Here is a 72,089-nt window from a genome sequence, read left to right on the forward strand (position 1 = left end):
CACTTCTTCAACATCGAAATGTAGAATATCGGATGAATAGAGGCTAGCTCTGAGGGTAACTCTAACTCATAGGCAACACTCCCAATCTGCCTCAAAATCTGGTAAGGACCAATAAATCGAGGACTGAGCTTCCCCTTCCTTCCAAACCTCATGACGCCCTTCATGGGTGACACTTTCAAGTATACCCAATCACCCACCTCAAACTCTAAGCCTCTCCTTCTCATGTCGGTGTAAGATTTTTGGCGGCTTTGGGCTGTATTTAGCCTATCTTGAATAACTCTCACCTTCTCCACGGCTTGGTAAAAAAAATCAGGCCCAATCAACTCAACTTCACCAACTTCAAACCATCCAATTGGCGATCTACACCTCTTCCCATACAAAGCTTCATAAGGAGCCATTTGAATGCTTGTATGATAGCTATTATTATATGCAAACTCTATGAGAGGTAAGTGATCGTCCCAATTTCCTTTGAAGTCAAGCACACATGCCCTCAACATATCTTCCAATATCTGGATGGTGCGCTCTGTTTGGCCATCTGTCTGGGGATGAAAGGTCGTACTCAAGTTCACCTTCGAACCTAATCCCTTCTAAAAGGATTTCCAAAATTGGGAAGTGAATTGAGCTTCTCTGTTTGAGATGATAGACAAGGGAACCTCATGCAATCTAACGATCTTCTGAATGTATAACTTCACATAATCTTCTGCGGTGTCAGTAGTCTTAACTGCTAAAACGTGAGCTGATTTCGTCATTCTATCCACAATCATCCAAATCGAATCATGTTGTTTTTGGGACCTCGGCAAACCCGTAATAAAGTCCATGTTGATCATCTCTCACTTCCATTCCAGAATTTCTATATTTTGAGCCAAGCCACATGGTCGTTGATGCTCAACTTTCACCTGTTGGCAATTCGGGTACTTTGATTCAAATTCCGCAATATCTCTCTTCATTCCACTCTACCAATAGATTCCCCTCAAGTCATGGTACATTTTTGTAGAGCCCGGATGAATAGAGTATCTAGAACTATGCGCTTCGGCCATAATCCTCTCTCGAACATCATCGACATCAGGTACACACAATCTATTTTGGTACCTCAACACACTATCTCCCCCTTTGGTAAAAACTATTACCTCTTATTTGTTAACAACTCCCTTCAATTGGAGAAGGACGGGATCTTGGTCTTGTTTCTCCTTTACCTCTGCCACAAGTGAGGATGTAGACCCATCCTGAACAGTAACTCCGCCTTCATTGTTCTCTTCCAAATGAACTCCCAATCGGGCTAATCTATGTACCTCCTTTGCCAATTCCCTCCTTCCCTCCTCTACATGGGTAGTGCTACCTATAGACAACCTTCTAAAAGTATCAGCAACAACATTAGCTTTACCTGGGTGGTAGATGATGCTCATATCATAGTCTTTGAGCAGTTCGAGCCACCTCCTTTGCCTCAGGTTGAGTTTCTTCTGGCTGAAGACGTATTGTAAGCTCTTGTGATCGGTGAATACATCAATATGCACTCCATACAAATAGTGGCGCCAAATTTTAAGAGCAAATACCACCGCTGCCAGCTCAAGGTCATGAGTTGGGTAATTCCTCTTATGAATCTTAAGATGCCTTGAAACATAGGCTATCACCTTCCCCCTCTGCATCAACACACAGCCCAACCCAATTCTAGATGCATCACAATAGATCACAAATCCCTCTGTTCCATCGGGCAAAGTCAAGACAGGAGCAGTGGTTAGCTTGGTTTTCAATTTCTGGAAACTCTCCTCACAAGCACCGAACCATTGGAACTTGGCCTTCTTTTGGGTCAGCTTAGTCAATGGTGATGATATGGATAAGAATCCCTCTACAAACCTTCGATAATAGCCGGCCAAACCCAAGAAACTTTTATCTCTATCGGGGATGTGGGTCTGGGCCAATTCTTCACTGCCTTAATTTTCTGAGCATCAACCTGAATACCATCTCCAGATACAACGTGGCCTAGGAAAGCCACTGATGCAAGCCAAAATTCACACTTGGAGAACTTTGCATACAATACCTGGTCCTTCAAAGTTTGTAAGACGACTCTAAGATGATGGGCGTGCTCCTCCTCATTCTTGGAGTAGACCAAGATATCATTTATGAATATAATCACAAACATATTAAGATATAGTTTAAACACTCGATTCATGAGATCCATAAAAGCTGCGGGGGCATTAGTCAACCCAAAGGACATGACCAAAAATTCAAAGTGTCCATAATAGGTCCGAAACGCTGTCTTTGGAATATCACACTCCTTCACCTTCAACTAATGGTAGCCAGATCTTAGGTCTATTTTTGAGAAATAAGTGGCATTCTTGAGAGAGGGTATTTGTTCTTTATGGTGACCTTGTTCAGCTGCCTGTAATCAATACACATTCTAACAGACCCATCTTTCTTCTGCACAAATAGAACGGGAGCACCCCATGGTGAGACACTCGGCCTAATGAACCCTTTATCTAACAAGTCCTTTAACTACTCTTTCAACTCAGCCAGAGCTATTCTATAGGGAAGGATCGAGATAGGCTGGTTATCAGGAAGAACATCAACCCCAAAGTCGATCTCCCTATCAGGAGGGACTCCAGGCAGATCTTCGGGAAAGACGTCAGGAAACTCATTGACAATTGGAACCGACTCGAGGGATGGGGACTCAACATTATCATCTTTCACTAGGACAATGTGATAGATACATCCTTTTGAGATTAGCTTCCTGGACCTAAGGTAGGAAATAAACTTACCCTTAGGCACAACAGGACTCCCCTTCCACTCTATGACAGCCTCGTTTGGGAATTTGAACTTAACAATCTGGGTCCTACAATCAATAGAGGCATAACAAACATAAAGTCAGTCCATGCCAAGAATCACATCAAAATCAACCATGTCCAACTCAACTAAGTCGACCAAGGTATCCCTGTGATGAATTAACACAGTGCAATCCCTATAGACTCTCTCAGCTAAGACAGAATCACTGACAGGAGTAGCTACACTAAAAGGCTCAAGAAGGCATTAAGGAATTTTATTGAATTTACTAGCCACGTAAGGAGTCACAAAAGATAGTGTGGCACCCGGATCCATCAAAATATAATAGTCAAGAGAAAAGACTCGTATCATACCCGTCACGATGTTCGGAGAGTTCTCTTGATCTTGGCGACTACCCATGGCATATAAACGGTTTGTACCTCCCCTCGTGCTTGAAGTAGTGCCCCTCTGATCTCTCTTAGCCGGTGGTGCAGTGGTAGATGTTGGGCTCTATTTCCCCCTGTTGGACACTCCCTCTGAAAATGATCTATTTGACCACATTTATTACAACCAACCCTTCCCGCTCTGCACTTCCCCAAGTGGATCCTACCGCACTTGCCGCATGGTGGCTTCCCTCTCAAACCTTGACTCATACTAGTCTGGGATTGAGAACCCTGGGGTTTGAAACTCTGGCGACTCTGTCCCTGCCGATCATACCTGTTCTGCGGCATAGGTGCACTTTCTGTGGATGAGGCATAGTTGAAAGGCCTCTTCTGGAAGAAGGACCTATTGCCCTTGTTCTGCTTCTGTTCATTCTCATGCCCAACTGACCTTGCCTTTTTGCTCATATGCTCCTCTTTGTCCTTTCTCTTCTCCTCCTCCACCTGTTGAGCATACACCATCAATCTAGAAATATCCATGTTAGAGATCAACAATGCTGCTTTGCGCTCCTTCTTCACATGTCTCCCTAATCCGGAGATGAACTTCCTCATTTTCATCCTCATATCTGGGATCATCTCTGGAGCATACCTGGACAGCTGGATGAACTTCAGGTCATACTCCTTAACAGTCATACCTTCTTGTTTCAGATTCACAAACTCCTCCACTTTTGCTTCCCTCAATTCTCGGAGAAAGAAGTGGTCAAGAAAGGCTCCCTCGAATTCATCCCACATAGCAGGTTGAGCATCCTCACCTCTACCTTGCTCCCATTGGTTATACCAAATGTTTTCCACATCCTTGAGTTGATAAGACACCAACTCAACCCCCTCAATTTCCATAGCATGCATAGCTTTCAGAATTTTCCACATCTCATCAATAAAATTTTGGGGATCTTCATCAACCTTAGAACCCGTGAATGTCGGCGGATTCATTCTCAGAAAGTCTCTAATTTTAGTGACAGCAGACGACTCTTGAAAACTAGAGCTAAGAGTCGGCGAACTCTGGTTACCGTTCCGAGCAGCCACTAATTGAGTGAGCATAGCAATCGCCCCTCGAAATTCTGCCTCTGAAGTGGGTGCAGGTGGAGTAATAGGCACTTAGGGTGCCTTCGCATATCTTGCGGGTCGGCCTCTAGCCCTCGATGGGCGTACCTCTGACTGGGGCATCTCTGCGTTATCAACATTCCTCTGGCTAGCCGTACGTTTAGGAGGCATTATCTGTAACGTATAAACGCACGAATTAGAAAGGAGTTTTATAGAGTTTAACTCTATCGCACGAATTCAGAGTATGAAAGAAGTGAAATAATTCCTAATGTCTTATAGCCTCCTCATTATAAGTATGGTGCACAACACACCCATAAGCAAGACTCTACTAGACACGGCTTCATAGACTCCCTAGGACTCTTGAACTCTAGGCTCTCATAACATATTTGTCACGCCTTGGGAGGATACTCTAGACGTGACCGACACTCGAAAGCCATTTCTGGCCTTCAAGTGAACCACCAGATTCAGTCACACTATCATTCAATCACATTCACTCAATGGAGGATTCAATCATAAACACACTATTCACATTATGGGCCGAAGGCCAAACACTATCAACTCAACAAAACAAATATAATAAGACTCCTCAAAATAACAGTCCAACCTCCCCACGCTCTAGTCTATGAAGCCTCTATCAAAGTCTAGGAGGTGCCAATGACAAACCCATGGATACCAACAATCAAAATAAAGGAAACAACACAAAACTATACAGGGAGCTCAAAATTCTCCGGAAACTAGGAGGACTCACCAAGTAGCTGGAAGTGTGTAGATCTTCAACGGTACGCCGGTTGATGATCTCTGGTACCTGTATCTGCATCATGAAATGATGTAGGCCAAATGGCGTTAGTACGTAGAATGTACGAGTATGTAAAATGGCCGAATAAAACAACATCAGAAAAGGATCAACCAACTCAGAAATCTCAACTCATAAAGAAGTGACAACTCACTCAAGTGTCCTAAGTCTAACAAGAAATGGTTTAGATGGGACCAATTCACATGCCATTCAACTCAACTGACTCGGAGCACTACCAAGACCTAAATGGGAGTTTCTCTTATCCGACAACCATCACTTATGAGCCAGTGATAGTACAACAATCAGACGTTGTTGCCACGTCCGTCCATACCTTGCCAGGGCAGGAACACCTCCCTAATCATGGATTCCATCGATTAGTCAAGTCTTATCATTTCAGGACAATAAAATGGGAAACATTCGACTTTAACGGTTTGATCCCACGGGAAGCATCCGACTTTAACGGTTCCATCCCTACCTACGTTGGCAGCATAGTTTCTGGGTTCGAGTATGGACTATACTCTCATCCACTTCGGTGCTCGATGCTCCTCCCATGACTCCATGCTCATAAGACTCCCTCCAATCATCTCAATCAAGCCCTCACAGCTAGTTTCATTTAGAATTTTGCCAACTCATCAACTCTATTCTCATTTCAACTCAATCAAGTCATAATGACAAGTCTCCTTTAGGACCTTCCCACTCGTCAATTCTATCCTCTAATCAACTCAATCAAGCCTAATTTAAATAAGCATTTATAACCTCCCATAAATATAACAAACCATTTCTCTCCTCATTTATCACCTCCTTATGACTTATCACACTCTAAGGTTTTAAACCAACAATTTAAGACGAATAACACATTTAAGGAAATTGATACATTCAACGTAATCACATGGTTAAGGAAATCAACCGAGCATATTAACAAACCATATCCATCAACTCATGCTAACATGAAGGTTTTAAAAATTCTTAGCTCAACAACTTCAACACAATAAGAATCAAATTAATAGGAGATAAGACTCATTCAAACATAAACCATATCAAGAAACTCCATTCTCATGGACATCTAACCTCAAAGAAGAGTAGGGCACATGGGTGGACTCAACCCATGATTTGAGTAGCCTTACATACCTTAGAGAAGACTTGAAGAAAACCTTGATGTTGGGTCTTCAATGAAAAGCTTGAATCTTGAAGCTCTTGGAGGCACTACTTGTTGGAGAGGATTTGGAGAAGAAGAAGAAGAGAGAGAAATTTTCTAGGGCTTTTAGAGAGAGAGTGAGGGATTAAAAATGGTCCCAAAATGTGCTAAGGTTGATACATATATAATTTGGGACAATTCCCAAATTGCCCTCTTTTCAAAACTCTAAACAATAGGCTGAAAACGCTCCTGGCGCGATAGTGGCGCGTCGCGCGATTGCAGCGCCAGGTCGATTAGGCCTAAAACCTGCACATCTGTTAGTGGCGCGCCGCGCCAAGGACCAAACTACTGAGGCATGTTCTTGGCGCGATAGTGGCCATCGCGCCCTTATAGCGCCAAGGCCATATTTTCTGGGTTCTAGAAAATAGGCTTGAAAACCCTGCACATCTCGTAGTGGCGCACCGCGCCAGGGACCAAACTACTGAGGCGTGTTCCTGGTGCGATAGTGGCGCATCGCGCCACTGCGGAGCCAAGCCCAGATTCCCAACAGTTGCAACCTAGGCCTAAAATTCCTGTCGTGCTAGTTCATCTTAAGATCGTCATATCTTTTGACTCTGAACTCTAAAAATTACATTCTTGGCGGCATTGGAAAGAAGAATCGATGACCTTTAATTTAATAGGCTGTGGTCCACCTAGATTTTCGTCTTTCAAAAGTTAGGGTCGTTAGAAGTCGACCCCTTATACGAACTCATCCTAAAACTTAGTCACGACGAATCTTTTGAACTTATCTTGGTCCTAGGGGTCCTTTGTGACCCCACATCACCTCTAATACTGCTTAATTTTTCAGGGGCTCATCTTAACTCATGCATATACTTCACAATACTCGAGTTCAACCCTACCCGTATACAAGAAGGGTCCAAATCTTAGGGAAAAGTTTTGAGGGGTGTTACAGTAAAGAAAAAGGAGCAACAAGTGGACATCCACTTGCTCTTTCTACTTGTTTTCTAACACTTCACCTTGAATGTCCACGTGTAATGTGCCTCAATAAAAACTTTACAAGAAATAATATACATAGTTATTCTGAATACCGATGGATGTTGTTCCTCGTTAAAACCTTACTAAGAAAAATCAGTAGAAAAAAGCCTAGTGAAGGAAAAAGAGTACATACATCTGGTACTATGCCTTGAGTGCTACCTCATTAAAAACCTTACCAGAAAAATTCAGTGGGATAAAACCTTGGTTAAGGAAAAAAGAGTGCAACGCGTATTTTACTCCCTCTGATGAAAACTTCATTTGATATCTAAAAGACGTCGCATTCCAATTTTGTATCTCATTTTCTCAAAGGTTAAAGTCGTCAATGCCTTGATAAATATATCTGCTAAATTGTCACTTGAACGAACTTGTTGGACATCTATTTCACCCTTCTTTTGAGGAAAAAAAGAATTTTAGTGAAATATATTTTGTTCTGTCTCCTTTGATGTATCCTCCCTTCAGTTGAGCTATAAATGCAACATTGTCTTCATACAATATTGTTGGAACGTCTCTTTTCAAAGAAATGTCACATATTTCTTGAATGTGTTGAGTTATTGATTTTAACCAAATGGATTCTCGACTTGCTTCATGGATGGCTATTATCTCTGCATGATTTGAGAAAGTGAAAACCATAGTTTATTTTGTTAAACGACATGATATAGTTGTACCACCATATGTAAATAAATAGCCTGTCTGCGATCGATCTTTATAGGGATCAAACAAATATCCCGCATCTGCGTAACCAATTAATTGTGATGTGAATTCATTTGAGTAAAACAATCCCATATCAATGGTCCTCGCCCCTCGGAGGTATCTGAATATATGCTTAGTTTCATTCCAGTGTCTTCGCATTGGGGAAGAACTAAATCTTGCTAACAAGTTTACTGAGAAAGCTATATCTAGTCTAGAATTATTGGCAAGATACATTAATGCACCAATTGCACTAAGGTATGGTATTTCAGCACCAACAAGCTCTTCATCATTTTCATGAGGTCGAAATGGATCTTTATTAATATCAAGAGATCTCACAACCATTGTGGTACTCAATGGATGTGCTTTATCCATATAAAATATCTTTAAAATATTTTTAGTTATGTTGACTGTTGTACAAATATCCCATTTTTAAAATGTTTAATTTGTAGACCAAGACAAAATTTTGTCTTTCTGAGGTCTTTCATTTCAAACTTCCTTTTCAGATATTTTACTGCCTTTGAAAGTTCTTTTGGAGTTCCAATAATATTTAAATCATCAACATATACTGCTACTATAAAAAATTCAGATCCAAACATTTTCATAAAGACACAAAGGCAAATTGGATTATTTTTATATCCTTCTTTTAACAAATATTCGCTAAGACGATTGTACCACATGCTTCCTGATTGTTTCAACCTGTATAAGGATTTCTGAAGCTTTATTGAGCAAGTTTTTTGAGAATTCTTGTATGCTTCAGGTACTTTGAACCCTTTGAGAATTTTCATAAAAATATTGTGGTCCAATAAGCCATATAAATAGGCAATGGTCACGTCTATTAAGTGCATTTCAAGCTTTTCATGAACTGCCAAATTCATTAGATATCTGAAGGTAATTGCATCCACCACAGGAGAATATGTTTCCATATAGTCAATGTCAGGCCTTTGCGAAAAACCTTGGGCTACAAGTCGTGCTTTATATCTTACGACTTCACATTTTTCATTTAGTTTACGCACAAAAACCCATTTGTACCCTACTGGCTTGACACCTTCAGGTGTTCGGATTATTGATCCAAAAACTTCACGTTTTTCAAGTGAAGTTAACTCTGCTTGAATTACATTCTTCCATTTTGGCCAATCATTTCTCTGTCTACATTTATCGATAGATTTTGGTTCAAGATCCTTATCTTGTTGCATTATTTCAATGGCAACATTATAAGCAAAAATATTATCGACCACAATATCATTTCGGTTCCACTATTTTCTTGCCGAGACATAACTTATTGAGATTTCTTCATTTTTATTATTTTCAAGTACTTGGACCTCCTCGATGGTATCACTATTTGTTGTGTCTCTGAGATCTTCTTGAGCAATTGACCCCAAATTATGATTATCTTGATAATTTATTCTTTTCTTTTTTTGAAGATTTTTATCTTTGGAACCAATTGGTCTTCCATGTTTTAAGCGTGGCCTAGACTCTTTTTTCTGAACAAGTTGTCCTATCGGTATATCAACTCGAACTTGAGCATTAGCAGCTGGATATGCGATTTAGTAACCCGTGGAAGGTTAGTAAATGCATCCGACAGTTGATTTACAATATTCTGTAAATAAATCATCTTTTGAACTTGTTGCTCACATTGATTTGTTCGAGGATCTAAATAAGATAGTGATAATGAATTTCAATCTATCTCATTTTTCAATTGCTTATGTTCTTCCCCTAATGTTGGGTATACTGATTCATCCAAAATGAAAATCAGAGAATCTTTCCATAAATAAATCTCCAATCATAGGTTGCAAATATTTTATAATAGAAGAAGATTCATACCCAACATATATTTCCAACCTTCTTTGGGGACCCATCTTTGTGTGATGCGGTGGATCAATTGGGACATATACCGCAAACCCAAATATTCTAAGATGGGATATATTTGGCTCCCTTCCAAAAGCCAACTGTAATGGAGAAAATTCATGAAAATTTATTGGCCTTATGCGCACAAGTGCTGCAGCATGTAAAATAGCATGCCCCCATATCGAAAGAGGAAGTTTTGTCCTCATTAGCAATGGTCTAGCTATCAATTAGAGACGTTTAATCAATGATTCTGCTAGACCATTTTGAGTATGAACATGAACGATCGGATGCTCAACTTTTAGTCCAATAGACATACAATAATCATTAAAGAATTGAGATGTAAATTCACCAGCATTATCAAAATGAATTGTCTTTATTGCATAATCTGGAAATTGTGCTCTTAATCTTGTAATTTGAGCTAACAATCTCGCAAAAGCCATGTTGCGAGTTGATAATAAGCACAAATGTGACCATCTTGTAGATGCATCTATCAAGATCATATAATATTTAAATGGTCCACATGAAGGGTGAATTTGCCCACATATATCACCCTGTATACGTTCCAGAAACGTAGGGGATTCAATCCCAACCTTAGTTGTTGATGGTTTAATAATCAGTTTTTCTTGAGAACAAGCAACACAAGAGAACTCCTTAGATTGAAGAATTTTTTGATTCTTCAAAGTGTGTCCATGTGAATTCTCAATAATTCTGTGTATCATATTATAACCGGGATAGCCCAACTGGTCATACCAAATGATAAAATCATTAGAATCAGTAAACCTTTTGTTTACTATGGCATGTGATTCAACAGTACCAATATTTGTATGGTACAATCCAGAAGAAAGTGCACATAATGTTTTGTGCATAATTTTCTTCTCAGTATTTATTGTAGTAATATAAAGGTATTCAATCTTTTCTTCATTCGTAGTCTCAATATGATAGTCATTTTGACGAATAACCTTGAAACTTAACAAGTTTTATTGAGACTTACTACAATACAATGCATTATTAATTACCAATATCGTTCTTCTAGGTAGTAATAAGGCCGCTCTTTCAAAGCCTTCAATCAATTTTGTACTACCGGATATTATATTGACATAAACCTTTTTCATAATCAAATAACAGAAATATTTTTTTTTTTTTAATATCATATGAGTTATGGCACTATCCAAAAGACACATATCTCCATTACGCATTTTGGATCCAATTGAAGACTGAGAAATTTATTTATCTTCATAAAATAAAAATACATTATAAGAGATAAAATAAGTAACAATATTGTTAGAAAAACATAAGTCCTTTTTTATTCTTTTCTTTTAAATAGATAAACGTAAAAATATGATAATCAAAAGTACATAAAAACGACAATATATTATAAATCATATAATGAAATTAAACATCAATTATAATCTTTAAAGAAGTCTTCAACCTCCAAATTAGTAATATCATTGAGGTCATTAAAATCTTTATCCTTCAAAGCCAGATTTGCTTCAATATTATCATCATGCGAAGGTCTTGCCTTAACATTATTTTCAAATGTCAAGTGTGACTCTATCCGAGCGTTAGAAGAAGAGGCACCACCTCTATTTGTCTTTCTTTTGAAGGAATTTTGATAAAGCCTTATAAAATGCTCAGGCTTCTAACATTCATTTTTCCAATGGCCATTCATGCCACAACGAGTTACTTCTTGAAGGGCCACTTTGAGAACTCATATTGTTCTCCCTTTTTTGTTGACCACCACCATGATGATTATTATATCGTCTTCTGTCATTGCCATGTCCATGCACATTATTGTGGCCTTGATTTTTATTTTGTCTTTTTTCAGACTGGCCATGTGCTTCCACCACATTTGCTTTTGATAACGGAGCAGTTCCAGTGGGACGGGCTTCATGATTTTTCATTAAAAGACCATTATGTTCTTCAGCCACCAGAAGGCATGAGATCAATTCAAAGTATTTCTGAAAACCTTTTTCACGGTATTGCTGCTGTAATATCACATTAGAGGCATGGAAAGTAGTTAGTGTTTTGTCTAACATGTCCTCATAATTTATAGTTTTCCACATAATTTTAATTAGGAAGTTATTCTAAATACAACAGAATTATACTCAATTACAATTTTAAAATCTTGAAACTGTAAGTGCATCCACTCATAACGAGCCCTTGGCAATACCGTTGCCCCGAGGTGGTCATACCTTCCTTTTAAATCTTTCCACAATTCAAGTGGATCTTTCACTGTCAAGTAATAAACCTTCAGGATTTTATTTAGATGATGACGAAGGAAAATCATAGCCTTCGCTTTATCCTGACTTGATGATTTATTTCCTTCGATTATAGCATCACCAAGACCCTTAGCAGTAAGGTGGATTTCAGCATCAAGTACCCATGACAAATAATTTTTTCCAGAAATATCAAGTGCCACAAACTCCAATTTTTACAAGTTTGACAAGATGAAAAATTGAGATAAAAAATTAATTTAGAGATAACAAAGACAACTAAAATTAAATTTCTTCAGTAGATATACCTGATATAGAAGTTAATTTTTTGGAGAAAAAATTAGATCCTCGTACTGATAAGGTGTTATAAAATAAACTAAACTTAGCAAAATAAGGAGGAAAAAATGAGTTAAAGAGAGAATTGAAAGATATTGCAGTATCTATCTTCTTATTTCAATTGCCAAACTTTGATAATTTATAGCTAAAACAAGATTAAAATTAGTGGGCAACTTGCCCACTCATATAAAGAAAAAGATGCAACAAATGGACAACCACTTGTTCTTCCTATTTGCTTTCTAACATGTGCATACTTTTGTGGTAGATATTAAATTATTATATCAAAATTAAAATTAAGTTTTTTTGGATTTCATAATTTTAATATTATGATATTTTAGTATGATATTTGGTAGATATTTTAAAATTATTTAATATTATCAAAATGTCAAATATTGTATAAATATATTAATTATGTATACAAATCCATTTATATTAATAGTAACAAATATTAGCATTAATACAAAATTGCACATCACATCGCATTTAATGTCATTTTGTATCTAACAAAATTGTCTTCCAAGCACCATCTACCTATCACACCTTTTTCACCTTTTTTTGTGTGCGTAAGATCTTAGGGTAAGACTGCTTAATTTTGGATAATGTTACTTTAGATTTTAAAATTTTGGTTCTATTTAATTGAAATATTTTTTTTTGTAATTGATTAATGAAGAAAATTATTTATATATTTTCTTTAAATATTTTTATATGAGCAAAATCTTAGTATGATATAATTAAGACATTTCTTAAAAAGTCAAAGTCATAATTTTTTATTATATAAGTGTACGTAAGTCTAAATCAGACAAACAATAGTTATTGATTAACTGTATGCAAAATATCAAAATCAAACTTTAAATATTAACATTTTTTTTTAATTTTTCATCCGCTATTCATATCCCATATTGAAATTCGATTAAATTTAAATTTACACCAAAAAATTTAATTTAAATTAATATAATATAATATAATATTTTAAAAAATGAAACCGTAATTTTCTAATACCTTATTTTACCATGCCAATTACTAGGGCTGGGCGTTCGATATTCAGTTCGGTATTTTCAAAGTTAGGATTCAGTAATTCGATAATCGGTATTTCAAAATATATACCAAATACCGAACTTTCAAATTTTGGTTCGGTAATTTGATAATCGGTAAATCAAACTTCGATTCGGTACGGTATTCGATAATACCATATTGAAGTCGAAATCCAGTGTAAATTCGTGCCTGCCTGTTTGCCTTGCATGCCATTGTCTGATATTAGTTTTTGTAACAAGTAATCAGCTCGAGTTAAATAAGGAAAAATAATGTTGTAGGCTGATTGTCAACATTTGAGTACTATTGAGGATAAAGCCTGGGGACTTCAACATAACCAATTCAGAGCCCATAATCAGTTCAGAGCCCAAAATTCACCTGAAGACAAAAAAAGACACACACAAAAAGTAGAAGCAGTTCATGCTTTCTATTACTCAGCAACCCCTTTGCAACATTTCCACAAACAATTATAGCCAGCTGAAAAACGAACACACTTGATAATACCTTTAATAAATGAGGCCTAAATAAGTACTATTGACGGAAAACTTTGAATCCTATTAGAACATAATAGGGGTATTTTTAATATAAGTACTGAAGTTAAAAAATGTGGATAAACAATTTGCCCATTGGACAAAAGCTACAGGTGAAGCAATAGTTAATTGCTATCCTGAGATTTGCTAACAACTAGCCTAGAAAAAAAAAGGGGGTGGGTGTGAACTGAACCAACAAATCTTCTAAAATGCAGATGGAAAGAATATGAGAGCACAGGGCAGGCACAACTATGGCCTATGGGACTGGAAGTTTCCAGCAGATAAACATACAACAATTTGAAGTTCAGAAACTCCTCTACAAGTTAAATCTCCCAACATAACATACTTATGGAAGGTAACCAATCATAGATTTGTGTCCATGGGATAGCAGCCAAGAACTCGAATGAATCTTGCAAATTCCTGTATAGAAGAAACATTAAGTGAAGGACGTACAAGTGAATCTTGCAATTATTTAGGCACTGTTACAAGTGAAGGACGTAGAGTGAAAGAGGAAGAGGAAGAGAAGAGGCAAAGAGAACTTACCTTCAAGTGAAGCGGTGAAGGCGAAGGCGGCGTGAAGCGGTGAAGGCGAAGGCGGCGTGAAGCGGCGAAGGTGAAGGGCTGAAGGCGGCGTAAGTCAACTCAGAACAGAAGACTGAAGTATTGAGGTGAATAGGTTAAATGTTAGTGTAATAGTGTGTTAGGGACTTAGGTTTAGATAAGTTAAAGATTATTGGGTTTGGGCTGGACTTTAAAGATTATTGGGTTTGGGCTGGACTTAAATTATAGCAATGGGCCTATAGCCCTTTATGTTTAAAAGGCATCTTTTAGGAGCCCAACAGAAATAATTTCGGTATTCGGTAAATACCGAATACCGAACGGAAAAATTATAAATACCGAAATCGAAACCGAAATATCGAACTGTTAAATTTTGGTACCGAATATCGAATACCGAAATACCAAAATAGCCGGTTCGGTTCGATAATTCGGTTTTCGGTATTTTATGCCCACCCGTACCAATTACTAATAACTTCAGCAATGAATCTAAAACTTTAATTCACGTGAAATACACGCTCATTACTTCGCGTGTGTGCTGCTTTTGTATCGTCCAAATTAGACAATAGCCAGCTGGATTATCCGACGCTAATCCTGCAATTAACAATCCGAATGGCTGTTCAGTAAATTCATGTTATTGGAAGGGCAAATCCGTTACTCATGCTTTATCTTCCATCATAAATAATCATCCTGATTGTACGATTCTCATGCTTTTTCGCAAATGCGATAAATAGCTGCTACGCAACGTAATTTCTCAAAGGATTCATATTTAAACCAAACACAACACATTTTTTTTCCTGTTTTTGTTTGAGAGCGAGAGCAAGATATTATATATTTATATCTGCTATAGAGTGATATTTTACAGATCTCTCGCTCTCGTTTGCTATGGGTCTTTGGGATGCTTTGCTCAATTGGCTTCGAAGGTATATTTTTCCGATCTAATTGCCTTTTTACATCAATTGTAATATGGTCATCGATATTAGTTTGGGATTCAGCATTATAACTGATTGATTGATTGATGTGATGTGAAAACTCTGGCACCTAATGATGTCAGAGGGATTGAGAATCATGAGGTGTTAGCTTCAAATCTTACCAAAAGAAATTAAGTCATTTCTTTGTTTGGTACCTTTATTGGTAAGAGGTAGAAGGTATGTGGTGGAATTAGTGAGGTGAGTGCCAAATGATTCGGATACTATGGAATTAAAACAAAAACCTTAGCAGGTATCAGGTCGCTTTAGTGAGGTAATTGTTTATTCCCATTTGTTTCGGGAATGTAATGAGATGATACATGTAACTCAATGAGATTATATTAATAGTTTATCGACTCTATTGAGACGTAAATAATTAATTTTTTGTTCTCTTTGCCAGCTTAAGCTATAATTTATTGACTCTATTGAGACTTAAATAGTCAAACGTGTGTTCTTTGAGGATGTTCAAAGCAATGGAGTTTTCCGAGGGGAACAGAGAATTCCACTCCTTGATTAAGATTGATCACACTTAAAGAGACTCATTTGGTATCTATATTGAGAATTCTGAGGTCTTAGGTTCAAATTTTAGCAGTGGCGAAGAAATCAGGTCATTTCTTTGTTTGGTACCTGTGCTGGTAGGAGGTACCATGTGGAGTTAGTATAATGCTCGGAAATTGGCCCTTATACCATGGCATCTCTAGTGTTAATTTTTATCATTATGAAAAATTCCTTTGAAGGAATTCTTTCGCGTTTTGGATTTTTGTGAGTAGATTATTGATTTATGATGTATTGGTACTTGTATTTTCCCATTTGTTTCAAGAATGTAAATGAGATGATATATGTAACTCAATGTGATTACATTAATAGTTTATTGACTTTATTGAGACCTAAATAATTAAACATTTGTTCTCTCTATCAGCTTAGCTTTAATGTGAGATTGATCACACTTAAAGAGACTCATTTGGTACCTATGTAGAGAATTATAAGGTCTTAGGTTCAAATTTTAGCGGAGGCAAAAAAATTAGGGGATTTCCTTATTTGGTACCTATGGAATTAATAAGTTGCTCGAAAATCGGCCCTTAGATAATGATGTCTCTAGTGTTAATTTTTATCCTTATGAAAAAACTTCTTTGAAGGAATCCTCTCGCGTTTTGGATTTTTGTGAGTTGAATATTGATTTATGATTCGGTGGTACTTGTCGAGGGTCTTTTGAAAACAGCCTTGGTAAGATCTGAGTACATCTTACTCTCCCAGACCCCACTTGTAGGATTTCACTGGGTATGTTGTTGTTGTTGTTGATTCGGTGGTACTTGTATTTTCCCGTTTTGTTTCGGGAATGTAAATGAGATGATATATGTGACCCAATGTGATTACCATTAATAGTTATATGTGTATTCTCTCTATCAGTTTTAGCTTTTACATGAGATTGATTACACTTAAAGAGACTCATTTGGTACCTATGTCGAGAATTATGAGATCTTAGGTACAAATTTTAGCTGAGGCAAAAAAATTAGGGGATATTTGGTACCTATGAAATTAGTAAGTTGCTCGCAAATCCGCCCTTACACAATGATGTCTTTAGTGTTAATTTTTATCATTATGAAAAAAATTCCTTTGAAGGAATCCTCTCGCGTTTTAGAGTTTTGTGAGTTGAATATTGATTTATGACTTGGCGTTACCATTAATAGTTTATTGACTCTACGGAGAACTAAATAATTATACGTGTATTCTCTTTACCAGCTTAAGCTTTAATGTGAGATTGATCACACATAAAGAGACTTATTTGGTACCTATGTTGAGAATTATGAGGTCTTAAGTTCAAATTTTAGTGGAGGAAAAAAAAGTAAGGGATATTTGGTACCTGTGGAATTAGTAAGGTGCTCACAAATTGGCCCTTATACCATGGTATCTCTAGTGTTAATTTTTGGCATTATGAAAAAGATCCCTTTAAAGGCATTCTTTCACGCTTTGGATTTTTGTGAGTTGATATCGATTTATGATTTGTTGGTACTTGTATTTTCCCATTTGTTTCGGGAATGTAAATGAGATGATATATGTAACTCAATGCGATTACATTAATAGTTTATTGACTCTATTGAGAGCTAAATAAGTAAACATGTGTTCTATCTATCAGCTTAAGTTTTAATGTGAGATTGATCACACTTAGAAACTCATTTGGTACTTATGTAGGGAATTATGAGGTCTTTGATTCAAATTTTAGCGGAGGCAAAAAAATTAGGGGATTTCCTTATTTGGTACCTATGGAATTAGTAAGTTGCTCGCAAATTGGCCCTTATACAATGATGTCTCTAGTGTTAATTTTTATTATTATGAAAAAATTATGTTGAAGGAATCCTCTCGCATTTTGGATTTTTGTGAGTTGAATATTGATTTATGATTTGGTGGTACTTGTATTTTCTTGTTTTGTTTTTCGGGAATATAAATGAGATGCTATATGTGACCCAATGTGATTACCATTAATAGTTTGTGGACTCTACGGAGACCTAAATAATTATACGTGTATTCTCTCTACCTGCTTAAGCTTTTACATGAGATTGATCACACTTAAAAAGACTCATTTGGTACCTATGTTGAGAATTATGAGTTTTTAGGTTCAAATTTTAGTGGAGGAAAAAAAAGTAGGGGATATTGGTACTTGTGGAATTAGTAAGGTGCTTGCAAATTGGCCCTTATACCATGGTATCTCTAGTGTTAATTTTTATCATTATGAAAAAGATTCCTTTGAAGGCATTCTTTCACGCTTTGGATTTTTGTGAGTTGATATCGATTTATGATTTGTTGGTACTTGTATTTTCCCATTTGTTTCGGGAATGTAAATGAGATGATATATGTAACTCAGTGTGCTTACATTAATAGTTTATTGACTCTATTGAGACCTAAATAATTAAACGTGTGTCCTCTCTATCAGCTTAAGCTTTAATATGAGATTGATCACCTTGAAGAGACTCATTTGGTACCTATGTAGAGAATTATAACGTTTTAGGTTCAAATTTTCGCGGAGGCAAAAAAAATTAGGGGATTTCCTTATTTGGTACCTATGGAATTAGTAAGTTGCTCGCAAATCGGCCCTTATACAATGATGTCTCTAGTGTTACTTTTTATCATTATGAAAAAATTCCTTTGGAGGAATCTTCTTGCATTTTGGATTATTGTGAGGTGAATATTTATTTATGATTTGGTGGTACGTGTATTTTCCCGTTTTTTTTCCGGGAATGTAAATGAGATGCTATATGTGACCCAATGTGATTACCATTAATAGTTTGTGGACTCTACGGAGACCTAAATAATTATACGTGTATTCTCTCTACCTGCTTAAGCTTTTACATGAGATTGATCACACTTAAAAAGACTCATTTGGTACCTATGTTGAGAATTATGAGATCTTAGGTTCAAATTTTAGTGGAGGAAAAAAAAGTAGGGGGATATTTGGTACCTGTGGAATTAGTAAGGTGCTCGCAAATTGGCCCTTATACCATGGTATCTCTAGTGTTAATTTTTATCATTATAAACGCATTTTGGAATTTTGTTAGTTGAATAATGATTTATGATTTGCTACTACTTGTATTTTCCCATTTGTTTCAGGAATGTAAATGAGATGATAGATGTAACTCAAAACGACTACCATTAATAGTTTATTGACTCTACTGAGACCTAAATAATTAAATGTGTGTTCTCTCCACCAACTCAAACTTTTAACATGAGATTGACCACACTTAAAGAGACTACAAAATTTGAAAGAAGCCTACGCAAGCTGGAATACATGAAGAGTTGATATGTCCATTAAGAAAGTTGGGGTGATGATCCCTGGAGTTATTTTGTGGTGTTTATGGATTGAAAGGAACCATAGATGTTTTGATGGGATCTCAACTCCAAACCACTCTGTTAAAGCTAGATGTTTACTTATGTTGTTCAGTTAGGTTAATTTAACCCATGTATTTAGCTCTGAACAATTTCTTGACTTTGTTAGCTCTCTAGTTCTAGTTTGAAGATTGTAAAGGAGCTAACAACTTTTGCTTATGCTCTCTGTGAGCCCTTTTGTCTATTCTGTAATTCTGCATCTGCTTGATGCTTTTTAATGAAATACCTTACTTTATCAATAAAATGGAGAGGCTCGTTTTTAGGTGGCAGGAGTGATTGATTTACTGAGGCAGATTATGACTTTTATCATGAAACTTGGATTACAATGGTGATCACATGGCCTTATATTTTAAAATTTATTTTCCTGAGTTTAATGGTATTCATTATTCAATCCATGGAGATAGAGCCAAGCCTCTGGGAAAGGAGAGCAAGAGCAATATTCTTGGTTGACTTCCCCAATGCACTTCACGGTGGCAAAACTAGGGGTTGCAAGGGAGTTTACTGAAATGTAAACTGTATATACAAGGTCAATATTATTTTGTGTGTATATAATAAATGTTGAATCCTATTGGCTTCTTCGTGTGTTTACTTTTTTATATTTTGAATCTCCTTAGTGAAAATCCCTGCTCCACCACCAACTTCACTCATTATCTAGTCTCCTCCTCTACATGTGAAGAATATGGAAGAAGTGTCATTTAATTCTATGACAAGAAAATTTTGATTTGTGGTTCAACTTTGTGGGATATTAGTGAGTATGTTGTTGTTCAACTTCGTATTATTTAACCTTTCGGACTTAAGCAGACACTAACACTAGTTGCAATATTCATTCAGATTTCTCATAGTGGACTATTGAAAATTTGTTAATTTGTTTCTTCTAATTAAGCTTGGAACTTCCACGTCTTCCACACACCAAAGATTTTGCATAAGTTGCCAGTAGCATTTCTTCTGCCTAAGTTCTTGTCTTATTGTAACTTTAGGCTTTCTTTACTAAATCCATGGGTCCTCTTGGAGGTTTATTGCTATAGACAGATTGATTGCCTTGTCTCTAAGGTTTCTTCTCTTCACAAGAAGCATAATTTATCTGTGTGGGTGATGAATGATCTTCAGTGTCACCCGACCCCTTTGATTGGACAACTATCCTAGTAATTCAAAGTATCAGATGATGAAAGGTGAAAATGTGAAATCAAATCTCTCCTTTTATACATTTTTGGCTGTTAAGGGTGCGAAACGATATGTGCTTCCATCTTATGCCTGAACTTTCAATGGAGCTCATGAGAGTTGTTTCAGGAGATGAAAGACTAATTATTGGCAGATCTGTGATTATTTTATCCATTCCATGTTAGTAGTTTCATCCATGTTGTGCCACTTAGACCTCTTGCTAATTGTTACTTCTACTTAGTGGCTTAAAGTTTGAGAACTGGAAGTTGTTTGTATCTTTGTTTTCAGAGGCTTATAACACACATTGGAGTTGCCATTTTGCATATGCACTTGTACTTTGACTGCTTTGGCTCCTCTTATGAAAAGACTCCTCATATCAGCTCATTAAACTTGTTTTTCCTTCAGCCTCTTTTTTCAGCAGGAAATGGAGCTTTCTTTGATAGGGCTGCAGAATGCAGGAAAAACATCACTTGTAAATGTGATTGCTGTGAGTAGTTAATTTCTCTATTGCTTATCGTATCTTTTTGCTTCCATGTACTCTGATGTCTCTGATGACCTAATATAATATTTGTTCAATCTGTCATTCTTAGACTGGTGGATACAGTGAAGACATGATACCGACAGTAAGTTGTTGTCTTCCTAGCTCTTAGTCGTAAGCCAATTCCAATTTGCACTACATCATTTTAATCTGGGATACATAATACAAAATCTATTGGATGTTCAGGTGGGATTTAACATGCGGAAAGTGACTAAAGGAAATGTGACTATAAAATTGTGGGACCTTGGAGGTCAACCCAGATTCCGCAGTATGTGGGAAAGATACTGTCGTGCAGTTTCTGCTATAGTGTATGCTCCTTTCTTCAGCTTACTTGATTACATTGTGCAGATGCTACTATTCCTTCCTCCTTGGTCTCTTGCAGATGGAAGTAAATGAATCCAGTTATATACTTTCACTTATAGAAGCAAATTCACTGCATATTTTCTTTTCTGAATGCGTCATCAGTATGCATAGTCATAATACTTTTGAAGTAAATGAAAAAATAGTAGATCAGTGGTCTTCTTGTTGTTTGGTTGCATTTAATTTTCTCCAACCATGATTTGTTAATGAACAGTTGCTAGTTCAAATTACCTGATCAGGCTATCCTTTCTTTTCCCCGTTCTTTTTTTCCAAATTATGAAGGAATTCTACTACTAATGATCCTGGTAGCCATTATAATATCTTGTTCTTGAGTTATTTAAATGTCCTTCCCTGCAGTTATGTTGTAGATGCTGCTGATCATGATAATGTTAGTATCTCAAGAAGTGAAATCCATGACCTGCTGAGCAAGCCATCATTGAGTGGTATTCCATTACTGGTATTGGGTAACAAGATTGACAAGCCTGGAGCCCTTTCCAAGCAGGCTTTGACTGATCAGATGTAAGCAGAGATAAAATTGAACTCTCATTGTTGTCCCTCCTCTTCGTAGTATGCGCTATGGTTGATTAGGGGAAGGGGATGGTGTTATTGGTCGAAAAGTCTAGTAATAGGAAACAAGTTTCCTTGCATTTCCTTCTTATTTTGAACAGGAACCTCATGATACCCACCCCAATTTAACACTGCATTACATGTTTTCTTCATTTTGATTTTTTTTTTTTGAATGATTTTGCAGGGACTTGAAATCTATAACAGATAGGGAGGTATGTTGCTATATGATATCATGCAAAAATTCCACCAATATTGACTCAGTCATTGATTGGCTTGTTAAGCACTCAAAATCAAAGAGTTGATCCATATGTTAAAAAGTTGTCAGGCTATTCCTTGTGTTGGTCTCTCCAGAGTTTTTTTGTATGTAAAAGCAAATTCTTTTCCCAATTGAAAGAATTGATACATGTATTTTCTTATGTGATTATCCCAGCCTGCAAATTGTGTACCGATGTGTCTTTCTGGAAAAGGACGACTTCTTTGATTTATTTGAAGAAACTAATTTATTATAATGAGGAATTGACACCAAGTTATGATTTATTAGTGTGTTTGGTACGATCAAATGATCTTTTCCTGGAGTTTGAACGTAATATTTTGAATTGCAGCAATTATTCGAAGAGCTAACACATCGTGTTGTCCTTGTAATAGAAACCTGACTCTTTTTCAATTACATTTCAAACGTTAATTGTCTTTCAGCAACCAGTCCACTTTCAAATTAGTTGACAACAAATTGAAGCCATTGAAAGTAGTAGTTGAGAAAGATGTCAATGTTCTCATTGCAAAACATATTTTCACTAGATGCAAACCCCTAATTTACTTTTATATAGAACACATTCAAGGGTGAAGTCATAAAACTCATTTCCTAACCATAAGTCCCCATTTTGCAAAATTATGTGTTGAAAAGTTGAGTTTTTGGTCAAAATATTCTTAAACTATACCACAACTTAAACTACATCCTTAAAATTAACGGATTCCACACAAAAACATGTACAATTCACACCACTCTCAGAAAAACTCCGTAAATCACCCCAGATTAATCAATTCTCTTCATTCTGAGATGCATCTAAAATATTGTTGGCAATTTATTTGACAACAAAGCCTAGCATTTGCAGATCCTTTTAATTAGCAATTTTGCATCAAAGAATTACTAGTTGAAATGTTTTCTTCTCACTGAATATGCAAGAAGTGATGTCAACCGAAGATTTTTACTTCTAATAATAGAGAACGGAACTTGAGTGCTAGATATGGAAATCAAAATCTTGATCACCTCAACTGTCAGATTGCCCCGAAAAATTGTTGATCTAACTACATTATCACTTTGCAAAAGGTGAAGATGGTGTGAAATTATGCTCCAACTTCATTCAGTAGATAAAGGAGAAGAAGAGTAGATAATGTCTCTTTGCAGACTCACACCATCATAACTTTATTCTTTTTCAACAAACAAGGGTATCAGAGAATTTTAATTTTCTTTTTTTTGGAGCTTTTTTCAACGAGTAATGAAATTATGAAAGAAAACCTTTGCTAAGAGTAGTGTGAATTGCACATGTTTTTATGTGGAATGTATTTCCACATGACTTTGCAAGAGGCTCAATTAACACACTCCAAATCCACAAGAATCAAAGGAATATCTATGGAGCACAAGAAGAAACCTTTACTCCAGATTTCGTTACCTCAACATAAACTCTAAAATTTCAACCAAAGGAAGAAAAAAAGACAGATGAATGTTAGCAACCAAATCAAGCACAGAGCAACTTATAAAGCAGACAATGTTACATACCTGAAATTTTATCATTGTAATTATTTTACAGGCGCATATTTTTATACTTCTTTGCTATGATTACACTTAAAAGGACACGGATTAACAAGGATTTGTCCATTTAATCCAAGCTAATTGCAGAGCCACTACAGAGATGAGTAGAAACTCCTTTTTGTTATTATGAAAAAGGGCTTTCGAAGCGTATACCACTTCTATCAGGCAGCAGCTTCTTCATGTAATACTTCGACCTACGCGAGAGATTGATCTTTTTCCTTCTTTGAGCTGGTATGCAGTTGATGGAACATTCAGAAAAACCGCGTCTCACAAACCTGTGAAGGAGAGAAACACATACATGAACATCAAATCAACAAACCATCTGTTAATGATGCTTTTCTTGTTCAAGGACCAAATCCAGTCTCAACATTGAACATTATATGAATGAAACTTTGATAAAAATGCATAATTGTGAGGTTTCTTGCATATATAGAGTGAATCTATTAAGGATTTGGAATCGTTGAATAATTTAGAGAATTAGAGGAGTGGTTTTGCAATTATATAAGCTGGATAAAGTCAACAAAATCCAGCCAATGTGCACATATTGAACAAAGATGGACAAACACGTGAACTTCATTATTTAGTTAAGCACATTGTGCTACGCTGTTTGTGATTTAAAGAAAATGCAGAACTCATATATCGAAATTATAGTAAAGCATCTGAATACTCTTGCAGGACAGCTTTCTCTTAAGAGAAACTGTTAGGGATCGTTTGGTTTGAATATAAGTTATGTTGGGATTAGTTATGGCGGAATAAGTTATGCTGAGATTATTTCTTATTGAGTGTTTGATTTGTTGTATTCAAAATAATATGCATTGCATAAATTTTAAGAATAAGTTATTTGTTTACAAAAATACCCTTCACTTTAGTTAGTTTTTTGTATTTTCTTTGTAAGCTTTAGTTATTCAATATTCATTCTTAAAATAAAACTTTCATCTTCTTTATCTTAAATATTTTTATGTGTGCATTTCCATGATGTCCATATGTATTTAAAAATAAAAGTTTCTTATTTAATTTTAAAATAGAATTTTTATTTTAAGTTTGTTAGAGTAAAAAAGGATTTATGAGAAATCAAAATATAAAGGGATAATACACAAGTACCACCTCCAGTTATGACCGAAATCCCTAAGACACACCTAAACTTAACAAAGGTCCTATTACCCCCACCCCCACCCCCAACTCATTTTTTTCGTAATTCCATGCACCTTATTTGCTTACGCCAACACTCAACCAGCTTACTTGGAGGAAGTGTAAAACACGCGCGGCCCCACTTTTTTACTTTAGGTAAAAGCCTTTTATTTCCCACTTAACCTCAATTTTCTATCTCCATACTCATATTTCCTTCTTTCTCCCTCTCTATACGTCAACTACTCACTTCTCTCTCTATACATAAACTACTCACCATTAAAAACCTTCTATTATTGAATTTTGTTATATATATAATAAAAATCCTATTGCATTTTCCTCTCTCTCTTCTCTCCCAATAATAAAAATTCGACCCCTTAGATTTACTATTGGTCCATTTTGAGTATTACAAAGTAAAGCACAAGAACTTCATTATTTAATAAAGTACAAGTAAGCACATTGTGCTACTCTGTCTGCTTTAAAGCAAATGCAGAACTCATATATCAAAATTATAATAAAGCATCTGAATATTTTTGCAGGACAGCTTCTTTTATTGATTTAGTTAAATAGGATCAACATCCATCATCTCAAAGAGCTTATACTTTTTTTAATTTTTATTTTATAACTCAAACACATTGTTTAATAATATTTATGTGCTTTTTAAAATCCTATACTCATTGAAGTGGAATACACACGCAACAGCATACCCAAAAACAAGTAGTAGTAATAAGAGTCAACCAAGAGGAACTCTTCTCTTTTTTCCTTTATGATTCTCTGTACCTTGAAATAGTATCTTAGCTTTATCTCCCTGTTGAAATGACTAAAGACCCATATTCTCAAATTCAGTTTGAATATTGCAATAAATTTAATGACACAGTTATCTGCCATTGTCCATTGCATTTTAGTTCGGAAATCAATGTTCATTCGCCAATTAGAAGAACAATGAATATATTGGCCAGGGTACAGGAAAGTGGAAATGAACATACCAATCAGCTGTGCGAGTTGTAAGAAGGAACAACATTTGCAATCCAAGGGAGGATGCCTTCTTCTCAACGTAATCTGCAATTTTTTGGGAATAGAAAGTTATTGGCTATTGCAATAATAAGTGCAGAATTTTAATTCAGACCAAAAAGTTCAAGGACACCAACTGTGTTTAGGTAGATAGAAGAGATGTAAAGCACATAACAGTTTTTCTCCACTTTTAAAGACACAACATTCTTCAAGTAAGTGCAAGAACAACAAAGCACGACTATGAGAAATTAGTTGATACGATCCTGAACAGCCAGATAGTACGGGGCCTATTGGCGAATAATTTTGAGATGTTTAGTGGACCGTTGACTTGTGTCAAGACCAAGAGTGTTCATGGAATACCACGTTTGGAGCTTGGGAATTATTACAAACAAGTTGAGGAGAACATTGTTGCAAAATATGAGTCAATACGCTGCATTGGCTACCCAAGGAGCATCTAATTGTGAAGTTTTGTATTAAGTATTCCAAATCAATGACCTAGTATCAGAGCTTTAGCTTGGACTTATTCATATAAACCCTCGTTTCTTAGTTCTTGTTTATTAAAAAAGAGTAAAGAAGATGGTTGTTTTCATTATTGTTATTGCTTAGATTCAGGAAGAATTATTGGAAACCAAAAAAAGAACAGGCGGAAAGAATCTTGTTTGATTTTGGCTAGACTAAAATCTTCCATTGTTGGGAAAAAAATTGGATTCTTGTTAAGAACAATCTAGTGCTAGTTCGCATAAACATGTTCTTAATATTGGAAGTCCGTATTTCATCCGTGCTTTTCTCGTTTACTTCCTTGGATTTTGTTGATTCTAATCCTTTAGCTTTTAACATAATTTTTTGTTCATATCAATTCCACTCTAGAAAATTACCTCGAGAAATTCAATAATTGTTGGTGATTTCGGTGAGTTGATTTCTAACTTTGGGATAGAACGGAAAAAGGCTAGACTCAGTGAGATTATTAGAGCGAGTTAAAGTTGTATTGAGAGAAACATGAGAGATGAGTGACATCTTTGAGGGAAAACACATAAGGGTGTTGTTGAGGAACTTTAATATCTAATTGTTTGCTATCGAGATTTCTCCCACAGGTAATAAAAATTCTTTATTCTTAAGAGAATCTCCCACCCGAACCATTCTTAAGACCACCAAGCTCTCTTGAGAAGGAAGTTTGGAGGAATGGATAATCATGAAGTGCCAAAAGGATAATAGTAGAGTGTAGTGCCAAAATTGTGCATTATATCTAAAGAGGAAGCCTAGGTCCAATAGGAACTTCAAATGGTTCTTTACTTGTAGTGATGTCTACTTGGATTCCTTTAAAAAATGGAGTTGGCTTCAAGAGCTCTCTTAGAACAATTAAGAGGAAGATGTAATTTGTGTTATAAATAATGTGAGAGGTTATGGCCACTTACTATTACTTGGGATGACTAAAGAGAAAAAGGAGTTATCATCTCATACAAGAGAATTCCATAAATGATTCCATGTCTTGAAAACTCTATTACTCTGAATAAAAGTGAGATTGAGAGACAAAAATTTGAGAGGAGTAAGGGAGCGCATGTTGTCATCGTAGAAGTAGTGTTGTGTGAGGTTAGCGGGATACTGGGATGTCCAGTGAGCAAAGTGTGTTAAAACAAGGAGAGGTGAAGCAAGAGGGAAAAATAGTGAGTTAGCAAAAGTGTTGTAAGTGATGATGAAAAGACGGTGAACGACAAAAAATGAGAGATTGAGTGGGAAACTCTCTTCTTTATTTTCTAACCTATGTAGGATAGAGATGAAGTGTTTCTTGAAATAGAATATGGGAATGTTGATGTTGAAGTTACCATATAACCAATCTAATTCCAAGAAGTGTTTGGTAACTCTAGGAGTTTGTGGGAGAACAAACCTTGTTGGGTGGAGGAAGAGTGCTCAGTGGTTGATTTGTTTTGTTATTGAACCTTTTGATTATTCTAATCCTTATTTGCAGGTGTATGACCTGAAATACAACAAAAGATTTCCAACTAGAGCCATCACATGGGGAAATATAGAAAATCACGTATACGGTACGTATAATTGACTCACTTTAATGCTTCAGCTTCCTAAGAACCCTTAAGGTATTATTGGAGGTAATGAACTAACTCTTATAACTTTTGTGGGTGACATTGTTATCCTTTTTTTTATAACAAGGGAAACCCACAGCCGCTACCCTTTGGGTGCGCACAAGGCAAAACCCCCGCTCCTATGCAATAGCTCGCAAACCACACAGGAGAGGTAACCTGCACTAGGCAAGCCCTGTGCGACGAGCTTGACCCAGAAGGCAAACCCCTTGCTTTCGCTGGTGATATTGTTATCTTATATGATGATGTTCTGATATATAACATATCACTGACAGTAATGTCTAGATTCATCATGTCTTTTATTTTATGCTTTGCACTGTTTGCTTTACTGTCTAACCACAATTTCTCATCAAGGTGACAGGACTCAAACCTATGGCCCTTTGTACCTAAAAGGGATACATCGTCCCTCCACCCCGAAGCATATAGATTCACCCGATTGAGGAACACTCAAACCGAACTCATCCATCCGTTTAGGCACAACTCACCCATCCTTGTGGGCACAAGGATGCAAGAACCAATCCAAGTAACCATCCGGTACTTTTTGGTGTAAGAGGAAGGACTGGGGGAATTATTTCAACCAAGGAAATCATGTGTGACTTCGGTTGTGATTTGCTTTATATTTATGTCTATGGAAGATTCAAGGACAAACCCCTTCAAGAGGAAGAAATTGACACAATCTTGGATAGTCCGTAGCCTATTGCAGACGATTCCAAGATATCTAGTGGACCCTTGTCTCGCGACAAGTCCAAAATTATTCAAGAAATACCACATCTGGAGGTGTGGGGATTGCTACAACAAGCTGAGGATAACATTGTTGCAGAATATGAGCCAGTACATCACATTGACTACCCGAGGAGCATCTAAATGTCAAATTTTGGGTTAAAAGTACTCCAGACTAATGATCTGATTCCAATTGAAGTCAGTGTTTTAGGTGTGGCAGAGAATCAGTGTTATCAAAAGCAAAAAGTGCAAAAAGGTTCTAAGGTCCGTTGGGGCTTTAAGCGCAAATAAAGTATGGGCTTTAAGGAAAAAAAAGGCGCAAAGGGAGAAAAAATACAAATACATATGTTTAATCCAAGACTAATAATCATAAGCATAAATGACAAATATATGAACAAAGAAAGTGAAATATCAATTGTTTAGTGTTGCATCTTCAAAAGAGGCTCATTGGTAAGTAAACGTATGCCTTAGACCTCGATGACGCTAGTGGAACGCACATTAAGCAAGACGAAGCGCTCATTGACCTGGAAGTGGCAGAGAAAAGACAGTTCGCTGAAGCATCCAGATCCTTGATCTGAATTACCTTTTACCCAAAACTTGACATTTATATACTCCTTGGGTAGCCAATGCGGCGCACTGACTGGTATTCTGCAAGAACATTCTCCTCAACTAGTTTGTAGAATCCCTAAATCTCCAAACATGGTATTCCTTGAACATTCTTGGACTTGGAACGAATCAATGATTCACTAAATATATTGGAACTGTATTCTATAGGCTCCAAACTTCCGAACTATCCAGGATCATATTATTAGTTAACACATTACTGAGTAAATCAATTAATAGGCAAACACACACACATACAACATATAGATATTGGCAGTATTACTACCAGCATAACCATACACAAATTATTCTTATGCGCTAAATTCTTAAGCTCCCCCATTTTCTTCTTACAAGTTGGATCAATTTTATATAAGTTACATAACCTCTACTTTGAACTTGGAGCAAAATCAGGATCATGGATCGGAAGGGCAAATGGTATCTACCTTTGGACAGATTGCTATGTTTTTCTACAACTGAAAAAGGAAAAATGCATAGACCAGCCATGCTGTTACTTTTGCAAGTGTTTATTTCAAGCATATAGCTGCTCGGTGGATACATAAAAAACCAAAAAATTCACAAAATTAAAGTGACTTCTTTTTACGATGTGCTTATCCAAGTGATATAAAGGCTTCCGGAAATATCTTAAACTTTAGATTGTTCTCTTGTTAATGTGTTTGCAATTTCATACGACAAATGCAAATAATCACAACATCATGAAACTGCTAACATGCATTGCATATCGCAAATAGTAAATAGTTTTACTATGAGAAAAGAGTCACTATACCAAGTAATTTGTCTCCTTGTCCTTGGCCACGACAATCCGGAGAAACGGTAATAGCAGCAACCTCTCCACAGTTTTCTTCAAAATAAGGAAAGAGAGCAGCACAAGCTATAACGTGGCCTTCTCTCTCCACGACAATGAATGAATGCAGTGCCTTCACCAGCTAGAACAAGTTAAAAGCACATAATTATGAAAAAAGAAAAATGATATACAAATATTATCCAAATAGAAGCGTATTTAATAACTATTTGAGCATTATAAAAAGCATCAAGAGTAACCTCTTCCTCACTCCTTCTGATCAATGTTCCAGACTCTTCTAGAGGATGTAACAATTGTTTGATCCCGGGAATATCCGACAGCCTAGCCATTCGTGTTCCTTCGTAAAGATCACTGAGGAAGAGAGATTCATGCACATCTTAGTCGAAGGATAGTCATAAAAAGGACAGCAAATATCAATTAGGTATGTCCTAACATAATTATCCGACTGAGAGTACAACTGTTAATTCTAGAGACAGGGCAATCATGAACTTCTGTGGTGAAAAACATAATGTCATATTGGGGGTGGATCAGACAACCAGAGACATGCAGATTCTCTCTGATAGTGGAGTTCTATATATCAATATTGTAAACAAAAGGCCAAGTTCATTGTGGCAACATAAGTAGCTGGTTAAACCTAAGTTGCGCTGACTCTTCATTTCTGCTGCCACACCTGTGTCGTCACGAGACGGATGCGGGTGCGGGTGCGGGATGCGTGTGGGATTCGGTCAACCCACATCAGATACTTTAACCAAGAGTCCATGGACCAATTTGGGGGAAAATTGAGATTTTGATAAAAGATAAAATAGATTTAAGACATGAGGAATGGCATACTTTCAATATTATAGTCTTTTTGCCTCTTTTTTAGCTTTTCCTCTTGGTCAATATTCGTCGCTTCATGTTTCAAGCCAAACAGAGAGAAGCTAAATATTCAAGTTGTTGTGTTCAGACTTTTTGTAGACAGTAGCAATGATCTGTAAGGAGAATTGGTGGAAGTCTTGAATGACTTTCTTTTTCTTTTCTGAGGGGAAGAACCACAGAGCTTGAAAGAAGTTGGGGGTCTTGGGAAAGACGACCTAGAAGATCTTTCAAAATTTAGAATATCTTTATAGCTTTATTTTATAATTTTGGAATTTTTATCCGAATCCCAGCACCCGTATCCATACCTGGATCCGTACCCCCGAATCTTAAAATTAAGATTTTGCCGAATCTGACCCTCGAATTCGCATCCGCGTCGGATACCCGCACCCGAGTATGAGCAACTTAGGGTTAAACATCTCAAGAAATTTTGGCTATTACTTCTAATAGTCATATACCAAATTGTGTCCTAGGGGATTGAATCTTTTAAGTTGCACCATGGATTTCTCCACAAAGAAAATATAATGTCAAATTTGGATAGAAATAATAGCACAGTGATTTCCTTCTGTTCTTCTCCATATTTGGTGGTGTTTTAACCATGATGGTGAAAGGTGGCTCGCATTAGCCCAATTTGTTACTCTTAACCTACTGAGCTCATTAATTGTAGATTATATTTTTGTCTTCTCATTCATGACTTGCTTTGACAGTGAACTATTTTTACCATGGATTTGACGGTTCAAAAACACAAGGAAAAGTGAATTTCATTGATCAACTTAAAGAGGAAATGATGTAAATGTGGAAAACTGAATATCAACATGTCTTGACTAAATTACAATCAATATTTCATCAAGATTTGCATACCTAGCTACCATTGTCCCAACTCCATCTCTTTGGAACAATTCCTTTAGTAAAACTCCACCAATAGTACCATCCAGCAGGTGAACTCTTTGAACACCTCCCTGATGGCAAATGGAGTACAGAATTGGCAAAAGTTTTAACCAATAAGCCAATAGAGATATCATATTGATAAATGAGGAGTCAATTTAGTAGAGACATGACAATTTCATCAAGTGAAGCAATGGATGATAGATCACTGTGAAAGTTGATAGTTACTAGACACAGCAAACCATATATAGCCATAATATGTAGTGAGAACATGAAAACTAGTTGACTAGTCTCTGAATATACATATCTCTAATGCACAAGCTATTATAAAAGAAGTTTAACAGCAATGAGAGATATCTTCCTAAATCTACCCCTTTAGTCATCAAGGGTCAAGTTTAGAGAACATGCAATTTTCTGTCGTATATTTAGGGTTTGGGTAAATAACATGACAATTATTGTCTAGTTTAGACACATCTATAAATCTGCAGATATAGTGATTAGACAGCCAGGATCTTACTCTGCACACAAAAGCAGCTGCAGCTAACTCTGAAAGATAACCATTTAGTCGACTTAGCCTCTCTTGTCCTCCAATGGCAAAACCCTGCTCACTAGACCAAAGCCCATTCCCATTGTCAAAACCAACACCATTCTGAAAAACACTGTATTTTTGGCTAAAACCATTCATATTATAGGAAGAGATTGTTCCATTGGAACCATTGTGACCTAAACAATTGAAGTCCTCTTGACTGACAGCTTTTACATAATTAGCTGCTGTCTCACTTTGTTCTGCTCGTTTGCGAACCAGCATATCAGCATCTTGAAGAGTCAAGAAACGAATAAGACGGCCAGACTCATCCAGAATTGGACCATCTATAATACAAATCAATTTCTCCGCTCCTAGAGCCAAGGCACAAGCTGTGGCAACTTCATATGTGCTTCAATAAAATAGAACACATCATCAATCTTAAAACTCAAGGAAAAATAAAGAAGGAAAAAAAAAACATATCCACGAAACACTGACTCGTGATTGAAGAGTCAGGAATGTTGTGTGCTGAGAATCTTGCTTAATCAATCAGAAATTACTTACAGGAAAAAAAAACCATGTTTCACATTAGGAATTGTAAAATGAACTAACTCAGCATGGGATCATGAAACAGATGACCATTGTGTAAAACAAGTTGAGTTCCCAAAATAGTAGATTGATTAAAAAGGTAAGCATTCACACCGAGGGCTGTGACACACTTAACATATCCACAAAAAGCTGACTCACAATGGTGGTTTCAGAAAAATGGTGTGTACTGAGCATCTAGCTTAATTAATCAGAAATAGTTTTGTAAAAAAAAAAGAAAACTAGTACACATTAAGAAATGAAGTGATCTCCGCAAACACATGACCACTGTTTAAAGCAAGCTAAGTTTCCAAGAAAAGCAGATTGATATAAAAAAATTGCATTCCCACAGAGGGCTCTGACACACATAAAATCGTGAAACTATTGGCTTCTACCCATAGTGAGGGATAAAGATGTCCTCAAAGTCCAATGTTAAGCTAATTTTTAATCAACAAATCCATCTATATCACCCCTCCAATAGATGAGAGTCATTTTTGTCCCACATATGTGTGTGTGTGTGCACGAGCACAATATTTTTTATGAGAAAATAGTACTATCTTGTAACAAAAGAACTACGAACAGAGAAAGTTGTTGGTGTACTTCCTTATCACCCGGTTGAGAGTCTTCGAATGATATCTAAAACTACATGAATCGTGAAGAAATTAATTGATAGGTAAAATAAACGTTACTATAAGAAACCACCCAAGTTGAGTGTAACCTATTCAATCAAGTATACATAAACCCAAAAGTGTGACCAAAATGAGATCAACCTGAAGTAACATTTCCTTTACAATAGTTAATTTTACAGTTCTTCTGATAATAGTTGGCATGCCCTCTAGGCATAAATCACATTCTTGCTAGTTAATTCCCCCTTTTCGTGTGAAGATTTCACTAGAAGACTTCCTTTTGATTGACTTCAGGATTTCGTTCCTATCACTGAGATTTAAGTATTGCAATCTTCCAAGTGAACGAGTTTTCACAAAAAAAAAAAAAGGAAGAAGAGAGCAGGGGCATTTTGTGCCTTTCAAGCAGTTGAAGAGTAAACAAAAGAGAATGTCCCATAAGTTAAAGTAAACATGAAAATGGCAACTTACCAGTTTGATTAAAAGAGAGGGTAGAACAGGAAAATTGATCACTACTAAGCTTAAGTTTTATGTATCACTATGCTTTAGTATGTAGCTTCCTGAAATTCTGTTTATTTGCTGATTTTAAAGACTTAAGTAGAACAAGATGCAGGACTACTGATGCATAACATCAACAAAGATACCTATCTAAAGCCATAAAGCATACTTGCAGTTCAAAACTTCTCCAGAGCTGGAATAACCAAGATTGCTTAATAACACAATGCTATCCTGATCAAGTCTCTCACTAATGCGAGAAACATCTATCTTCTTTACTTCACCAGTTGCTCCATAATCGATTCCTTCTACAACTCCTCTTCTCTGCCGGAAATTATAATGAAAATCCCAAGTCAACCTCATTATGATTGAAATGACATTTGATGCAAAAAATTTAAAACCCATAAAGAACGTGTTTTTCATAATATTTACGTTGTGCAATGAGTTATATTCTCACCTTCATTGCTAGAAAATTACCGCTAGCAACACTAACACCATCATGCCAGCGACTATTTTCTCCATGCCGGCGGACACCAGTCAATGATGGCCCAGGAGACAACTTTGCCTCTATCATAAGACGAATTCTCCCAGCTGCATCCATTGCAGCCATCAGTGAATCAGGGTCTGTTACTCTGTAGCGGCCTACATACTTGGGCTCACTTCCTGTAAGAAAGAGTTTCAAATCACTTGCTTCTGAGAATATTCTTCTTAAGATAGAGAAAAAATTGTAGTTTAAGGAAAAGAAAAATAATATAATGGTGCTAATTAAAAAAGAAAAAGTAGAAGACTTCGAATAGTAAAGACTGTTAAACTCCTTTGTGTGCAACTTTTGGTTATTTTAAAATAAATTATCAAGGCCACGAATGTTATTGATTTCTCTTTCTACGAATGAAAATGGATGCCAAAGCTTGGGGTTTCTCCGTGTTAATTATAGCAATTTAGTGGAAATGTATTACAGTCAATATAATAGGAAATAGGATCTTGAATCTAAACTATTTACTAGGTTATGAGCTCCAGCTCATCATTAGCACATTGATCAAGCTTTAACCTGAAGCCTTCACTGTTTAGAAGAGACCCAAGAAGTTTTTCGAGTCAAATTAGAGGCAGAATACCATTTAGACTATCCTGAGTTTTTATAAGCTTAATGTCTTCAGAGTTTTGGGTGTAAAACATGCCTAGATAGTTTCTCTTCATTTGATAGGACGATACATATACCAACGCAGGGACACCTTCTAGAGGATGATAATATCAAGATGAAGAAAATTAACATTTTAGTTAAGACAAAGTCATCAAAATTCCATCTGAGATAACTAATTAATTAATTAACTCTGTATCAATCGCAAACTAGTCAACACCAGCTATATGAATCAACTGAATTCACATTCAGGTCCATTTCATTCCAATACTAAGTACTCTAAAACAAGAGGTTCTCTAAATCTCATAGTACATGGACATACAAGTCTTTCACTAAAATACGAAGACTCCTGGCAAACATCGAACTAATGTAAGTGGAGTCTAAGTTGAAAAAAAACTGTCTATCATTAAGAATAACAAACAATAAAAAGAAGAGAAAATAACAAATGATCTGCCATCAGCATCAGAAATAGTGAAGAAAACACAGGTAGCGGCGACAAACTAGAACTATCAAAAAGAACAGGAAAAGAAAATAACAGCATTTTTCTCACCTCTTTCAGCCAGAAACCTATCAATTTGGACATGCGTTCCTGGTACAAGAACAAACTTGATTCCCAGGCCATGAAGGAGAGAGATATCCTGCAAAGTTTGTGCGTAAATCAAACCGTCATGCATAACAGAAAGTGGGATAAATCAACAAACTAATGAACTTACTATTACCAAAAACCAATCAATCACTCCTCAATCCCAAACTAACCCAATTCAACTATATGAATCTTCTGTATAAATTTCATTTCATTCAAAGCCATTAAGAATCTTAATTTTTTGGTCAGTTAAAGTTCTTTTAAAATTTAAACTTCTCTAAATCTCACACTAAGCCGCACAGTTACAAAAATCCAAACTTGGACTTCCACTACTACAAAAGGAAAAAAATAATAAAAAATAACAAATTGAGCTAACGTTTGGCCATAGATTTTGGCAGTAGTATTTGAAAATTTAATCTTCAAATAGTATCTATTTGGCCATGAAATCTGATCTTCAAACATTCTCAAGTTCCCAAAAACTAGCTAACAGGCTCATACCAGTTTTGGGAAAAAATTCACATTCAGTCACAAAACTTGAAAAAAAATTAAAGTAAAATGCATGTCCAAATACAACTTTCAAAGTTCCAAAAATAGCAACTTCAATAACTCAAATTTTCATCAACTTCAAAATCTATGCCCCAAACGGGAGATGGATATCCCGAGTAATAACTAGAAGACAAAGTTAAAATAGGAACATGCCATGAGAAGATAATCCAAATGAGGGCTATCAACAATTTCAGCTGAGATTAGAACAACCTCTATGTGCAAGAAAATAAGGCCAAGCTTCTCGGAAAAACCCAACGAATAAGTCATCTTTTATGGCACTGCTCACGCCGAAACCAGCGGAACTCTCCGTTTCTCCATAAACACCGCACCTAATTGAGAATCTCTTCGAAAAATTAACCCTAAATGATAACACCTTTCGTCTCCCTCGGAGACTATTTGGAACTGGAGGTGCCCAAACATTGCTGCGAGAAAAAATTGGTAGCTCACATTGTTTAATAACTGGAGCACAAGGGCTTGACGGTGAAACTAACATTGGGGATTTACGGGAGTTGGTGGAGTCGGAGAATTTTGAAGAAGAAAGGTTCGCCGGAAGCCGTAATGGACATGAACCGGTACAGACCGGTATGGCTACTGGTTAACTGTCGATCCGGTCTGTCCGGGTCAACCGGTCTTCTTATTTAGGTATGATTTATTGGATTCGGTGGTTTATGTAATATTTCATAATGTATTTGTGAAAATGATTGAATTTATCGGGGGTTTGAAAGAAATAGCCTTGAATCTGATAGTATTTGTATTATATTATATTTTAATGAATCTAATATTTGAATAGATTTTGTTGTATTATATCATATTATATTATTCTCGATCGTTATATAATGTCACACATCAATAATTTGAATGATAAACTTATAAGAAAAATAAGGTATGAAGAACTACTATAAAAAGTAGGATAAAATTTAAAATAAGATTATTAAATAATAAGTAAAGATAAAATTAGAAGAAAATGTTAAGTTTATGATGTGATCACATCAAATTGTTATCAACTCGTTCGTTGCATAAAATTGAATTTTTGTAGTTACCTAACAATGAATATAAATCATACAATAAAAAAAATTAGGCTACATTTAAAATAAATGTGATATTTAAACCAACAATATAATGGTAACAAACATCCAAACAAAAAAAAAGATTTAAGTATAATTTAATTTTTTTAAAAATTATTTATTGTAATGAAATAATTTATAACTATTAAATTTATGAAATATTTTCGACCATAAATTATACCATTTTTTTTTCTAAATTCCACTTCTAACAAAAAGCAATCATAAATTAGGCAAAGAAAATACATGATCTTTTTTAATCTTATTTAAAAAAACAATATCTTTTTATATTTAAAAACTCCTTAAAATTTTCAATGCTTTAAATAAGATCTTTTTAAGATCCTTTAAATTCTCTATTTTCTATTTAATAAATTTATTTTTATATTTGTAAAAACATGACAGCATATGTATTTTTGATTAATATTTTTTTAAAAAAATATCGTGCTTCATTAAAATACAATCATATGAATAAACGTAATAAGTATTCCTTCCGTTCTTTTTTAGTTGTCAATTTTTGATTTGATACATCTATTAAAAAAATAATAGTTGGTATAGTTAGTTTACCATTTTATCCTTATTAATTGATAGAGTTTTAAACATATTTACTCACTATATTTTTCAAAGATATTAACTCAATGTTAATAAATTGAGGGTATAATAGAAAGAAAAAAATTGTCCTTTCTTGATTTGTCAAAATTAACAAGTAAAAAGGAAAATCAAATTAAAAAAAAACTCTCTCTGTCCTATATTAAATGGCCATTTTACTAAAAATATTTATCTCATATTTCTTGATCACTTACTAAATCAGGATAAAAATATATTTTTTTCATTTTACCCCTACAATTAATATATTTTGAAAATATAAATAAATTTTGATGATTCAAAAATTTCTTTTTTCAAGAGGCTAATTAATATAATCAAAGAGAAAAATAGTAAAATTGATCAATCTATTAATTATTTCTTAATCATCGTGTAAAATAAAAAGTGTTTATCTAATATAAGATGGAGGGAATATTTGACAAGTAAATAGTAACGAAAGGAGTATATAATTAGAGTGTTGCGTTATTTAAATATTTGAAATGTCTCATTAGTTAGCACTTAACTGGAATGAGCAAACTTCCATAATTGAGCAAACTTCCTTGTAAAAGGCCAAGTTTAATTAATTGCCATTGACTATATAATAGTAACTCTTACAAGTTACAAGAATTTTATTTTTGTTCACACTAACAATAGTGTTACACGTAAATCACATGCACGCACATTTGACCGTCTCAATTTATTTGTTTTTTTATATTTTTAATTTAAGATCACAATATTTAAATTTTATTTATTTTTAATTTTTTTTTATATCAAGTCAAAACATCACATACAAATTGAAATAAAGAAATTATTAACTCCACACAAATTCATAATCAAACCTATAAATCCCCCATTAGTTCAAACACGTAATTAAGTCTCATTAATTAAAGAGATAACTCTTTATAAGTATTTTTCTTAAATTTAATGTTTGAACTTGAGAGCTCAATTAAAGTAAAAAAATCTTATTCATCTCATCATCATTTTTGATATATAGCAACACTCACATATCCAAATTAACTATTTTTCTTCTTGTAAAGTTGGATATTCAAAATATACTAACTCAACTAAAAAGATGAAATATAAAAGCGAGATGAAGAGAAGAGAAGAAAACATACCTTGAGTATGGAAGGTAAATAAGGGCTATCAATAATCTCAGCTGACAATACAACAACGAATGTCCGATCCCTATGCGCGAGAAAATACGGCTGAGCTTCCCTCATCATCCTCACAAATTCTTCTCCGTCGTCATTATCAACTCCAGTTGTTGAATCAGTCGTCGTTGTTATCGAACTATAGAAGTAATTATCAGTATTACTCATAGTAATCATTCTACCATTATCAATTCCGCTGTAACAATTCAAACAAATCCCCTGTTTTTCATCTCTTCTCATTCCTCCATATCTCAAAAATCCACTTCCTCTTCCCCTGTTGCCAAAATCAAACTTTTTCCCCATTCCCAAATTCGAAACATGATTCAATTTCAACATCGCCATGATCTTTGGTAAATTATTTTTGGGAAAATCGACTAATTAATTAGTGCTATAAACTGATGCGTCGCAAAGACACAACGCAGGGAGGATATTAAACAGTAGAAGTAAAGAGAAGACAACTTAATTGGCAAATCTTCACAATGTGTTTGTGTTTCCTAATGGCACTTAGCTCCATAGTTTCAAAACACTTATAGATCAATAATTGCTTGTTTTTTTTTTTTTTGGGGGGGGGGGGGGGGGGGGATTATGTAAAAAAAAAGAAGGTGAAATTAAAATGACAGATTTTTTGACTAGATGTAGGGATCAAATCAATAATTTAGAACCAGAAAATTAATTGCATTGGCCTAACTTTGTGGTGGTGGGGTAGGTGGGGAGAGGAATGGTATAAACTGAAAGGGAAAAAGAAATGTGGCCTTTAGTGAGAGTTTTCAAGAATCATTTCAAGACAAATTTGATTCTTTTAGGGTAGGCATATATAAAATAGTATATTGTTTTGTCCAGTCATGAGGTTGTTGGAATCAAAGGTGTGTTTGGTACTCAGCAAAAATAATTTTTTTAAAAAATAAAGTGAGAATTTTAAGTATTTTCTAGTGTTTGGTAAGTAAGTCAAAAAAAATGTGAGTTCAAGTGTATTTATATGTAATCTAATAAGATGTAATGAGAAGAGATGGTGTGGGGAGTAGGCGGTGGCAGAAGAAGAATCAAAATTTTAATAATATGGGTTCTCAATTTTAGAAAATCGTCTTTTAAGTGCTAATAACTGAGTTTTAAGATATGTACATATTTAATGTCACTACATTTCCTTCTAGATTTCCTCGTAAATTCTTCAAATCCTACCTCCACGAGATCACCAGATTTACCTCCAGCTTATTTTTATTCAATCATACCTCCTTCCCCTCCTTTAATTTAGATTTACCTAACAACTATCACTATTGTTATCCTTCCTTCCATTTCAGGCTATTACTTTGTAACAATCTAAATTTTTGTTTCGAATATTGTACAATAATTGTTGATTTGATGCTCTATTTAGCTTTATTTCATATTCTTGGACTTAGTGGGCTCGGAAAGATTTTTTAACGCAATCTTATTTTAAAAGTATCTATGTCGCTTTTGTTTTTTGCGTTATTTGATATTTGCTTTCTTAAATCGCTTTGAACCTCATAGCCTTATCTGACCTCTTTTTATGTTTCTTTTGAGTCGAGGGTCTTCCGGAAACAGCCGTCCTACCTTGGTAAGAGTAAGATCTGCATACACTCTACCCTTCCCAGACCCTACGCTGTGGAATTTCACTGGGTTGTTGTTGTTGTTGTAATCTTATCTTAAAAGTCAAATTTAAAAAAACTATCCCTCCTTTTTTAAATTAGTGGGTTGCTGAGTGATTTGAGATTTCACATAAATCTATTTGATCTAATTTTGAGACTTGTTGGCATGCTCGAATTTGAACCCAAGAGGCTAGAGGTTAATTTTGTATCTTAGAATGTGAAAATGTGTTGTAGATTTTTGTTGATGTCTGATGCCTCTTATGCGATCGTGTGGGAACCAGTTATGATCACAATGCACAAATAGGGTGTGTTATGTGATCATGTGAAGGCCAACCATTACCGCTAATAATCCTTTGTGATCGCAGTCAAATTATATAATATTATTATTTAAATTTGATCATGATTTTTGAAATATATATGCACAATTAGTTCTTTTTAACTTTTTATATCAATTAATACTAAGAATAAGAAATAAAAGTTTTGCATTTAAATATTCTAAAATAACTAGTAATTTAAACATAATTATTTTTAATAAATGTGACAATAAAATTGGAACGTAGGAATAGATTAATTACATGTGAATTACACTATGTATATCATTACTATTATCAATACATATAATTTAAAACACATATTGGGTCATAAACAGTAGGAGCTCAGTCATTTGGTTGACACGAAATTCGAGGAATTATGTTAAATAGTACTTATAAAATTTCCTATTGGCTAACTGTCACCATCATATGAAAAATATAAAATCTGCTGATGTTGCTAGCTTCCTTTTATTTAAATAATAATTCTGTTATTTTAATGGTAAATTCACCCATTTACGTGCTATATATTAAAATAAAATAAAAATATCGTGTCACATTAAATATAAATGATTTTTTAATATGGTTCTCGTCATGTCTTATTTGGGTCTCAAGACACGAATAGAATAATGAAGCCCCTTTTTGTTGTACAACATTAGATAAAATATTATACATGAGGAAAAAAATATTATATATAATGCATCCATCTTGTATAATAGTGTATAAAAAATATTCATAAATAATAATGGATTAGATTGCATTTGTATACATAAAATTAATATAGGCTACGTGTCATAAATGTCTTTTAAAAATAGACAGAAAGCATAATTTTTCTTTTTTGTTTGTTTTTCATTTTGAATTTCAAGTATTTATATTGAGGTTCGATTAAATTTAAATTTGCACTAAAAATCATACATTAGAGAAAAATTGCTCAATAATATTTTATCCTGAAGTCCACCTCAAACATCTAATTAAGAATAATGAATTTCTATTATAATTAAAATTATCTTTCTTAATTGAAAAAAATTGGTGGAAAAAATATATTTTATATTTGACTAACTCATTGTAGAAAGAGAATTTTTGAACTTCTATATTATACAATATAATAACACCCATAAAGTAATTATTAATGAATCATATTTAAAGAAAATTATCTTCTCAATAGATTTTATATTAATTTTCACATACGTTGGAAAACTGACCAAATCATATTAAATATACTTATCTTTATTTTTAATTTGTCATTATTAAATACTTAATGTTAGCTTTTATATGAGTTATGACCATATTATCTCCATCCTGAATTTTTAGGAAGGCAATAACGCACATTTATTATACTATAAATAGTTTTTTTTTTGATATTTCAATTTTGTGCATTATGTTATGTATCGTTTGTTTTGCAAATAAATTGGTATTCTTAAAATCAAAATTATCATATTTACATTTTAAGAAATATGTGTGTATCTCGCGTATCTTGTCTAATTCTACACAATTAAAGTCACATAAATATAGTTGACAATAACGTTTAACAAAATCTCTTTTTTTTAATCAAGTTGAAATGTTTATTAAGAATTCATAAATAGGGAAATCAAAATATTAAAACAATAATAATACAAATATTTATTAGACAATGTTCAACCTTAAATTAATACCTCAACGGTTTGTAAGGTTGCGCGTTTGTCCCCACATGAAACACGGGATAATAAAGAATGGTATATAATACAACAAAGGGATTCAATCACGTGGCAGGGCATCACGTTCGAGGAATAGTATAAAAAAATGGGAAAAGGATATGCTATATTTCTTTTATGAAAAAAAATCAAAAAAATCTTTTGACTATTCAAAATAGATCAAATATATTCTTCAATAATTTTTGGGTTCAAAATTATTCCTCCCATCTAATTATTAGGTTATTTCTACCTTCTCATTTAAAGAAATGAAATGTGGCATCTCATGTGTATTAATTTACGCCACATAGAATATCCATAAACACCCCATCACATCCATCCGTCCGCATAAGCACCCCACCCCACCCTATCCATCAATTAAAAGATCCACACCTATTCCATCCATTAAAAAATTCAAACCCACCACCTATTAAAAGACCCTAAATTTGCAAACCCCTGCAATGATCAGCAGATATGACAAAAAAAAGAAATGATCTCCCAACAGATTGAAATCCATTCCAAAATGGCGTAAACAGGATTAGTGAGTGTAGTGTAACTTTTACGCCAACATTAATTTCATACATTTCATAGAAAATGTAAATTCTTCACAGAGGAATATTTGACACCTTCTGTACCTTATCAAGAGTATCTTTTTTATTATTTTCCGAAAATCTTGGCAAAGGATGCCACAATTTTTATAGGCACAAAGCTGATACCAGCTTAGAAGGGAAATAACACACTCAAGTAATGGCAAGCACCAATTATCTAATGATCCAAAGACGTGTGTACTAGAGATGGAGTAAATCTAATGTAACATTCTCTTCAATAGAAACTTAACACTAGCTAGCAGGGGCGGATCCAGCATGTATCCGAACTCCCTTCGACGAAAAATTATACTATTTATACATGGTTAAAATATTTTTTTATGTATAAATAGTAGACGTCGAACCCACTTCGGCTAGTTCGTGTGTCTACTTTTTCAGATTTTGAACCCCCTTATTAAAAATCATGGGTCCGCCACTGCTAGCTAGAACCTTTTTTTTTATCCCACACTAGCTAGAACGAAAGCCTTGAGGGAGAGAATCTGAATTTTGCCCACTCTTAAAGAACGAAAATTTAGGGTCTTTTAATGGGTGATGGGTTTGGGGGGATGGGTTTGGATCTTTTAATTGATGGGGTGGGGTGGGTGCTTATGTGGACAAATGGGGTGGGGTGGAGTGCTTATGTGGATATTCTATGTGGCGTAAATTAATACACATGGGATGCCACATTTCATTCCGTCAAACAGAAGGGTCAATAGTTAGACGGGGAGGGGTAGTTTTGAGCTCAAAAATAGTTGAAGGATATATTTGGCTTATTTTGAATAGTTCAAGAGTAATTTTGGCCCTTTTTCGTTTCTTTTAACCACCATCTACCCTTAATTCATCAGACAACTCTTCCTTATCCAAGTCACATCAAATTTAACCGCTAAGGATAAACATTTTAGACCGGCAAGTGAAAAGACTGAGAAATAAAGACATTGCATCTATCAAAATATTGTGGAGGAATCAATAAGTAGAGTGTGCTATGTGGGAAGCGAAATTGGACATGATGAAGCGATATCCTTATCTCTTTCCTTTCACTCAAGCCTAAAGGTACTAAGTTGCTCATGATCAAATCAATTAAACTTCTACGCTTCAGTTTCATATGTCATTCATGTGCATGCATGATTAATGAAAATGATTCTCTCAAGGACCATGTTTTATTTTAAGTATGAAGTTTACACGTTATATGCATTTTTCAAAGTATTCTCATGTCCATGTTGGGTTTCTAAATTCTTTTTCCATGTCTTTCCTATATTAGTTGAATCTCATTCGAGAGCGAATGTTCCCAAGGGGGAGATATTGTAACATCCCTCAAAATTTAAAAAAAAAACAAAAAACAAATATACCTTAAGAATGCCTTGGAAATATGCTGCTCATATAACGTATTATCCTTAATATTTTTAGAAAATCCGAGTTTAGAATATCGATCAGGAGGTCAAAAACTTGCAGAAAAATGGTCTTGGTGGATTTTTAGGACCCGTAGAACAAAAGAAAGATTTTCGAAGAAACCACAAAATAGTTTGGTCCGCGACAGGACCACGTCGCGGACTTGGGAAGCCGCACAAAAAAGAGTAGTCTGCAACAGGACCGCGTCGCGGACCTAGGGATAATCTTCTGGCCGAGTTGGTCGCGACAGGTCCGCGTCACGGACCTAGGAAGGATTTCTGGCCTAATTTAGTTTTTTTTTAGGGCATTTTAGATTTTCAAATTATTAGTTAATGAACCTAGACGTTTTTAGGACCTAATTCAACTCTATAAATTAACCTAAACCTCTAATTCAATTCATTCTTCTACAATTCATCTATCAAATATTTCTCTCTCTACAAAAAGGCTCTCAAGGGTTTCCATTGAAGACTTCAAGCAAATTCACTCAATTTCTCCATCAAAATTCTCAAGTTTTTCCAAATTAATTTGTGTTCTCACTCAATGTATGTGGGTATTGATTCATGGATCCTTTCTTCCATGAAGCCCAATCAATTTCTCAAGTTTTCTATCAAATTAAAGTATGATATTTTATGGGTTTTGTAATCTCTATTCCAATTGCATGAATTTTGATTTAAAGCATGATCATGAGTCTATTTTGATATAATTTGATGGTTATTGAATTAAATTGAAGAGTTTTTCCATGAATTCTCCTATTTTGATTTCTAGGGTTCATGGTGCAAATTATGAGTAGTTTACTTATTCTAAATGATATTATCTATATGAATTATGTATGGGTTGATATAAAGTTTATGATCATGCATGTTTTAAAGTTTATTTAATGATTTTTAAGTCAATCGATCATGCATTCATGTCTTACCCTAATTTCAAGTTCAAGCTATGGTCATGAATTTTTAAAGTATGAATTATGACTATGTATTTTCATTATGATCATGAATTATAAGTATGTTTTAAATTATGGGTTTTCATGCAAGTTATGAAGTAAGGCGATCAAAGGCCTAACAATATGAATTATGCAAATATGATTGTAATGATGAAAGGACAATTCTCACATTACAAGTATGTTATGGAAATGAGCTATTCTATGATTTCAAGCCTATGATCATTAATATGATATATGAAATTATAATCTTATGTTATGTATGTATTCCGTATGATTTGACTTAGCACCGAATGTGGACTTGAGGTGGGGGCTCGAAGTAAGGGATCCTTATATAAAGTCTCTTGTCTCATAACTACGTGCCACCGTAGGATTGCCTTTATGGCCTAGCTAGTGGATCCACATATAGAACATATTCATGATTAGGAGTCTACCTTGGCAAAATAGCCTCCCTCTTCTCGATGTGGGGATCATCAGATTCCATGTTATAGCTCGCATGGTCTTATTGTTGGTTATGGTTCCTATCCCACATATGTATGATTTCTTAGGTATTTTATGATTTTGAACTTATGCTTTTAAATGCTTTGGTCAATATGATTTTCTCATGACTTTACGTATTCTATCTTATCATGTGATTTACTTGACCTTTGCATTTCCATGATTTACGTTGCATGTCACGCACTCATACTTAGTACATTCCAATGTACTAATGTATACATTTTGCCTACATTATCTCATAATGTAGGGGTTGAGGTTGAAGATCCTTATCGTCCACGTAACTAGTAGGCGTCCCTATCCCAAGGTATTGTGGTGAGTCCTTATTGACCGGAGACTAGTTTTAAGTTGATTACTGTTTTCCTTTTTAAAGACTTTTGTTTACATCGTAAAAATTAAGGGTGAGCTAGGGACATGTCTTAGCCCCCGCTCATACTCATGTTTAGAGGCATCTAGTTGGACATATGTTTGAGTCTGTGTTGTCATAAAACATTTCCAGATTTCTATTCATGGTTTTGACTCTCTTATAAGGTTTTCGCTTTTATAATTTTACCTTATGTATGCTTATGATATGTACAAGAGGCTTGGTTGGAGCCTTTCGGGATTTTGATCGTCGTGTTACGACTAGGCCCTAGGTCGGGTCGTGACACCATGGCTCATCTACCACCAACCTTATTATCATATGAAAATACATATATCATTAGGTCCTCTCATAGGACCATCCACACATACATACTTGGCCCTCTCAAGGGAATCAATTCAGTCATATTTGTGTCGGAACGTGACACCCTATCCAAGAATATATCAAAATGTGACACCCGATCCAATCATACCACATTCATAATTACATTCATATCATTTATATCACCAAGAATAGGTTCATCACAAAAACAGGCCAACAAGAGCTTATTTATATAAGGACTAACTTGTCACCTTTATCTGTACATGTTTAGGCATATCATAAGTAACTCAATTACACATTTAAGACAATTCCTGGAACAATCAACATCCACACTACCAAACCTTTTGGTCTAACCTCAAAATCTACTAGCTTTACTTTTCTGTTCGAGATTCTATGCCTGATATAAATTAACCAGCTATACACAAACATCACAATCAATAACTTCTCAATTCACTGCAGTACCTTTCTACCTAGGTCACAATCGAATTTGACCCTATCACAATCGGATCTCTGCCCGTACCCATGACCCATAACTTAGTATATGAATTTTCATTAATTTTTCTTTTATATTACACAGTAGGTATATGTTTACTACTCAGAAATTAGAACCTAGCCTACCTGGATGCCAAGCATTCGCAGAGAGATAACACTGCTGAAATCTCTGGTTCCATATATTCCACATGCAAGACCATATTGAATTCCCAGGGTTGAAGCCTTCCAAAAGTAGAGATTTCCTTCCCTCCTCTTCTTCATTCAAGAACAACCTTTTTGGAGGGTTTTGCAGAAACCCTTGCCTCTTACTCACACTTAGGAGAAGTGGGGAAAATAAGCAATATGCAACTTAAGTTCTGTCCCACGATCTCCCGCTATGGCGGCGCCGCTGGAGCAGTACCATCCTTCTCCAGTAGGATAGTGGGACCCAGTCAGGCCAGATTCTTGTAATTTCTTTTTAATCAAGATTAATGATGGTTCAGTTTATTACAATAGATACTAATTTTCCCCTCATTTGTCTCTAAATGACACGCAAGGAAAGGTACGAGTTGGTTTAGGTCTTACTGCAGGAAACGACCACTGTCCATAATCTAAGGAAAATTTGCATACTTCGAATTACGGTGCAAATAAAATTACCTCCAATACGCACTCGATAAGGATTACCCAAAAGAGGTGGACCCACTTTTCAAATCATACTAACCTACCTTATACCACTCTGGCGGGAATGTTCCCGCTAGAGCGGCGCTGCTGGAGCTGGATCCTGTCGCCTCGGTGGGATAGGCGCAATCAGTAAAGGATGGGAGAAGAGTGGCTTCTTCCATTCTTCACATTCCCCCACTAAAAACTGCCCAAAACTCTCTCAAACCTTCCACTCTGATCGCTTGTGTAAAGGTAAGAACTCGTCCTTAACTTTAACTTCATGCTAATATTTACATTCAGTGCTTAATCATGCTAGGAATTTGTAAAATCAAAGGCCAATAGGTTAGTTTTCAACTAACTTAGAAATATTTTTCTTGCATTGCTATATTAACGTAGCATGAACTCTCCGTTTACGTCCACAATGTCTTCCTGATGTCTTGGGCGTAAGGTTAATAATAATTTTCACCCAAATTGGACTAGAATATGGGCGTGGAAGTTGAAAGGTTTTTATTGGCCCAAATCTTGATTACGCTTGTTATTTGGAGTTTCTAACCCAAATTCCTTTGTAGATAATATTGCTAGGACACTTAGGAGTACTAATCTGCAAAATTTTAGAAGAAATCTATGAGTTAGAGAGAGGAGGCGCCATGGACCGCACCTAGTATTCATCCAAGATGAAGCCCGCCCTGACAGCCTTTATCCTGATGCTCTAGCGAGATTTTTCCAGGCAATGGCCTCATTTTAGAATCCCTCTCCCCTTTGCCCGATTTCCCAATACCGCCTCTCGGGAAAGGCACCATGACTTAAGAAATAACAAATTCCTTCTCGAGAGGGGCTTCCACATGCTAGGAGTGGCAGATAAGCTACCTGCCTTCTATGCTTGATTGGAGGAGTTCGGGTGGGGTCCCTTGATTAAATCCCCTACCTCTGCGCATATGGGTTGGGTGAGAGAGTTCTATTACATCCTCTCTACCGTCCGCTGGGATAATCCTGACCCCACTATTTGCAGCAGAGGAGTAGACATCCCCTGAGTCCTGCTTATAATATTGCTATGCTTGAAGTATCGGAGGCCTCAAATGCTGATTGTGAGGTTAAGCTGAGGGAGATGGACCTAGAGTGGTTACGGAACACTCTAGTGGTCCTAGAGAGCCAGAACAAGCTCTACTAGACTAGCACCAAGGGCATCACTGGCACCGACTAGTCTGATGATGCCAAGAGATGGATACACTTGGTGTCCAAGAGAATCTGCCCTTCAGCAACCGTAAGATATGACCTTTCCGAGGGCTCTAGTGGTGGATAGGCCTGAATGTGGTGGCCCAGATTGTATTAGAGTAGAATATATTCTACCGCGGCAACAAGAAGACATTCTTCCTGCCGGGCCTGATCACTATCATGTGCGAGACGGCCGAGGTGCCACTGCTGGACTCCGATGAGGTACTCCCCATGGATCCTTCTTTCCACCCTTTGCTTATCAGGAGAGCCTCCTCTAGGAGACTGAAGAGGCAGAGGGCCGATAGGGCCGAGAGTAGCCGGACAGCAGCAGTATATGACGAGGACGAGGATAAAGATACTGTGATATCAAGTTCTTATTAACTCAAGCCAATGGTTCAATCCCTCACATCAGATAGACACAATTCAACAATACTTTATTTTGGCTCAAATACAAAATATGCTAATGATCTTTCATTATCACTATTATACCAATGTTCAACACTAAATCTTTTTCTCACCTGATTTCCAACCAAGTTTCGACTGCCCCGAAATAGGAGTTTCTCCAATCTACAGTGCCCACTTGTTAATTTACCTTACCAATTATTACCAATGACAAGTCAATGCACCATTTACAGGTCGCATTCCCTCACATGAGTATATCATTTAACACATTAGAACGCATTCTCTAATCAACTCGGGTCTCGCAGAAGACTAGTGCAAATAACCCATCTATGATTCTTTCCTGACATCAAGCTTACAGAATTACTATAAAACATATATCACGTAGTTTCAATTCACAGGCAAGGTGTTTCAAACATTAAGTCCCAAAGCCACTATGCAAATAAATAAATATCTGCTACATAACTCTAGCAAGTTCAAAATATGTCAATTAAGGTTTCTTCATGGATGATCATTAGCTGATCATCCATGCATTCTCACCACCTCTCAGGCAAGATACCAATTGGAACCTTCTTGGTTCCAACCTCTTTACTTGTGTTCCTTCAGCCGTGACAACGGCATCCAGTTTACCTCGTTGAGATACCAATTGAAATCCAGAGATACCAATTAGACTCAACCCATACCATAAGCGATATACTGCACGAATAAGAGAGAAGGAATTGAACTACTTCCTAGAATGCTTCATAGCTTCCTGAAGACTAGATGTGGATGTCCACACACCAATTCGCAAGAGTCTATTCCACACCTGCTCTTATACTGAGAGATAGGTAGTCTGGGCTCTGATACCAAATTATCACGATCCAACCCACCGAGCCTTGCGAAATCGCACTATACACCCTAAGTATGAGAACCCTTATATAAGAACAGTTGCGAAATTTAAAACAAACTTGAAAAATTAACCAAAATTTCTAAATAATACTATATTAAAGATCAGTTTATTCAATTATAGAAAACCCCCAAGGATACTAGTCTAAATAGATACAAGTGCTACTAATAGTAGAAATAAAATAAAAGACCAATGACCCAGCTTTCACTAAGATAAGGGAAAAATAGAAGTTGGTGGAGGATCGCCTTCGTCTTCACCTACGAAACATAACTGATCCTACAACCAGACTATGTCAAGTGGCATAGCAAGAGTAGTATCAATACAAACAACACGTATTGGTAGGCATCATCGTTCAATCTGATACCCACTGCATAATATATGAACAGAGAAATAAGAGATATCATAATACTTAGACTTCCTCAATTTAGCCAGCCTAGCCCAATAAGTGCACTCCTTATTCTCATCCTTAGGGTATTCACTGCCCTAAATAACACAGTTCCACTACCACCCTAGTCACAACTTAAATCTATGGGTTAGGGACCCACCTTACTATTATTCCATCACCCCAATATTCCATACCTAGCAACCTTAACCATTCAATGATTTAGCCCAACCTTCACTAGTTGGTTTAATTGTCTCACAACATAAAGTATATTTATCTCACAACCACACTCCCTTACTCACTTGAGTTCTAGATAGCCACTATCCCTACCTCATTTATTCATGGAGATCATAAGGGTAGCATTCTCTGGCAACTAGAAACCTCAACTTCTAAGTGTATAAATACAAAGTACGACTATACCATATAGATCACATCCAGGCCTAACAGGGCCTATCCTCTCACTCACCAATAAGTGTATTTATGATCATAATCCTCTATATCTAGCACACCTCAACACAAGAATTCATTTATAGTTCTCAGTCCATGGCTCATCTACCACTAACCTTATTATTATATGAAAATGCATATATCATCAGGTCCTCTCATGGGACCATCCACACATACTTGGCCCTCCCAAGGGACCCAATTCAGTTATATTTGTGTCGGAATGTGACACATATCTAAGAATGTGTCGAAATATGACACTCGATCCAAATATGTATTGGAATGTGATACTCGATCCATATATGTATCGGAACGTGACACCCAATGCAATCATACCACATTCACAATTACATTCAGTATTAATATCATTTATATCACCAAGAATAGGTTCATCACAAAAATAGTCCAACAAGAGCTCATTTTTATAAGGACTAACATGTCACCTTTATCTGTACACGTTTAGGCATATTATAGGTAACTCAATTACACATTTAAGACAATTCTTAGAACAATCAATGTCCACACTACCAAACCTTTCGGTCTAACCTCAAAATCTACTAGCTTTACTTTTCTGTATGAGATTCTATGCCCGATATAAATTAACCAGTTGCACACAAATATCACAATCAATAACTTCTTAATTCACTATAGTATCTTTCTACCCAGGTCACATTCAAATTTGATACTATCACAATTGGATCTCTGCCTGTAACCCATGACCCACAACTTAGTATATGAATTCTTATTAATTTTCCTTCTATATTACACAGTAGGTATAGGTTTACTACTCAGAAAAGAGAAGCCTAGCCTACCTGGGTGCCAAACATTTGCGGAGAGATAACACTGCTGAAATCAGTGGTTTCAGATATTCCACAGGTAAGACCAGATTGAATTCTCCGGGTTGAAGCATTCCAAAAACTGAGATTTCCTCCCCTCTCTTCTTCATTCAAGAGCAGCCTTTTTGGAGGGTTTTGCAGAAACTCTCACCTCTAACTCACAATTGGGAGAAGTGGAAAAAATAAGAAATTCGCGATTTAAGTTATTTTCCATGACCTCCCTCTCTAGCGGCGCCGCTGGGGCGGGACCATCCTGCTCTGGTGGGATAGTGGAACCCAGTCAGGCTAGATTCTTGTGATTTTTTTAATCGAAATTAACGATGGTTCAGTGTGTTACAATAAAATACCATGGACAACTACAATATGGTCACACAATGTTACACAACTGTACCCCAAATAGTACTATACTTACTTTCTCAACTCGAATCAATCACAGAAAACCGGTGGGATTATTTAAAGTAATGTCAACCCATCAATATCTATATATGTAATCACATTGTTCCACAGAATAACAGATACCAACTGGTCTTATCATAAGACTATCAATACGTACTTGGTCCTTTCATGAAATCCATACTCAGACTAATGGTGTGCCAGAATGTGACACCCAATCCAGTATGTATTGAAATGTGACACTCGATCCAGTAATATATCGGAATGTGACACCTAATTCTAGAAAGCATAATCAATTCATAATCAAAATTACAATGAGTAGTCACAACAGTTATAATTACCAAGAATAGGTTCAGTGTATGCGCCAATTCACATATTTAGTCATTTTGTTTAGTTCATTTCATACTTTCCCATCCCCGTATGTACATACCTACAATTTTGGCAGATAATAGGCATAATTGCCACAGGCGGAAAGACTAACCACCACCTACTCTTAATTCATTAGACAGTTCTTATTACCCAGGTCACATCAAATTTAACTGCTAAGGGTACACATTTTTCTAACCATACTCCGTGCCTGTGGGACTAAACACGAAACCTTCCATTAATTTCACTTATACTAAATAATGGGTACATATTTAAGCTATTCAGATAAGAAAACCTAGGCTACTTAGTGAGAAATAGTTGTGGAGAGGTATTGTGGATCAAATCCTAGCTTCTAGACAACAGAATAGTGAAATTAGTCATGAATTCCGTCGGTTGAAATCTTTTCTGTGCTGAAATCTCCTTTTCCCTCCTTTTCATGCCTAGGAAAGCCTTCTGAGGATTTCTTGGATAACCCTAGCCTCTTTTTGGCACTTAGGAAAAAGAGGAGAAAATAAAATTCACATTTTTAAGTTCTATCCTGAGCATCTTGCTTTGGTGGCTCTCATCCCGCTGGAGAGGCACCGCCGTAGTGGGACTATGTCCTTTCTGGCAGGATGGTGCTGGTCCAAATGGCTCAGGTTTTCCACGAATTTCCCTTTCCTAATTAACGATGGTTCGGGCCGTTAAATATGGTCAAATCTTTTTCACCCATTTCTTGTAAAATTTATCATAGATGCCTTGTTTAATTTGTTAACAGATACAAAAAATAAATTACAATATATCCACTAAAAATAGTTTTAAATTATTTTTCTTACACTTTTCTATTTTTTCATTTACACCTTTTTATTTCTATTTCTTATAATTTTACTCTCAAATGGTTTAAGAATAAAAAAAATTCAAATAATGATAAGCAAACTAATATATAAGGGAGATATTAAAAACTTAAATTAGCTATTTAATCAAATAAGTCAAAAAATATTCATGTATAAGAAATATCAAATATATCCAGAACTTTTGTGGTGACCCTCCATGTCATTTCCTCTATTTTTCGCTCTTTTTAGTGTTTAGAGTTTTCCTATAGAGACCCCAAGTAATTCTAATGGAATTCTCAGAATGGAATTCTAATGGTTTCCTCAGTTCTGAACTAGGCAAATTAGGCAAGTAACATGGTCGGCACAAGAAATGAGGCTTTCGATGCGAGTTTAGAGCCATTTGACGCTTTAGCCTTTGAAATTTGGCCTAAGGTTGACTTTGGTCAATATTTTTGGTAAACACGCTTGGATTGAAATTTTGTTGCGTGGTTAGCTCTGAAATGTTGAGTTTGGTCTAGAATGACCTTTCGTGTATTTTCGAGGCTTTCAGTATCATTTTAAGCCTCCTTGTGGATTTTGGCTTAAAATGACGCTTGGGTGTGGGACCCACTTTTGTCGATATGTTGACACCTAATTTTGACCGACCTATAATTACTTTTTGAATTGCTATCTTAATAGATAAACATTTTTTTAAAATTTATTTCTTTATTAAATAAATAGATTTTTATTTAGTTTTACCCAATAAATCGTATATTTTGGCGTTCATATCTTGTAATATTTTTTGCTATTTATTAATATTATTACCATTAATCTTTTTTATCATTATTAAAACAACAAACTTCATACATTCAAATATTTTTTACATGTCTATTTTAGTATAGAGTAGGTTTCCTATAAATAGAACTTTTAACCTAAATAATACGTCATTTAAAGCAACTTTCAATAGTGATACAATATTTTAAAGATTTTTTATATTAGTTACTTATCAATGTTAGCTATGCCACATAGTTTTTCTAATTTTTTATGTTGAGTGAGTTAGAACTATCATAAATTATGTAAATAAATTATTTATTTAGCTTTATAATGGGGACCAACCACGTCAATTTTAAATAATACATGTTTCGATCACAATTTCTATATATATATATATATATATATATATATATATATATATATATATATATATCTTAATACATCTTATGTACATATGTATATAAATGGTTATTACTTAACTAAGTTTATTCTATAGTTTTACTTATTCATATTAATATATACATATTACATATCTATTTTAATATATCTTATATACATATGCATATAAAAAGTCATTACTTAGTTAAGTTTATTATAATTTTACTTAATTATGTTAGTATATATTATACATCTATTTCAGTACGTATAATTCTGATCGTCCTTCCCTTAAGCCCTTGAGCGCGAATGTACGAGTTCGAGTCTTGACTATTTTTTATGACGTTTAACTCATTCTTTAAGATAAAAATATCTTCGTCGTGTTCAAATCGTGAGCCGCCTCTAGACTTAAGCATGTGTAGTACTTTTTGTTTTGCTTAAAGTATTCCTATAAAGGGAGGAATTGTCCTGACTTTAAGTAATTTAATGTCATTTGTAAATAGGAGACATAATAATGAAAAGAATTAGATTGAATGTAAAGCATTGAAAATGTCATCGGATGCCATTTCAATTTTTAATAAAGGGAAGAAGCATGCAATTGGATATACCCTACTATATGCTTTTGAAAAATGCACCACTACTGCATCAATTATGATTAAATTTGACAGTTTTTAATCATTTCAACATCTTGTTACGTATAATTATATACATACGTACGTTATATATACATATATACATACATTTACATGAGTATATATATATAAGTAGTTATCTTTATGTATAAAATATTACTACTTGATAAAGTTTATGATTTTATTTATCCAATATACATATATTATGGTTATTAATTAGATGACAATCTATTTAATTTTCTTCAAATTTATTTAAAGCATAGTTCTTTTTTATCCAATTTATTTAGACATTTTTTCTTGACAATTAATTAATTAGACCAATTTTGACATAATCCTAAATTTCCTAATTTTAATTTTATCTTTCTACCAATACCCAAAAATCTAAACTATTTTCACACTTCTTCCTCTCTCTAAAATTTTTTTTTACCCCTCTCTTTCTCCTCCCCTCACTCTCTTTCCTCTTTCTTCCTCACTCTACTCTCCTCTTTTTCTCTCACCCTTACCTTCATTCGTACCACCAGCAGCGTCGGCGAACAGCAGCGGCAACAATATGCTGCAACCTCCAGCAGTAGCGAACAATAGCATCAATAGCTGCAACGGAAGACCAACAGCAGCCACGACGGATAGCGAAGGCAGCAGCCAACACCCTCGGTTTCTTCCTCTCTTCTACGCTGCAGCAACACCAAAGGCAGCCAACAACCTCAACACACCAAACGACCACCACACACCGCCAAACCTTCAACAACAAATCACCCGCTCCACTCTTTAGCACAACAAAGAAGGATCCTCTCCGGTATTATCATTCTAAATTTTTTGTTTAAACTTTATTTGGTGGGATTGATTTACCTACGGATCTAACATAAATTTTTGTATGTTGTTTGTTATGTGAAAATCATGAGTTGTTAAGATTAATTTGCCTACAGATCTAATTTGAATTTCGTGATGATGTTTGCTACATTAAAATCATGAAATTGATGAATTTTGCCTTAAGTTTAAGTTTAATGATTTTGTTTCATCTGTGATATAGATTTGCAGAAATCTGACATTGAATTTATTTTAAACATTTATGTTAAAGTTGTAATATTTTTTTATATTTTTGTTTGGATCCATACTCTGATTTTGTTTGCTTGTGAAATCTGAAATATTATTACATTGTTGAAAGTTTGTAATTTTGTTTGAATACTTGAATACTTATTCTAATTAAGTTGCATAGCTTCTTATCAATTATTGATAGTAGACCCCTTTAAACATGAGTTTTGGACTTTTAGGCAGTGATAATTATCTTTTAATTTGACTTTTTCATCATTTTTTATTTGAATTGATTTGGTGGCTGAAATTTTGACTGATTGTGTTGTTAAGAATCTTGGTTGATTTTGTTGTTGAGAATTTTGTCATTTCTCTTTGAAATATGTATTCTTCTTATGACTTATTTGAGAAAAGTTTGACTAAAATGGGACTGAGATTTTTTTTATTTTCTTATTTTTCTTGATTGTCTTCTTATCACTATAAAAGAAGACCCTTCATATTTATTTTAGGGGACAGACAAAAGGACACACAATACAGAAGAACACACATATAGACAGAAAAGAGAGAAAAACATACACATAAAGAACACTATAGACAGAGAACAAACACAGAGAGTAGTGGAAGAAAAGAAAGAAAAAATATTTTGCTTTACATTTTTTTACACCCAAAACGAAAATAAAAACAAAAGAAAAGATTTCTTGTATACTTTAATATTCTGTTTTCAGTTTTTGGTATCACTGTTCAGACTTTTATTTGCTTATTCCTCATAATTAAAATATCCAGGTTAGTTCCTACTTTTCTTTACATATATGAATCTATTATTTTTTTTGAAATGTATTCTTATCTTTATATGATTGCTTTGTTAAGGTAAAAATTGTATAATTATGTTATACCTCTATATTATTAGTGTACTGCTTGTATTTTTTTAATGATTTAGCAGGGTTTGAACTTTAAAGTTCAAGATATGAAGAGTTGCGAATGAAAATTTAAGATGCCGTTATTTCGTTTATATCTTTTGTATTACTTTACTTACTTACCTTTTATTTTAGTTTGTAATAATCTTGTAAACTCTACTCTGCATTATAATAAATAATTAGAGACTGTCTAAAGGGGAGGGGGAATCTACCTGCTCCTTGTATTTATTTTACTCCGACATAATTTTATGTGGGTGTGCACGCTAGATAAATATGCTGAAAGGTTATTTTAATTATTAAAGTTATGCTTTTATCGATGCTTAAATTTAATTTTAAAAGAAATATGTTTATCACAGAAATAAATATTGATACACTCGAGATATTTTAATCAATTTTCTAATTTTAATATTTTTACTTATTAATATGTATTAAATAACCTGCCTAACTCTCATATCTTTTGTTCAAACTAACAACCATTCTGTTATTAAATGTCACGTACATACCTTTTGATAGATAGTGTAACACCCCCCAAAATTTTTTCCTAAGATTCGGACCTTTCTTGTATTCGTGTAGGGTCGAACTCAATTATTGTGAAGCGTGTGCATGAGTTAGGATGAGTTCCTAAGTAATTAAAGAGTGTTAGAGGTGATGTGGGGTCATAAGGGATCTTTAGAACCAAGCTAAGTCCAAAAGAATTCGTCTTGGGTAAGTTGTCGAAGGAGTTTGTAGAAGGGTCGACTTCTAACGACCATATCATTTGAAGTATGATGATCTGGGTGGCCCACGACCTATTAAATTAAAATTCATCGAGTCTTCTTTCCAATGCTACCAAGAGTGTAATTTTTGGAGTTCGGAGTCAAAAGATATGACAATCCTAAGACGGACGGGTACTAAAGGAATTTCAGGCCTGAGTTATAACTGCAGGAAACTGGGTTTGGCGCCGCAGTGGCGCGATGCGCTACTATTGCGCCAGGAACAAGCCTCAGTAGTTTGGTCCCTGGCGCGGTGCGCCACTACGAGATGTGAAGGGTTTTCAAGCCTACTTTCCAGAACCCAAAAAAATAAACTTGGGCTTGGCGCTGTAAGGGCGTGACGCGCCACTATCGCGCCATCAAACAGCCCAGTAGTTTGGTCCTTGGCGCGATGCGCCACTATCAGATGTGCAGGTTTTAAGCCTAAATTCGACTTGGCGCCGCAGTGGCGCGACGCGCCACTATCGCGCCAGGAGCGTTTTAGCCTGTTTTCTGGATTTTTGAGAAAGGGCAATTTGGGTATTTTACCAAATTATATATACACTATCCTTGGACATTTTTGGGACCATTTTTCAGTCCCTCTCCCTCTCTCTAAAAGCCCTAATATGTTCCCTCTCTTCTTCTTCTTCTTCTTCTCCAAATCCTTCTCCAACAAAGGGTGTCTTCAAGAGTTTCAAGGATTCAAGCCTTCCATTGAAGATCTAACATCAAGGTTTCTTCAAAGTCTTCAAGCAAGGTATGTAAGGCTAACCTAAAATATGGATTGAGTTCTTCCATATGCCCATAGATGTGTTGGATAGGAGTTGTGAAAGAGTTGAACCTTCTAGGAAGGTTTTTCTTGAAAGTTTTCCTAAACTATAGAATGTTTTTAGATACTATTAGTTGATTGATGATTTTAATGACTTGAGTTACCAAATAGTTATCTTTCATATTATTGACTACAAATGGATCTTTGGATATAGATTTATAGGTATTGATGGTATTCTTGAGTTGAGTTTTGTTGGGAGTATAGATTCATGCTTCATTCATATGAACCCAAGATAAGATTTCTTTGTCATAATTATCTTGAGGTTGAGAGGGATGGTTTTGTGTATATGTGTATTGATTGGAATGAAAAGAATTAATTGGATAGTTAAGAATGTCCTTTTGCTTCTATAAATTTAACACAGGACTAAAATAAGGATTTTTGGAGTAGATGTTTGACGATTGATGTGATGATGATATTTGACAATGATGTGATGATAATGTTTGATGGTGATGATGATGATGATGTGATGATGATGTGAATAATGATATTTGACGATGATGTGAATGAAGAGGTTGTGTTGATGAGGATGTTGTGTGATGAAGTAGATTGGAGTCTAATGTGATTATGTACTATATGATTTGCATAATTTGGTTTGATTGGAGTCTTATGAGCATTTTGAAAAATAAATGATCTTTTGAGAAGGAGTTTTAAATAAATAATTTTTGAGAATTTTTGCATAAACTATTTATACACTATTTTGAGTTTTTAAGAATGATTATTTTCATCTATGATTTAAAAAGAGTTTAAGCATGAGTTGAGTTTGAGAAGTCTTTTAATTATTTTTGGACATGAGTATTTTGAGTATAAATGAGTTGAGCATTTCTACTTTAAAAATATCGATTTTTGAGATTGAGTCGAGATTGTATAAATTTTAAAGAGAAGGATTTGATGATTTGAGATGAGTCGATTTGAAAGAAGGTCCAATGAGGCCAGATTTGAGTTGAGTTTTAAAAAGAGTCCAATGAGACTAAATGAGTATTTTGAGTATCTTACTCACTTGATAAATATGAGCATATTGAGTCTTGGGAGGAGTATCGAGCACCAAATTAGGTAAGAGTATAGTTCATACTCAAACCAATAAACTACGTCGCCAAACATAGAAGGAAATGGAACCGTTAAAGTCGGATGCTTCCCATTTTATTATCCTGACGTTATAGGACTTGGTCGGATTGGATCCATAATTGGTTGATCGTTCATACCCTGGCAAAGTATGGACGGATGTGGCAACAACGTCGGATTGTTGTACTATCGCTTGCTCATATGGTGATAGTTGTCGGTTAGAGAAACTCTCAATTGAATGGATTGTGCTTGATATGATTGGCTTGATTGTGATTGTAGATGATTGAGTTGAATTGTAAAATATTGCATAGTTTAATTTGCATATTTATTGAGTTGAGTGCTTTGAGTTGATTGACTTCGAGTTAACGATATATGATTGGAGTGGATCGGATGATATATGATTGAATTGGATTGAATGATTTAATTGAATCGTATCGTACATGATTAGACTGGATTGGATGGTTTATGATTGGTCTCTGCCTAACTGTGTTCTTACTTTAGACTTATGATGCTTTGATTGAGTCTCTCTTATCTTTATGATTTTGAGATATTTGAACCAACGTTATTCTTCCTTGAGGTATGTTTCATTCTGCCATATTACATACTCGTACATTCCAGGTACTAACGTCCATTTGGACCTGCATCGTTTCATGATGCAGAGACAGGTTTAAGAGATCGTCAATAGGAGCACCATTGAGGAGCTATACACACTCAGCGTATTGGTGAGTCCTTCCCTACATTCAGGGGACACCGCTTATATCATTCTTGCATCAAGTTAGCCCTCTTCATTTTGAATTGAGGTAGCCATGAATATGTCATTGGCACCAATTAGATAGTAGTGATAGAGGCTTCATAGACTAGATAGTGATGGGTCGATTGAGTATTTCTTTCCTAGAATTATTCTTGTCAAACTTTTTTTTATGACAAATATTAGAGTTGATTTGTTGGCCCATGACCTTTATTCTTTGAGTTAGATTGATGTTTTGAGTTGCCCGCCAAATATTCTCTTTATTCTGAGTCTTCCGCTGATTTAATGGATGAATGGATGTCTGATCAGGCTATGTAGTTAGCTTGGGAGCCAGAAATGGTTTCTCAGTGCCGGTTACGTCTAGGGTACCCTCCCGGGGCGTGACAGATAATTTCTAGCATGTTAATTGAATCATATGTCATGGTTTAAGCTTAATATTTTTAGCATATTAATTGAGACTACATCTACATGACTCGTTTAATATTTTTAGCATGTTAATTTATATAGAAATCATATTTAGGATTTAATAAGTATTTAATAGACTACTTTAATAGATACAATGCCTATAGGTTTGTTAATAAATATTCTTAGAACATTATGTCAGATGGGAACTACGCCTATAGGATTTAATAATATTGCAAGCATATAAAACCATGATCACAAGATTTTCATCGTAATAAACATACATAAATCATGTCTATAGGACTTAATGAATATTTTAGTATTTTATAGGAATTAAATTATGCTTACAAGACTATAAATATTTTCATCATGTTGATGCATAAAGAAGCTATATCTAAAGGATTTAATAAATGTTCCAATGCATACTTTATTTAGAAACCATGGTTATAGGATTTTATAATTTTAATGTATCATGCCTATAATATTGTTGATTGATATTTTCAATATGTTAATCACCTAGATATCATATTTATAGGATTTAATACTATTTCAAGCATATAGAAATCATGCCGGTAAGAATATTTTGAGCCTATTAGATCAATGGAACCTAACAATATTTTTAGCATATTTTATCTTATAACAATCATGTTTATAGGTATTATAATTCTAACATGTCAATTAAATAGATATTAGGCCTTCCTAAATATTCTTTAAGGTAGCCCTGGCCTGTCCCGGTACCTATCTCATGAGGTTTAAAGGCTTCATACACAGAGATAGAGTTTAGTCAGTTAAACCTTTAAATGTTTTTAAAAAAAATAATATTTCATTATATATTTAGAGACTTACTTTCAAGATGCATGTATATTTCTATTGATTTTAGTCTTCCGCTGAGTAGTTAGCAAGGCGAAGAATTCTCTTGGAAACCAGAAATAATTTCTGAGTGTCGTCCATGCCTAGGTGTAGACTCGGTGCATGAGAAATTTATTGAAAAAGGATAGGATATTCATATGAAAAATATGCATATTTGACTTAGAGATTCAAGTAACAACGTAATTGCTAAAATGCATATGGCAAAGGATAGGTTGTCCCTTTCAATATTAAGATCATTGACCCAAAGTGTTATGCCTATAAGGTTCTAATAAATATTTATTATGTTATTCTATTTTTAAAATCGTATCCTTTTTCAGTAAACTCTATTCGTTAACAATAAAATTGACAAGCATGTCTTCTTTCATTATAATCACCTATAATGACCCAGAAGGTCATTTTTGAAATTTTTATAAAATGACCATTTTACCCCTCGCTTTAGTTGCCCTGAGTCGTTTTTGATTGGTACCGGGTGTTGATTTTTAGAAAATCCTATGAAAAGTTAAGTCTTTGGAAATTTTGAGTTTTCATAAGTTTTAAATATTAAAAAGTGGTATTTGGGGTCAATCGGAGCTACAGGTCTCGGAACGAAATTTCGTCGATTCCAACAGCTCCGAAATGTCGAAATTGGCTTAGGACACTTTACGGAATCAGTTTTGGAGTCGTAACGAAGTTTTGAGGCCTTGAGTTGAGAAATTGAGGAATTTTAAGCCAAGGTTTGACTTTGGTCAACTTTTGGAGTTCCGTTTCTCGGAATAGAATTCCGATGACACCGCGGGTTCGGGAGAGGATTTTTGGTCTGGAAGAAATGTTGGTTGAATTTTTAGAGGTCCCAAGCCCATTTTGGTATTTTGAAGGCCTAAGTATATTTAGTTGTGAATTTTCAAGTTTCAGGTTAAGAAAACCTCAAATTCGAATTCTGATGGTTCCATTAGCTTTGAAATGACCAAATTAGTCTAGTAGCATTATTGACATGACCATAGAGGAAATCGATACGAGTTTCGGGCGATTTGACGCTTGTGACTTTGAAAGTTAGCCTATGATTGACTTTGGTCAATATTCTTAGAAAATGCATCCGAATAAAAATTCTGATAGCGCGGTTAGTTCTTGATTATCGATTTTGGTCTAGAACGACCCTTCATTCGCTTTTTGAGGCTTCCAAACTAATATCGAGGCCCGTTATGGAATGTGGCTTAAATAACTCTTGGTTGTGGACCCACTTTCTTTTAAAATGATCTCGTATGGGAATTCTGAATGCGCCATTGAGTCCAGAACATCGAATTTAGTAGCGTAGCATAACTGATTTATTTTTATCATATTTTGAACAAATTCTGAGTACCCATCGGAGATTTTAGATTTTCTAAAATCTGAAAAATTGCAGCAGCAATAATAGCCTTTTATTTTGGGATATTTCCTCCAACTTTAAAACCCTTTATCTTGGGCTAAGAGCTCCAAATTGGATGATTCAAAAGGTAAACTTGTGAGATTTCTCATAGAGAACGTATTGGATAGATTGAAAACTGATTTGGAGTATTCGATTCAGGTAAAAATCGTGATTTTATTTGCAGCAGTGTCTATTTTCGGATTGAGTTTTTGAAGAACTTTAAGAATTTATTTCTTGACCTATATAAACCCGATTTTGGCGATTCAAGGGTCTAAATTCAAGAAAAATTCATGAGGAATCTCGTGGTAAGCTCAGATATGTGATGGGAAGCTTCTTTTGAGGTAAAAATGTGTGTTTATTTATCGATTTATTCTTTTTCAGAATGAAATTTTATTGAATTTTGGAAGAGTGTATCTTGGTCAATATAACTTTGTTTTTAGTAATTTTTGAGGCTAGATTGTGGGGGTTTTCGCAAAGATCATCATAGTGTAATTTATTTGGGTTGGAAAGGTCTTGTTTCTTCGGAATTAGCTGATCTTGATGCTGCCATTTTTAGGTATTTTAGTTGGATTTTTTGAATTTTGGTTGCATACTCCCCCCGCGTAAATTACCATCCTAAATTATGTTATAAATTTAATTTGTGAGCTCGGGGTGACGTTTTGAACCTATTTTGGGGATCAAATCTAGAATTCCGTATGTGGGTCCCACAATTCCCGTTTTAGACCCCAAAATTGGTCTATCTCCAAAAATTATAAAATTAGTATCTAAACGACCGTATCAACATCGTGGTTCTGTTTTTGACAGCGTGGCAGTATTCCAAAGCAGTTCGGAAGGGAAAAACTCTGGCACAGTAATTTGGAACTCATGTGTTTAGCCTACAAGTAGGTTACGGTTTACCTTTATTTAGATTGAGATGGAATGTGTGAAAACATGTTGAAATAGTTGAAATTTGGGTTGGGTAGTTTGATTGTATATTTTAGGTCTTAGAAATCATGTTTTAGGCTTGTTATCGGGGTTTTCGGATATTTAGAAGCATGTGTATCTTGTCGTTATTTGTTAGTATTATAAGAAGAGTTGAATGAGCATGTTGTTGATACTGTGGAGTATGTTGGCCTTAATATAGGATGTAAACTTGCTTTAGCGGGCTAGTGCATGGTTGTTTGGCCTTAGTTAGGCGTTACTCTTGCTCTTAAAAATATCCTCATCTATAAATCAATATAATCGTGACTTTCATGATGCATCGTCAATACTAGATTTCGTAATCGTTGACTTTAACTCCGGTTCTAGTTTTGATGGCATATCGGTTGGCTCATTTGTAAAAAGATTTTTGGTACTGTTGTATTCTAGTTGGGAAGTAGAATGTTTGGCATCATGTGATAAATTATCTGTGAGCATCCGGGTACCAAGACCCGGCCTCTGTTCTGAATTATCGAGAGCATTCGGGTACTCAGGGCTGACCTCTATTGGCTTGCTAGTATGACGAGCATCTGGGTACCCAGTCTCGACCTCGATTGTACCGATGTATTACGGCGAGCATCCGGGTACCCAGTCCCGACCTCGACTGTACCAATGTATTATGACAAGCATCCGGGTACTCATTCCTAGCCTTGGCCACTTTAAGCATTCGGGCGAGCATCTAGGTCCCAGTCCTGGCCTCGAACTCTAAGTCACCCCTAGATCGATTGACTCTTGGAGATTCTGGGTTTGGAAATGATATAGTACTTCAACTCCTAACATCGCAGATTCTTCGTTCTTAGTCTTGGTAGTTGTAGCTATTCTATGTACTCGGCGGGCTTATGGGGGTTTATCCGGGTTTTTTATTTAACTTGCGCACGAGTGTCCTAGCTGGGCTTATGGGGGCCCAGTTGGGTATAGTTAGCTGTAGTTCTCATAGGTAGTACTATTTTCTCTTTTTGATGCTTATATTGACTCCTATTTAGGCTATTCCTCTTTTTCATATTGTTTTTACTTTTTCTGCTCATTCGGCCTATGATGCCTCTGGGTACTTGTTGTCTTGGTACTCATATTACACTCTACATCTACTTTTGTGATGCAGTATCGAGCATCAGCTATCGCCGTGGATAGATCGAGCCTATTACAGTCAGATTCGGAGACTAGGGTGAGCACTTGGCATTTTTTTGATCATTCCTGTCTCTTTTAGTATGGATGACCCATCTTTTGCCTTTTGAGACTAGCCATTTGTTGTATATATTTGCGATCCACTTTTGGGACTTGTACTCATCTTTTCTTTTGTAGCAGCTCTGTACTTGTGACTTTTAGGTTTTGAGAGGGATCTTTAGTTGTTTATATCATATTTTGGTTTACTTCCGCTTATTCTTTCTGCCTATCTTATAATTCGCTACTCTTGTTTAGTTTCTGCCCTCAAACCCATTACTTGAAGTTGCGGGTTGATGGGTTGGCTTACCTACTGCTGGGTTATAGTAGGTGACATCATGGCCTAAGGAATTGGGTCGTGATATCACCTTAGTAATTAAAATGGCCTCACATGTCGAAATAATGAAATTTGTCTCCATGTTATTCAAGTTTTTATATTTATGATACATACCTCTTATTGTGTACATACACTCGATAATTTTTTATGATTTTTCACTATTTATCTGTGTTTTCAAGCATGCTAATTAATTAATCTAGAGGCTTACTTGAGATTTTATGTGCTAACTGTTTGTCCTATTTGTTTTGTTTGACGATGTGTCTAATTAGGACGCCTATATTTTCTTTAGTCTAAAACCTACCCTAATAGTATGTCCAATGTCTCTTGGATATTAAGTTGGGTCGATAAGCACGCTTTAGGACGTTAGTTCTTATTTCTTTTAGATCGCTCTAGGATTATAATAACAAATGAACATAGGAGGGATAGGGGTAGTTAGGCCCTTCAGAAATGATGGAAGTTGACCCAAACAGAAAAATGAAAAAAACTTTATATATTTTTGTCTTCCGATTAATAAGACGATGTTGATCTGAAGAAGATAAGAAGGTAGATATTTTTTATTTTCTGTCAAATTTTAAATATTTTCGTTTGTATATATTTGGGGTAGTTTAATATTTTTAAAATATTAATGATTTTTAGGCATCACTAATCTTATTAGAAGTTTCACCCAAATTATATTTATGACATATTACATATCCATATATCTACACTTGTCTATTATCTTATTTACTTCTTTATTTATTTTATTTTGTATCGTGTCTACAAATAAAGTAATCAGTTCTAATACTTGACATTCATATTAGTTACCATAAATTTAGGTAGGCTTATTTATTCATATGATTTTATACATACATCTGTATTTCAATGCATAAAATTTTCATACATTTTCAAGTATATTATTTGTTATTATTATTTTTACCATACAATAAATATATTATTACTAAATTTGCTCCATTCATATTATAGAAGTATATATGACATACCTTATGTTTTCACCATTTTCTTAAAATTAATAAAAACTCTTCTTGTTAATATTTTCTAAAGTGAACAAATGAATAAATTTCTCTAATCATTTTTTAAAACTAAGTTTAAGGACCATCTCCGAATAGGCTCTGATGGATGCCTAATACCTTCCCCTCGAGTAACTAAAACCCTTATCTAGAATCTCACCGGTTTTCACAAATCAAAACAGAGTTTACATTTCTATTTTAAAAAAATGGTTTTCCTAATATTTTCCTTAAAATTAGGTGGCGACTCTAAATATTTTCAAAATCAGAGGCATAGCCATTTTTATGTTGTAAACTATTTCGACCAGTTTGAAAATGGGGTGCGACAGCTTGGCGAATCTGCTGGGGACCAAAATGTACTTGGTATTTTAGGTTTTAACCTTAGTAAAATTTAGTTTTAGAATTAAGGAATATTTATTTATTATTTATCTATTATTTGCTTTAATTATTTAATCGTGTTTTATTATATTACTTTTCATTTGAAAGGATGCAAGCTAAATCTAAACATGTGTTCCTTGTTTGTTTGAAAACACTACATGCTACTGCTTTTCTTACATTGTCACTTGCACTTTCTATCGAGTCCTTGGCCGTACACAATACACATACTGGTTCACACGGGGAGTGTCTCACACTCCCCCAAACCTTCTTTTGGATTCCTTAGTTTCAGAGTTGGCGCAATAAGATTAGTGTGCCTTCTCACAAACATTCAGTCTCACTCTTGAACATCTACGAAAAATCTTACTCTAGATAGAAGGTCATGATGCATATATGTAACACCCCAAAAATTTCTACGCCAAGACTCGTAGCATTTTTCATGTACGTATAGGATCGTACTCTACGACTTTGAAGTGCATTCATGAGTTAGGATCAATTCCTAAGTAATTTAAGGGTATTATATGTGGTTTAGGTTCATAAGGGATCCCTAAAACCAAGTCGAGTCCAAAGAATTAGTCTCGACCAAGTTTCCGAATGAGTTCGTATAAGGATCAACTTCCAACGACCATATCTCCTGGAATATAACGAACTGGGTGTCCCACGACCTACCAAATTAAAGGTCTTCGAGTCTTCTTTCCAACTCCACCAAGATTGCAATTTTTGGAGTTTGGAGTCAAAATGTATGACCATTTTACCACAAACTATCTCTGCAGAATTTTAGGCAAACTAGCCTTAGTAGTTTGGGTGCTGGCGCGTCGCGCCAGCTATAGCGCCAGAAGTTTTTTTGCCTATTTTCCAGACTTTTTGATGAAGGGCAACTTGGGCATGTTCCCTAAATGTATATACACGAACTTGGGCATGTTTGGGAGTCATTTTTCAGCCTTTCACCTCTCTAAAGAACCCTAAACTTCATCCTCTTCTCTCTCAAATAATCCCCTCCAATTTTTCTATCAAACTCAAGGATTCAAGGCTCCTTATTGAAGACCAAGACTTCTCCAAATCTTCTTCAAGTTCCTCCCTAAGGTATGTGGGTTTTCATCCATGGGTTCTTCCACCCATGGAGCCCAAATGTTATCTCAACTTTGCATATCAATCTTTAAATAATGAAATCTTATGTTATTTTACATAATGGTTCCAAATGCATAGATTATAGTATATTTAAGTTTATTTACTTCTATTGATATATATGTGTATTGACTCTTAATTTCAAGTGATGAGAAATTTTAGGGATTTTCATACTACGATTTCAAATGTATAGATTCTTGAATATTTGAAGTTTATCACCTATATTGACTTATGTTGATTCTTATTTACATGAAATGGATGGTTTATCAAGGTGCTTATATGAAGGCTTGAAAGTAGTTTTAAAGTGCATATGGTGGGTTATTTTTAAGATGTTTTATTTGATGCATTCATATCACTCTCATGCATACAAGTGTTCTTTTAAATGTATTTGAAAGTTATATGAAATGAACCCACCTAGTCTTCTTATGTTGAAATGAAGTTGAATTGAAAGTTTGTAAAGCAAATGCCCATGTTTAAGGGAGTCTTGTGAAATGATTGAATGAATGATTGATTGATAAAAGGGCTTCTTAGCCAAAGTAAGGTTTCAATGTGAAAGGACAATTCTCACATTGAATCAAATGAAATGTTTAAGGTTATGATATGACATGTTTGACCTCCCTATAGGCTGTCAATGCTTTTGAACATCTTTCCAAAATGGAAGGTCCGATTAGCATGGTACCCGGAATGCCATCACTGATTGTAGACCTAATTTTCTTGTAAATCAAGGTTCATTAGTAGAACGGTAAATAAGGCATGGTAGTCATGACGATATTATAAACCAAAGGTTTTAATGAGTTATTCCACCGGTGATGATTTGATGTCTAAAGTTATACAATGCTTATGTTATTATGATATTTTAAATGTTATTCCATGAGATTTGACCTAACACCGAATGTAGCATGTAGATGGGAACTCGACCTAAGGGGTTCTTAAGTAAAGTCTCATGTTGCATTAACTATGTGCCACCATAGGAGCCCTTGTCGGCTAGGCCTTTGTAGCCACCAAATGTTAAATAATTAAATGTAATCTGAATGGAGTTCTACCTGGCAAGTAGTCTCCCCGTGCCAACGTAGAGGCTTATGTTGGATTCCATGTAATAGCTCGCATGGTCTTAAATGTCGGTTATGTTCACTTCCCCACAAAATAAATATTTTAAAGTTTCATATGATGATGTCTAATGCATGCATTCACTTATGCATATTGCTTACTCATGTCTCTCTTATGTTCTTCATTTCATAGCATACTCACATACTTAGTACATTCAAAGTACTAATGCATACTTTTGCCTATATGATATCACCATGTAGGAACCGACGTCACTCCTCGACCCCCTCCACGTGGATAGCTCAAGTTAGTTAAAGATTTCTTGTGGTGAGTTCCCATGTTTCGGGAATGGCATCTTTTTTATTCTAAGCTTATGTTATGTAGAATAGTAAGACTTTTATTAAGACATTTCTTGACACTTATATTGAGGGTGAGATAGGGACATGTCTTAGCCCCCGCCAAGTCTATTAGTAGAGGTATGTTTGGACATAAATGGAAAAATGCTTTTATTTCCGCTTATTATTGTTTACCATTACCAATGAAATGCTTAATGAATGCTAGTAGGCTTGGGTGAGGTACCTTCGGGTGTCTCATTCGCCGTGTCACGTCTAGGCCCTAGGCTCGGGTCTTGACAATATATCTTAGGCGAGACGATCCAATGCATCGTCTTCGTAATTAGAAAAGCCACCCTTTGTCAAAGGTTACACACCCGACGACATATTTTATGTGAAAGTTGTTATGAATGATCCAAACAAAAATACATGACGAATTTGGAATAAACATACTTATCATACCCTTACCTTTTTTCAGATGAATATCAACCAAAACCTCTCAAACATTTAGATGGTTGTTTTGCCCCCCACATCATACAAAATTGGTGGAAAAACATTCATAGGGCACACGGAGTTGAGATTAGATGGCATTTAGATGTATTATTGTCGCTCATGGGAATTCGAGCCAACAAGATTCTCATTATACTACTAATGGAGTTTTGGGATCCAAACACAGTGACATTTAAGTTTTTGGATTTTGAGATCACTCCAACACTAGAAGAGTTTAGTGATTTTTTGGAATTACCTATAAGAGGAAAAACTCCGATATGTCCGTCAACCATAAGTACAGGAGATTTTCTTGGACTGTTACGGATGCATATCTTGCCATCACTAAGGAATACAGAAAATGGAAAGGTAAAGTTGGAATATCATTCCAAAGATTTGGTCATCTCGAGAGCTTCGATAAACACCAAGATGAATTTGCCTGCACTGGTAGGCAATGGATACATATGCGGCCAATGATATTTGTGATGGAATTTTGGGGGGCTATGGTCTTCCCAATGAGGTTCCATTCAATAAATATCAACATTTTGCAATAGTAATAGACCTTTTGCGGTGCCACATAACCATTCCTTGGTGCATATGATTCTTGCCGAAGTATTTCGATCATTGTTAGTATGCACAAGGGGACATAACTTCTTTGGGGGTTGCAATTTATTATTACAGATCTGGGCAATAGAGCACTTCTATTGTCGAGAACCACGAATGGACTACATTATAGACGCTCATAACAAGATTCAGAGCCACAATAATTATCTTAGATTTTAGGGCACACCTATGGAAGAGGACGAGTGGTGTTTGTTCTTGACCAACCTCACAGGAGGTTTTGCCCACTGGAAGTATTATTGGACAGGAGGATTGATTTTTGTCAAGACGCGACACCTCTATTTCATTATGTTGATTGGGCTAGGAGGTATTTAGCCATATCCTCCTCTCTGAGTCTTACGACAATTTGGAGCTGTCCAAGACATATTGCTATGGGCAAATATGGCATCACATGAGGATGAACTTATTTTGGTCCCAGTAGTATGAATAAGAAATTTGCAGTAGGAATGGGATCACATGATTACAATAAACCCAGGAAATTAAAAATGGTGCATGCCAGAGTATTATGTGTGGTGTACCATTGTGAGCCATTTGGCTCAACCAAGTACAAAGGGGATTGGAGGTGTTGCGAACAACCAGTGGGTTAATTGGGTTAGGAAGGACTTCCTCACATAGAGTTCACAAAACCAATGTACAATCAAATAATTCCAGGATTCGTAGATCATTTGATACCAATGATCAAAGAAGATCTAGAGGAGGACCCTATAGAGGATCCAAGTGTATATCCAGAAAAAGATCCGGAAGAGGATCCAGAGGAAGAAGCTCACTCTGAGTATGGCTCGATGGGGTTCGACGAAGGGGTAGGATCAAACCAGATTGATGAATCCTCGGAGTATCATCCAGGGCTATATTATGATTTTGACAATGATGATAACGCTCCAACATGGCCTTAGATCTCATTCTTATATGTATTATGTCATCTCTTTGTTCACCTTATGGCCTCTATGTACTTTCATTTTTAGGTTTCCGCCCATCTACTTTATTGTAAGATCCAAGTCATCTTTGATTAATGAAATTATGTTAGTATATATTTTATGTGATTTAGATTTGTATTTGCCAAGTGTAGGACTTTCCTGCTTCTATTCCCTTTTTTGACTCCGAGTGAGCCTTAAACTGTACTCTCTTGAAATCCTTACCTTAGGCTTGTGGCTTTAGTTGCATGTTGGATTGGTGAGATTATCCTTCTTAGATTGGTATTGATGGCCTTAGACTAGGTTTGAGTCTTAAATGCTTCAGTTGTGTTTCATTGCCCTTATAGCTGGGGGTAGCTTCCAGTAGGGCTTATTATGGATGGTGTACCTTTATGCTAGTACCTGAGACCTTAGTGGCTAGTTGTAGCCGTA

General features: G+C 35.3%; 2 protein-coding genes across 4 annotated transcripts; one reads left to right on the forward strand and one right to left on the reverse strand.

The window, feature by feature from the left end:
- Positions 1–15,099: 15,099 nt before the first annotated feature.
- LOC129895720 (ADP-ribosylation factor-like protein 8b) lies at positions 15,100–22,403 on the forward strand. The gene is made up of 6 exons (XM_055971473.1): positions 15,100–15,319; positions 20,807–20,888; positions 20,992–21,024; positions 21,126–21,247; positions 21,657–21,818; positions 22,051–22,403. Exons 1-6 carry the CDS (start codon positions 15,282–15,284, stop codon positions 22,166–22,168), a joined length of 555 nt encoding a protein of 184 aa, XP_055827448.1. The 5' UTR covers positions 15,100–15,281; the 3' UTR covers positions 22,169–22,403.
- Positions 22,404–23,585: 1,182 nt separating this feature from the next.
- Positions 23,586–39,609, reverse strand: LOC129893847 (probable amino-acid acetyltransferase NAGS1, chloroplastic). 3 transcript variants are annotated; one of them, XM_055969267.1, is made up of 10 exons: positions 39,031–39,609; positions 35,697–35,784; positions 34,469–34,674; positions 34,184–34,335; positions 32,303–32,720; positions 31,762–31,859; positions 30,285–30,396; positions 30,010–30,160; positions 25,785–25,857; positions 23,586–23,948 (listed from the first exon to the last, which is right to left on the reverse strand). In XM_055969267.1, the coding sequence occupies exons 1-10, from the start codon at positions 39,406–39,408 to the stop codon at positions 23,798–23,800; spliced, it is 1,827 nt and encodes a 608-aa protein (XP_055825242.1). In that variant the 5' UTR covers positions 39,409–39,609; the 3' UTR covers positions 23,586–23,797. The 3 variants fall into 3 exon arrangements, with proteins under 3 accessions (XP_055825242.1, XP_055825241.1, XP_055825243.1); XM_055969266.1 differs by having other exon boundaries at positions 30,010–30,169; positions 39,031–39,608; XM_055969268.1 differs by lacking the exon at positions 39,031–39,609 and adding an exon at positions 36,486–36,921 and having other exon boundaries at positions 30,010–30,169.
- Between the last annotated feature and the right edge of the window lie 32,480 nt (positions 39,610–72,089).

This window comes from Solanum dulcamara, chromosome 7 (genome assembly GCF_947179165.1).
Source record: "Solanum dulcamara chromosome 7, daSolDulc1.2, whole genome shotgun sequence".
NCBI classification, from domain to species: Eukaryota; Viridiplantae; Streptophyta; class Magnoliopsida; order Solanales; family Solanaceae; genus Solanum; species Solanum dulcamara.

Excerpts from the sequence above, each read along its gene's own strand:
- LOC129895720 (XM_055971473.1), top strand. The coding sequence starts at position 15,282 with ATGGGTCTTTGGGATGCTTTGCTCAATTGGCTTCGAAG. Across the intron at positions 20,889-20,991 it reads CACTTGTAAATGTGATTGCT|ACTGGTGGATACAGTGAAGA; the intron begins GTGAGTAGTTAA and ends TGTCATTCTTAG. Across the intron at positions 21,819-22,050 it reads CAGGCTTTGACTGATCAGAT|GGACTTGAAATCTATAACAG; the intron begins GTAAGCAGAGAT and ends ATGATTTTGCAG.
- LOC129893847 (XM_055969266.1), bottom strand. The coding sequence starts at position 39,408 with ATGGCGATGTTGAAATTGAATCATGTTTCGAATTTGGGAATGGGGAAA. Across the intron at positions 30,397-31,761 it reads GTTGGGACAATGGTAGCTAG|TGATCTTTACGAAGGAACAC; the intron begins GTATGCAAATCT and ends TCTCTTCCTCAG. Across the intron at positions 23,949-25,784 it reads ACAACTCGCACAGCTGATTG|GTTTGTGAGACGCGGTTTTT; the intron begins GTATGTTCATTT and ends TCTCCTTCACAG.